This window comes from Melanaphis sacchari, unplaced genomic scaffold, assembly GCF_002803265.2.
Source record: "Melanaphis sacchari strain LSU unplaced genomic scaffold, SCAv2.0 Contig53_pilon_pilon, whole genome shotgun sequence".
Taxonomy (NCBI): Eukaryota; Metazoa; Arthropoda; class Insecta; order Hemiptera; family Aphididae; genus Melanaphis; species Melanaphis sacchari.
In genome coordinates this window covers 825,005-897,093 of record NW_020271371.1, presented here as the reverse complement: position 1 = coordinate 897,093, position 72,089 = coordinate 825,005, and the positions used below count along the sequence as shown (strand labels likewise).

Here is a 72,089-nt window from a genome sequence, read left to right as displayed (position 1 = left end):
TATATAACTTACCTATGTAGCACAACTCAACTAAATAAAATAAGTAATATATTTTATTATAAATATAAATGAATATTTAACAATATAAAACTAATATGTATTACTATTTATGAATTTCAGATGCTTATTTTTCTTGCATTTTTGGCTGTTGCTCGTTGCACGTAAGTTAATTAAAATATAATAAAATACACATAACTATATGTTATTGATTCTAAAATAGTAATCGAATAAATTTTGATAAAAAATTAAATTAAATCAAAAACCTATACCCCAAGTCCACTTGATAACCGATGTATTATTATAGTTAGTATTGGCGTGACTTGGATTTGCTATTAAAGCAGAGAAGGTTAAATGTATAAATATTTTTTTTGGTTACTGTGTCTATTACAGTACGGAAGAATAATAGTGTGACATTCTTTTACCACTCAATTAATTTATCAGTAGTAAATGTATTCCTGTAAACACTATACAAGAGCAGTTATTAAAGTTTTTTAAATTAGCTGTACCTACGCATATCTATACAATATAAAAATGTTTTAATGACCAATTAATATAACCAATTAGTATTACATAAAAATTGTACAGAAAAAAATATTGAAACTCAAATGTAATGTTATTTTTAAGTGTCATAATAATAAATATAATATATGTCGCATCCATATCGCATAATAAAATTGTACGTTTCACGAAATGAACAAAGTTTATATCCACTTCGCAAAATAGAAACACTTTTTTTCCATTTCGCGTAATTCTGATATCTAGACAATATTTCACGAAATGGATACCTAAACTATACATAACGGAACTAGTTCTGTCATCTGGACAAATACTAACGTAACAATATTAATATTTATATGTAGGTATATCAATATTGTATTATTCTGTGTGAAATGAATTATCTTGTATAAAATACTTAAATTAGAGTAACTATTTTTATAATATTCCGGTATTTTAGATTAAATAGACTAAATAGTAAATATTAATATCTGCTATAGTGATCTTATAATGACTAACTCAAATAATTTAAAATTATCACCTACCTATCTAACGTTTACCTGTACTTATCTAATAACTGGCCAACTCGCGTTGGTATTTCCAGCACAGAAACTATTTTGTTACCTATCTTAAAGTTTTTAATTATTTATAGTGTCACAGTTGTTTGATCATAGTAATATTATACGATTATTTCAACTAAATAGAAACGTTTAACGCTTAAAACTACCTATATTTTAAGTTGAAGACTGTATGATCATTTCAGTTCCTAAGGTGGATAGAGGGTCGGATCTAGCGAACATCATTGTAGTAGTGGTTGATTAAAAATTAATATGAACCAATTGGGAACTGGACATGGAATTATTTAATTAAAGGTTGGTATGGCGCAAGAAGTTTACAACCGACTTCTTTGAATGTAATCAAATTAAAGCAAGTAAAACATGAAATGTAGTTGAGAAAACGTTAAAACAAACTATTTCTTTATTTACGGCAGGATAAGGTTTTTTTTAATTGCTATTGTAAATATAAATACTAAACAAAAGAGTGTTCTTGTTTTAAAGCTAATTTAAAATTCAACTCTCGATATCGTAATAATTCTAATCTATGTTTAAACATATAATAACTATAAATAGTTCAAAATTCATAATAATTTTCGTATTTCATTATATTTATAGTTAGTAGTTTTCATAATTCACAGTATGTATTCATAGTTATTCATTTTCATAATTATTAATTTATTTTGATATTCATAATCAATATTAATAACTCTGTAACATGTTCAAAATAATGAAAAATATAATCATAAATATTATTACGTTAAGTGTTAGTCCATATTATGACAGAACTAATTCTGTTATATGTAGTTTAGGTATCCATTTCATGAAATGTTTTCCAGATAACAGAATTACGTGAAGTTGAAAAAAGCGTTTCCATTTAGCAAAATGGATATAATCTTTGTCTATTTCGTGAAAAATACAATTACGCAAAATAGATGAGACGTATACAACAAATTAGACTTTTATATGATTCTTTGCCTCCATAATCCCATATAAAAATTAAAGTTAGGGAGGTTTACTTACCTCCCTAAACTAGATTACGCCTGTGATAGTAAGTTATATACTAGATTCCTACTATAAAAAACTATGTATATTATATATATTATAACCTTAGCTACTCATTCCTCTAACACACTGCAGGTTTCGATACTCGATATTATAATTATTATATTCTTCATCACAGATTTAGGTACAGCATGTTGTGGGTATATCAACTATTTAGAATTCATCTCATAGATATTATTAGAATTATTAGTAATTATTTTATTGATCTTTAAGGCGAATATAATAATAATGAATACAAATCCTAAAAAATAGAAAGATCACACAAATAATACCGATACGGATAGCCTACCCGGGACCGTATAAAAACCAGTTGTTTAACGGATATGCGCGTATCGGGATAACTTGCGATCAATGTGTACCCGAGGCTATCACTGCGAGGATAATAGAAACATACAAAAAAGAAGATGCACGTCCTCCTTATTATTATAGGTAGTAAATACTTATGTATCATATATTCCAATTATTCCCACCACGTCTTCATGATAAACGTTAAATTTCGAAATTTTCATTTTTTCTCTTCTCTAATGATTTTTTTTTTTAAAACGTGTTTGCTTCTTTAATACATAAATCAATATTAACCATATTATAATAGCACAAGTAACTGTTTCCAACAATTTATGAACAATTTACTACGAATGAATTAATATTATTATTTATTCCATGAAATATATGAATATTACTCGATAAAATAAGTATACAATTGACCTATCTATTTAAATGTGTAAATTATTATCTAATTTTCATAGTTAAATCACTGCTAACCAGGAGTTTGGGATTTGATTCAATAATAAAATTGACAATTAATTGAAATAAAAAATATATACAACCACAGACGATTTTTGAGAAATGACGATATTTATGATACAATAAAAAAGTTTAATGTGTTTAAACACAGTTGAAAGTTGACATTATATAATAATTTATTTTAATACAGAATTATGATTTATCTAAAGAAAGAATGTCTTGTACACTCAGTCTGTCCTGTAACAGTCGTACTTGTAATATTATGTATCACAAAATTATAGTTTAATTTTTTAATTTCAATTGGGCATTGTAAAAATTACAGAAGTTTTAAGTTGAGTTATAAATATTAAAGTCTTCTGTGCAATGATTTAGGTGTATTAAATTCCTTCCCCCGCAAAAAAAAAATAAGTAACTATTCAGAATATGTATATAATGTGTACGTATATGATTTAATCGAAAAATCGGACTACGATACGGCAAATTTTTAAACATGTCCTTCACATGCGTGTTACATGTACTAATAATTGTAAATATTTGAACGCAAGACTATAGATCTAAAAACATGAGTTATTTCTTATTGTAATATTCCGATTATTTCTGGTCAGGTGACACTGCTGGGAGCCTTCCTATTAATGTTACTTTATGTCAAATTACGCATGTCAACACACTTACTCATTATACCTCGTCTCGTATAGATTGTAAATATATTTTAAATAAAGGTTAATAACAATATTCGGATTGTTAACACGACCTGCGCGGAAATAGGTATAATACGTAGACCGACTATTCGATCGAATCAAGTACATAATAGTATAACTTGAACTGTTGAACCTATATAAGTGTAGCAATGCGTTTGACAACAATATTATTGACACGTTCGACAGGGACCTGCAGTCGTCGGCAAGCAGTGACGAAGAAAACCGACTGGAGCCGACCGCGGGCGTCGGTGGTGACGGCGACCTGCACGCCGAAACGAACGCCGTCGAGTCGACCACGGCGGCAGTGGCGGCCGTCGTCGACGGCCACCGGTCAGGCAGACAGTTTTACCAACCGTCGGCGGCGTTCGAGTACCAGCCGTACCCGCAGCGCAGGGCGTTCAACAAGAACCCTGGCCTGTCGAAGAAGAGGCCCAACAAGTTCAGGACAAAACCCGGTGGCGGGAGACGGGGGCCGAGACCACGGCGCCGGCCTTCCGGGCCGCCGTCCGCGTCCGGGCCACCGTCCATGTCTCCGGCCACCGGTCCGCGGTACAGACGGTTACCCGCATCGGCACCGGTGATGCGCCGCAGCACGTCAACTACGTGGACGCGGCGGCCGGCGCGACTACGACGACGCGTTTGAGCTCGCGCGCTGCCCGTGTCGTCGCTGACTACGGCGACCTGCACGAGTTCGACCAGAACCGGGCAGTTACGCTTACGGCCGCCGCTGCAGGCCGCCGTCGCGGGCGGTCGGTCGCGCAAACGGCCCGTCGCCGCCGTCGGTTACGCCGACGAGACGCGTCCGACGGCGATCGTGCATGCCGGCGCGTCCCGGCCGGTAGCGCCGACCGCGCCGACCGCCGCTCAGACGGAAACGCGGCAGCCGACCGCAGGAAAACTCAGACAGCTGGTGCACGAGGCCATGATCTTGCTTAACTTTGCCAACCGCGTCCAGAACTGCATGACGAAGGTTTCCGGCAGCAACTGCAGCAGCAGGCAGCAGCAACCGAACATGCTTCAGATGCAGCAGGTGTACAGCGCCAAGTGGACGGCAGAACGCCGGTGCGCCGACGCGAGAAGTCGGCGCACCACGGCCACGCAACAGCGCGGTCGGCGGACACGATCAGGCCGGCCGCGACGTCCACGCAGTCGCCGTCCGTCAAGTCGACCACCGAGGACGCGGACGCGAACGCGGACGGTTCGGACGACCGTCTGACGTTGGCCGAGATATCGGCGTACATGGGCGCCAAGCCCGCCGAGACGGTGCTGAGCGCGGGCGGTCACCGGTACGTGCTGTCCGACGCTCTGCAGCAGAGCTACAGGCACCAGCAGCAGCACCAACAGCTCGAGCACCACCAGCAGCAGTACGGCGGCGAGGACCGTCACCCGCAGTACTTGCGTTACGTGTCGCCGTTCGAGGCGCTTTACGAGCTGCCGGCCGCTCGGTGGGCGTACAAGTAAAACGTGTCCGCGCACGTCTACCGCGCACAGTTACGTTTTCGACGAATCCGTTGTGAATATTATAGCTGACCCTTACCATCCGTCAAAATCCTTAAGGAACCGTGTGATCATTGTAGGTATACGTACCGAATGTAGGAGAGGACCGCGAAAAAAAAATAAATTTAAAAAAATCGCCAATTTTGATATTAATACCTGCTATATAATTCGCCGCGTACATTCGTTTTTTCATTCCAGTGTATAAATTGAACGATAATTTGCGCAATATGAAAATCAATACTCAACACACGCCTATATTGTAGCCCAATTCTATGAGAAAATATTTATTTTCTGCCGCAGTAGATTATACTTAGTTTATTAGATTTTATTAAAACTTCGTCTATTGAAATGTTTTACCATATTATATATTTTCGACAATTCGTTTTATTTAATTACGATTATAGATTTATATTTTATTATAAGTTACATTTTCTTAGTTATTTGTATTGTTTGGCCAACGTTGCATGTACGAATTTATTATATATATATATGATTATTATTTATTATTTATAAATTACTTTATGTGTACATAATACATACATATGTACAATACGAATATAAATATTAATATGTACTAACTATATTTTTATGAAAATGTCTATATTATGTTAAATTATAATATTATTATCTATTTCAACATAGTGGCTTTCTTATTTATCAATTGGTTCCGACATAAATGCATGTGAGTAGTAACTGGTAAGTACAAGTAGTACGACTATGTAGTACGAGAATGAAAACAATAACAGATATTTTATCCATGGATCTCTAACAAAATTACTGGCTTCCTCACACAATAATATAATAATACCTATATCCATTCCATTTGTAAATAGCTATGTAGGTATACGAGTCCCGTATTTCACATAATTCACATGCATTTTTGTTCGAGTGGAATTTTCAATTTCATAGACATTATAAAAGTGGTATACTATTATTATGACTGGAATTTGGTACGTTTCTACTGTCTAGCTTATCATATAGATAAAGTCATTTTTTTTTTATTTGATAACTACACTACCATATACATAATATTATGTTGTTACGAATAATGATAATAATGACAATGAAAAAGAATCAAAAGAATATCATTGTTTTAAAGTTACAAATATATTTGATATTATCATATGTGTGAACCTACATATCTGGCGTAATAATTAGGTATTAATAACTAATAATTTTAGAAAAAATATTCAGCGTTAACATTTAAGTATTACATACTTGTAATTAAAACAAAAAAAGAATGTTTTATACTTAAGCATTGCATTTTTTATTATGACCAATACGTCAATATAACTCGATACAAGATGTGTAAGAAGTGTGTATTTTCTGTCATAATAATTTAAATTAAATAAGCAAGAAATATAGTAAAATTAATAGCTACGATAACGTGAAAAATAAATAATAATGATTGATGAGAAACCTTAGGTTTAGTTTGGCAGTTTGGTACTCCTTATTATTATCATATAATTATACATGCTGTGATATATTCATTAATTAAAAATGATAACTATCATTATTATTTTTATTATTATTTAAATTAAAATTGTAATTTAAAAAAAAATCGTTTTAAATTTTATGATTGTAATAATAACTATTACAGTTCTATAGTAGGTAGGTCTTATCGTAGGTGAGTTTTAAATTAAAATAAATTTCATAAAATAATACCATAAAATGTATTGCTATTTTAATGAACTCATATTGTATATTTATGTTCAAATTAATAATTTCAACTTAAAGGACTTATCAAAAACAACATATACCGTATACCGCATACTTATAAAAAATAAAAATATATAAAAAAAATAGCGTAAAAAAGATTAAATATCGTCATTCACCGCGATTCGTGTATGAAAGAGATTTTTTACCGTTGTGGACATTGCTGCACTTAAGCCCCGGTGCAAAATAAAAAAATTGATTAAAAATAAATAATCTACACCGTCGTCGAGTATTAAAAGAAATAATACGTAATCACCTTGGTATCATTCAGAAGTAATGTGGCTCGAAATAATCGAGTTTGATGACTAGTAACAAGTAAGTAATAATTATATTTTTGTAAAAAATAAAAATAGACACTGCACGCGATGTCAAAATATGCTGTATTATTATAAATAACTTATGTCTAGTGACATAATCACAACAAATTTGAGAAAACGAATTGGGATATTAATAATTCTTGATCGCTGATAGCTATATTGCTATAAATACACATTATATTAACAGCATAATACATAAACATTATAATATTATATAATACTTTTACTAGAATAGCTTCAATTATAAAAGTTTTAATATTCATACAAATAAACAAATTTCTGACTAGGAAATTTTAGCGCCCCCAAAATTCTAGCGTTTGGGACAGTTGTAGTCAGTGCCCCCGCTTAAATGTGGGCCTGGTTGTTGAATTATGTATTATGTATATATGTTGCTTAATGGTTTATGAATTGTTTCAATAAAATTTAAAAATCATATACTTTAATTTCCATTCCAACAGAATAAAATATGTAATACTTAGTACGGCTGTACCCGTAGTAACCTACCTACACGATAAATACCTGTTATTGTTGTTCACCATAAGAAAATTGATAGACATAGACAATTCAAAAATATGGATAATAATAGCTATTCAATATATTATAAGTTATACACAAAAGGATAAAAAAAAAAGTATTGTTATATAAACTGGACATTAGCGTTTCACGAATAAACGATCGAGACATTTTGTAACATAGGTATATTTATTTCATATATTATTATAACGAACACACAACAAACTATTTAATATTAGTCAATTTTTTCATCGAACCACAGGTGCATAACAAATTGAAGTTAAACGCCCCTGTAGTGTGAAATGTGTATAAAACATTTTATATTAGTGTATAATATAGTAACCAATTACTGAATTACTGCAATAATTAATCTGTGGAACGACCAATACATATATTTTGCATTTATTTTATTTGACGTAGGTACGGCCGTGAACATTATCACTACATTGTCCACATTAAACGCTGTTGAGCGTGTCTAGAAACTGAAAATCCACGTTGAGTTCCACATTAATCATACGCACCATACACATCAATGTATATACAGAGTGATTATTTATGCCTGATCACCCTTATTTTCCTTTTAATAATTAATTTAAACAAACTATGATTTTTAAAATGTTTAAATTAATCTAAAGTAGATATACTTAAAGAGCATATTTTTAAATACTTAGTTTTGTTTTTTTTTTTTTTTTAATCCATTTAAAAAAAGTCCAGTACTTCCGTGATAACACCAACTTATTTGTTCAAAAGAGTATCGCTCAGTATATCTACCTATCCAAAGGCATAATGATATTATACACTAGTATACACTCGTGATTTTGCAGATTATATATTTAGACGATATGAATACGTAATTTATTTCGTTAGAGTACAATTTATTTTACCTAACCATAAGTGTTGAAAAGTATTTCCATAAACGTATTTGAATTTTAAATACAAAATAGTATTTAAAACACTTTCCAAATACTTAATTTATAAAGTTCTTTGAATACGTTTACTCGAAGCCAATTATACTTTACAATACGACTGCGTTTGGATAAACCATAAACTATGGGTTTTGTTTACGGTTTCGACTTCACTGTACAGAATAGATCGTCGATTCGATACTACGATTATATAGGTACTCAATAACGCCATAATCATAAGCTGCGTGTACACTATACCTATTACAATAATTCAAGTATTTGACTATTAAGTAGACATACGCAAATTCTGTATAGATAATAGGTAGGTTAGATACCTACACCAATCCGTGCCGATCACCGATAACGATAATATGTCAAATCTTAAGACCCCAGTTGGGTTTCGAAATTCTTATAATAACGAGATTTCGGCTTTAACCACATCATATACCGTAGGCCGAACAAACGTAGATCACGTCGTGCAATTAATTCGAATTGATAGAAAAATCAAAATATCTTTAGAAAGTTGTGGTATAAGTGTGTAACTGCATAAAAGTATACCAATACTACATTTCATAGAGGTTTTATTATACGTAAGTTCCTACGCGTTGTACATTTGCATAATTGCGCCCGTTGTGGCCGTCCGCCGATGTTTTTTTCGTTGTCCTAATTGTTACACACGATATTAATTTTATGAAAATAATTAAAAATATTTTTCAAAGATATTTGAAAATCAAAATAAAATAACGCACACACAATATATTATCGTGTTTACGTTTTAATTAAAAGTTTATTATTAATATTTTACGACATGTTTGTGATTCTATTTTTTAAATGTAATTTTTAACATATTATATTATTACATTGGATTCGATCAATGTCAAAAGGTACATCGTTAGTTATTGATTGTATTTCATAAAACAATATTTATACTGGTTTGTAAATAGGTTTATACTTTATTAATATTATAGCTTACGAGTAATAAAAACTAGAAAACTGAATACTCGTATGTTTGTAAAAGTACTTTTATCTAGTTTTTTTTTTTTTGTATTAAATATTAATGCAATAATTGGTTTTATAAAACTTATTTTAGTTCAAATAAAATCATGCGGTCATAAAATAACAATAAATTACTATAATAATCATAAATTATGTTTGTTTTCTATAAATAGATAATTTGTAATTCGTGACATAAATAGTAGATATAATATCTTCGATCACGTTTATCAAGCTATAATAATATATACACGTAATAATTATTGTATATATTAATACAAACTATAATACGTATAGTATGTAGATAATCAGTTTATGTGAAACATTAAAATATTATAATAATTTAAGATAGATATAGAAAATAAACTTTTCGAAAACTTAATAATAGTAAGAAAAATTTTAGTTGTAAATATTTAGGTTTAACAATTAAAATACATTCAATAACAGTGATGGATGAATTCAAATTAAACTCGTACATGCATTTTATTTTGTTAGAAAAAATATATTTACTGAGTGATTTCTTGACCGTTGTACAGTATATCGTATAATAACAGCCGGAGCATTTATGTTTATGCATTTGAATAATAAATAAATCTAATATTATGTATAATGTTTTGAAAGTTAAAAAACGGTGGATAACATTAATTGACAATATTTTAATAAAGTTTACGTCGTTTACAGTGCGTATAAGATTAGAGTCACAAATATTATGCAAAATCTGATAGATTCTGAAAATGCGAGTCGTTTTTAATAAACATTTAAAAGTTAGAACATACCTAATTTAATATAGAAACACTGACATCGTTGACCGTCTTAAAGATGCTTAAAACATTGTACCAAACTAAATCGATGCCGTCTCTTCTGACACATCTCTCACGAGTCACGAGAGGAGTTTCCGGTGTAATAATATAATGTAATTATCTTATCGATTGATTTTGGGCGTAACAATTTATGCATATATAATGTGAGTCTGTATAATAATATAGCTTCAATATTTCAAAATTACTTTGTAATTATTGACTACTTGTTTGATAGTGGTATAATTATAAGGAGGGATGTAATATTATGAAGCATGTCATAACTCCCAAACCCACGTGACCTTTGTTATGTTTAGTGTAAACGGCGTAATTTTTTTGTTTAAATTAGTAATAAAAATACGTACGTATGAATCGTTTTTTATTGTAGAAAATGTGCAGGATAATGTTTGTTTTTCCGGATGTCTTAGCGTTTTTCTATTTCCACAGTTCTCAGCACAGAAATATAACTAAAAGAATTTTCTTTGTCCTTTAGTATCTTATATCCATTAGGTATGTCATAAGGTCGACATAAGATGAACACAAAGAATCGTGTGATCCATAGTGAATGGATTCATTGGACTCAAGAAAAATATATTATGATATATTAATTTATTGTTATATCTATTTAGTAATAATAAACAACATGTTTTATTACTCGTCTGCTCGTAGTGTGTTGTGTGTACCATCGTCGTGTACGTATATATTTACTCATATATATGACGAATTTAAACAAAACAAAAAAATATTTAACCGGTTACTTTATACCTAATAAATTGTATAATACAGTGAAACCTCTGAATATCGAACAACGGACACTCTCGATCACCGAAATTTTTTGCACTATTCGAAGGTATTCGCTATTTAGAAGAGGTACATTTTAAAAATTCATAAAGGATAAATGTTTAAATGGAAAAACTATACGCTATGCTAAATTTAATTTAAGTGCTATTATATTTAAATTTTTTAATGGTGTATGTGATAATGTATAATATGTATAATAATTAAAAAAGGTATCGGTACATACTTAAATAAAATTAAATTTGATGGAAAAACAATTGGTCAGCTTGGTTTGTTTATTACTATGTTGCATCTGTACAATTTCGTTTATAAGTTCACTAGCCAAAGTTATAGTAAAAGAGAAAATGTTACTGCTTTCTACCTCAATTGGTGATATGAACGATCTACGTCCTTTACAGCAAACCAATGCGTCCTACGTACACTCGTAATGTGAAATTTTTAATTTTAATTTTCCTCTTAAGTCTTATCAAGCCCATCAATGGCCGTCGTTGTCATCATTAGATCGTCGTCGTAAATGGAAACGATTTCGTCCAAAGTAACAAGGAGTTTGCTTCAACACTGCCGTCATTTATATGTTGAGGTGATATAAGTTATTATCTATTTCCGATTTGGTATCGATTACTTGTTAGTCGTATTGACTAAAAATTACATTACAAGAAACACTTTTTTATAGTTTCATAATTGACGTGGGTTTGTGCATAAGTCACCCAATATACTGCGTCCAAAACATTATTAGCGCTAGATTCGCCAGTATCTAAATCAGCAATAACTTTTTCTAGCAGTTGTTTACCATAAAGATTAAATTGTTGGATTTTATTCGTTATAGTCTTATCTTATTGTCTTAAAACTATTTTAAGAAATTTTATTCCGATAAAACACTTTAGTGTTTTTATGTCATCGTTTTGTCATTATTTTTAAATTAAGATTAAAAAATATGTTCACTATTTAAAGAGTTCGCTATTCAGAGGTTTCATACTAAAAATTAATGAAAATGTTCCTATTCCCAAAAAATTGTCCGTTAGTGGGAGATGTCCGCTAGGGAAAGTTTTATTGTATATAAGTTTTTAGTTTTAAATTATTTATACATAGTTAACACATGGTAATTGAATTTTAAAGTAGGTAATTAAATTGGATAAAAACGTTTTCATATTTGAAGTTTAAAACTAAAAATCAAACGCAATAATTGGTATAATTACCGTAAAAAATAGATAGCAAAATTGATATGACACTATCCATAAAATATAAAAAAACATAATAATTGGCACTATAAATTTTTTTCACAATTGGTCATCCAAACTCCGTTTATTGTCCATTGTAAACATTTTACAAATTTCAGATATATTTAATGTATCAATCTTTTTTTGATAAATTATTATTTAATAAAGTTAATACATATATTAATATTTTTAATAGTTATTCGTACGTAATTTTATTTTTATATTCTTACAAATCTACAAATAAGTTTTGAGTTTTGACAAATAATTAGTAGATCACTTACGAGTTACAGACACCTTTATATTAGAGGTTAGGTGTGGTATAAAATAAATTTTCAAATTTTTTAGTTTTTTCTCGATTGAGAATTATTTTGAAATCAAAAATATACAACATATTATTGTATCGTGATAGTATAAACTAATAGCTTATTTTTTATCTGTTAAACCTTTTAAACAAAAAAATTAAAAATATTGATTTTTAAAAACATAATATTATATTGTACAAAGCGCAATAAAGTATTTTCGTAACTCTGCGTTACGAATTTAGAATAGTTTATTCGAACGTTATAAAATAGGAGCGTGTAGCAAACAAATACACGAAAGGAAACTACACGACTAAGATATTGCATAGTAAAATATAAAATATATTATTATAATAACAAATCCGTACGTAAAATATAGTTATGCAACGACTAACGGCGCGTTATACAACATTACATTATAAAACAAAATAAAAACAAAAATAGCAATAAAAACAAACAATAATTTATATGTAAAAAAAAAAAAATCTACAAAACTATAACAATTTCATAAGACTGGGTCATTGTGTTGAAGGTTATATCAAAACTGTAAACTGTACATTTGGCTGTAGGCGTTGTTGTTGCTTCCGCCGCCACCGCTACCGCCGCCGCCGCCGCCGCCGCCGTCGGAGGGTTCGTCGCCCGAGGGTTCCTTGAACGACTCGTCTGCCTCCTCCTCGTCCTGCTCCTGAGCGGAGGAAAATTCATGGGCTCCCAAGCCACCGGACGTGTCCATCGCTAACTTGTAACCCTCGCCGAACCGGTAACCGACGTCTTCCAGCAATAACTCGCCACCCACGTCCTCGTCATCCGTCTGCGCGTCGAACTCGTCCTCGGCATTTGCCGCGGCCACAGCACGTCCGTGTCCGATCACCTTGTTGTATTGCGTCACCGACTGCACACACACAAAAACACAGTACCGACAAATTGTTTTTTTTTTTTTAATTCCCCTCAGTAATTTCTCAGCCTGACGGCCTCGGAGCAAAAACATATTTTAGCTCTAATATAGCATACTAGGACACGTGCATACTAATTCGAAACTTAAAACATTTACTTATAAAAGTTGTAATTAAAAGTACAATTATCGTCCAATCTTTATCCAAAGTAATCTTGTGTATTTTTTATATTTATAATAGTAGGTATTTCATGTATTGTAAGCTAATCGCCTTGACTTAAATGTATTAGCTACCTACTTACAATTTATTTATGTAATATCGTTATAGAGAAAAAACGGTTATTTTATTTATGTAATTTGATTTTGACAAAAACCCGTAGTAAAGTCACTAATTTTACTACCTGTAAATCATTTATTAATATGTACGTTCGAAGAAATTGCCGTTCGTTCTGCGGTAATTTCAATTGTAACCAAAGCCATTAAATGGTTGATCTGTGATTTGATTTTAATGATCGCATCAGAACGTACAAGACATTTTATTTTTACAAGCATAAAAATAAAAAATTTTAACATAGCGTTTACAATATTATTACGATTGTTTTTTGTAATTATTTATTACAGCGGACATTATAACTTACTACCGATTTCTTTTTATATAAATGCAATTTATTGAAACAAATTGAGATTTATAATAGTCTTAAAGAAAATAATTGACGTAATAATTCACACACATTATATCAAAATTCACCATATCATAAAATAATATAATAGTTTATAGTTATTGTTCATTCTACTCACATTATGGAAATATTGTTTTTTTTTTTTTAATAATATGTTCAATGTTCATTGACTATCGTTATTCAGAATTTACTTTGAGTTCGACGAAAGACATTTTGTCAGTCAAAAGTTTACAGTGATTATTTAAATTGTTTGCTCATGAGTTTATTTCTAGAAATTATTATACATTTAAAGTTGAAATTATCCATAATTATTCGTCAGACATATTGATTTTGAAATAATAAATTTATTTATATTCAGTATTTTACTAGGTACACCGGATTTAGAATATTCACGATTGTTAATAATATTAATATAATATATCAATAATTATTCTAAAATATTTAAAAAATTGAAAAAGTTAATTATAATTATGTAACGATATTGCCAACAGGCTTTGTGTTCTCCTTAAAAATCTTTCATAACCAATGGATGCTACGTTTAAATTATTTCACTACTTGCAGGAAGAATTTTACTTAATTTACAGAGCTTAACAAAAAAATTGTGTTAAAAAAAATTTTGAATTTTTATAAAATAGGTATATTTTAATTATGTTTACATTTACGTCTGTAATTATTGTTCGTATAACTTACTGTAAAAGCATTTTAATTTGAATTTCAAATATTTGTTGTTACGCTGCTATGGTAAAATAGGCACGTATGCGGTATATCGGACTGAATAAATAATCAATAATTATTATTAAATAATTTAAAGCTATTAATAGTGATCTAATAGTCCCTTAAACATGACTTAGCGGTCCATGGTTGATTCATTTAATTTTAATGATCTACTAAACCACTAAATTAATCAATTTTTTATGCAACCCGTGGAAATAATATTTTAAAATATTTATTCTAAGTGCTAACAAGCATAATCATAATCTCTATCTAACACGTCCTTGGTGTAAATAGCAGTATGCAGCTATTTTTCTAACGACCCGAGCAATCATTTTGCACTGGTACATGTGTGTATTATATTATACATTTATACAGTGATGCGAGAGTTACATTCGTGCAGGCTGGCTTACAAAAATTGGTCGTGTCGGAATGCGTATTTGAAATTTTATTTACAGGAAATCACACACACACGTGACTTGTGGGCTTTCTTATAAATTACACTGTTGGAATCTCAAACGTCGTGTCCAAGTCGACTATTTGCTCCGTCCAAACGCGTATAGCAAACGCGTTTGTTATAAGGTATAAGTTCTATGAGCGTCTGGGATAATAACACAACAAAAACAACAAAAAATTGGTTGTAAAATATTTTACTGTATGAAACAAAAAAGAGCCAGCTAGCAATATTATTGTACAGTATGCAGTGTATATTATAATGTCAAGTAAACGTATAGATATTTATTATTATGTCATCGGCCTATTTGAATCTATGCTCTATGTATGGTACAAAATCTACATTTTTTTTTTATGCAATCTCTTCTGTCACGGATTATGCGATATCTGAAAGCTGTGCGTAGAATGGCTTGGAAAACGTGTGGTAAACGAATTTGGCGTACGCTGAAAGAAAAACAAAATTAACTAGACAACCGCAAATACTACAGAGAAATAATAAACCTTTAAGTGTAAATTAATTTAATGCGTACGGCCAATAGGTAACGTTTAATGTTATTGCGCGTTTTTAAAAGGTTTTGTCGTAACAATATACAACTTAACAGTAAACATTTATTATACAATGAATTGCACCGCACACGTGAAATAAGTATAATAAAGTTTGTGAATGTCGTATAATATATATATGTGTATATATTTAAAAAAAATCTGATTTGAATACTAAGTAATATATCTGCAAGGATAACAAAACATTAAGATCGGTCATAATCAAGATTTTTTTAGCTCTACGGCTGCGGCCATGAGGAAAACGAATAAATAATATTTTTTACATAATATAATAGGCTTTTACTATAGTACCTATCTAATACAAACTATATTATATCATGCACAGATATACATATTGTCTAATATATATCTTAGGCATAAGACATTTATGTGTAGTGTGTACTATACCTATACCTATATATTATATTGTTGCTGAGATTATTATAATACATGAAAAACGAGACTTTAGATAGTCGCCAAAATGATAATAATATAATGTGCTTGTGCAGTGTATGTACATATATTTTATTTGTGGGTGCGTGTGTCTAGGAAAATTGGATACTTAAAATTCGTTTAGTAGGTCGCATACCATTACTATAACTATAATATACATCATCATAACTGAGAATATACCCTAACAATATTTTTAATAGGTTATTATTGTTATTAACACTATTAAATGTAAATGCGCATCATATAATTATCATAAAGGTACACGTTCAGCCGGAAGGCATCAAGTAATAATTTTTGAAAAAAAAAAAAATAGATACCTTGAATATAAGTAATAACACTTGATTTCTAAAACTTATTAAAAATTAATAATCGAAAATTCAGTTATGGCTGTAGTATAATATAGATATATATGAATCCAAAAATATTAAAAGTAGTGTATTCGATTCAATGTTGGTTTTTTTCTTCTTCAATATATATAAAAAAAAAGACTTAACGCCTTTTTAAAAAATATCTGCCAATTTATAAATTTTCGCTACAAATATATGCGGGTGTTTTTCTTGTAAAAATCCTAACCATAGGATTATAGGAATCAAACGCGTAAAGTGTTTTTTTTTGACAGCATGTACGGAATGATTCATTTAAAATAAGGCACTCGTTATTTCAGAAAACACTATTCTCGTTTTAAGAATAATTATTTTGCACAATAATTTTATGTCGTTACAAAACAAAGTTTTTAGACAAAAATTACATTTTTTACTATTTTTCTATTTTTCATCGTCGTCTTTTTTTAAGTTTTTTACACTTTTGAATAATAGTATACGGTTTTTTTTTCTATGGTTTAATTTTTATCAATCGAAGTAGTCCAAAAAATATTTTGCTCGGGAATAAAGAATCAAAAATGCATGTCTCAGCTAAAAAAATAAAAACAAAAACCAAAAGCGATAACGATAAAAAAAAAAAATAATAGAGCACGCGTTTATTTCTAGAAAAATGTCGTTAAAATTATAGAAATCAAAAAGTTTTATTCTGTTACTTTCGAATAACGAGCGTCTTACGTTTAAACGGATCATTTCGACAGGCAGTGTAAGTGATTGACACGGCCACTGTTGTCGCGCGACAACAGCGATGAGCGGTCCATAAATTCATCTCAAGCAAACGCGTAACTCACCTTGAAATTGGCGGTGACCGGCTGATGCTTTTCGCTGGTCTGCAGTTTGGCCACGTTGTTGACCAAGTCGATGTCCACGTGCTTGATCACGTTGGGCTCTTGGTGATCGGGCACCCTCAAGTGTATCACGTTGTACGCGGGCGGCGACGCGCTACGGCCACCGCCGCTCTCGTCGTCGTCGTAATCCGCGTACTGCTGCTGCTGCTGCTGCTGATGCTGATGCTGCTGATGCTGAAGCTGCTGCTGCTGTTGGTGTTGGTGTTGATTCCGTTGCTGCTGCTGCTGATGCTGTTGGTGTTGGACGACCGCGTTGTGCTGCACGAACTGTTGGATCTCGGCGGGCATGAACGAGCCCAGGCCCCGCGGCTTGGACGACGGCACGAACTGTATGCGACCGCCGGACGCGGGCCTGCGTCCGCCGGCCTGCAGCACGCCACTACTGCCGCCCGCGGCGCCGTGCTGCTGCACCAGATAGTCGCCGGTCTGCAGCAGCTGCTGCTGGTGCTGCAGGTGCAGCTGGTGCGCGGCGTTGTGCAGCAGCATGTTCTGGCGGTGGTGGTCGAACGGCGGCTGCTTGACCAGCTTGTGCCCGGCGACGCCCACTTTGCCGAAGTGTTTGTGGCCCACGTACCCGATGTGCTTGTGCTGGTGGCCGTACGCGCCGGCGTGCTTGTGACTGTGCGCCGATTTGCCCACGTGCCCGTGCTCGTGCGCCACCTTGCCGCTGTGCTTGTGGTCGTGCACCACTTTGCCCGAGTGGATCAGCGGAATGCCCTTGCCGGCCAGCTTGTACGTGTGCACGTGGTTCACGTGCTGCGGCACTTCTTTGGGCACCACGATGATGATCCTGTGGTGTCTGCACAGAACAACGACAGGACGCATTCGATTATCGTACAATGGATTTAATGCGTTTAGGGCAGTGGTCGGCAATAGGCGGCCCGTGAAGGAAAAATAATTGGACCACAAAAAATATTTATTTTTTTAATAATGCTGGTTTTCCACACATACCTAATATATATTTTATCTATTTTATGATGTATTTAGAGATTACGATGATGGCGTTTATCGTTTATTACTATTTACAATGATAGCTGCGATAGCACAACAATTATTAACTAATATCTGAGTTTTTAGTTTTTACTGGCCCTCAACATTTTTTTATTTTTTTATTTTCTGGACCTCCATAGAATTTAATTGCCGACCCCTGGTTTAGGGTGTGGGACGCGTTTGCACATCGCCGTTGTTGCCAATCAATCAATATCTCACCAAATGCAATGAAAGGCAACTTAAATGCACGCTTTTAATGTAATCCGTACTGGAATTACGGAGTAGTAATTTATTTTTACTCGTTGAACTGTACTATTTCCGAGTATTAATGTGCTTATAGATTTCAAGACCTAAACGTGCGATTGAATACACCAGGGATCAAAGTGTGTTACTTGTTTTGAACATGTCTTAAAAATCGACTTTAACAAGCATAATATTATTATGTTACATTATCGTATTGAACACGATCGTTGAAAGTTCGGTCTCAAAAATAATCGCAAAAACACAATTTCATGATAAAAATAATAATAATACAATAATGTTATTCAATCACAAATAATACTTTCACTCTTGATTTGAAAACATGTTTATGGAAAAAATATGTAAATGTTCGACTTACTCGTGATCTTCAGCAGCAACGATTTCGTCTTGATACTCATCGGAGTTTGGAACTACTCGACGTGGTATCGTGTCTTCCGAACTGCACACCGTCACCGTGAAGATACAACCGATCAACAAACCATGCCAAAATTGTTCCTAACACGCAATAACATCGGATTACAGAAATATAATTGTTTTAATAAAATTGACATTTATTATTTCATAATTATAATTAACACGCTGATACGATGACGAGTGACGACATCTTCAAATTGTTAAATTTCCGTAAAATTGAAACCGCGGTGTAACATTGTGTACATTATAACATTTAGAACTATATATTCAGCAAACAGATTCATGTTGTTGCTGAATCTCACAATAAAATGTGGTGGGATACAGATTTAATGGAAACGGTAAGGCGTCAATTATTTGTAATTATTATACGCGAAACCAAAAAACCGTTTGATAACGAAGTGTTTGGATCTAGGAAATGACCGTCGTTAGCAATAATATTACTCGATATAGTTTAACACCAAAATAAATGTGTTCCATAACGATAATAATATTGCGTAATACAATATATGTATTTAAGTAATTCCTATTAGGAAATTATTGTAATAATTCGCTATAAACTACGTCGAAGTGCGAGAACACACACAATTCGTGTAATCATATCGATGTATATACATCGAATTATTACAATTTTAATATTAGCAATAACGTAACTGCTGACGATCTGAAACAAAATGTTGTGACCATACCACGTGCACATTGTGAAAAAATAAGTAAAAAAAAAACCCCAACGAATATTTTTCGATTTCTAAACGTTATAATCGGACCGCCTCGAGAATTGAAGGGAAAAACTATAGGCCTTATAGGTACATACTATGTATAATCGTGCATTAAGATATTATTTTGTACAAGGAACACGTGCCAGGCATTTTATGCACGTTCACCCTGGATCCGATTTCGACACATTTGTTAGGACGATTGAAGGAAAAAAACTAACCGTGGATAATCAACAAAGTGATTATAGGTCCAGCGTTCCGGTTCCTAACCAAACCCCGCGGAAAACTAATATAAGTTCGCAAACCGAATTCAACGACAACATCAAATGTGTGTAATCACCGCTGTCGTAGGAAATAAAATTATGTCATAACAAGTTTGTTTTATTTTTATCGTATGAAATAAATTAAGAAGACAACAATAATCATATTGAGTACTAAACTGAACAGTATTTCGACAAATGATGACAGCGTGAAACATTGATAATAAAACTATCGTAATATATGTTTAGAACGATTCCACATATTTGTCCGAAAGTATTTTCTTGAAAAGTTCTTTGTACGTTATCTATCCTCCGCTCTTATATAGAAAATAAGTTTTAATTTTTGGGTGTTAACACGTCTATGCGTATGTTATACTTTATTCAATTATGAATAGCCATTGGTACTTTATTTGTCATGGTACTTTTGTGATGTTAAATATTACAAATAAGAAAACTGCTGCTTATTCAAATAATAATACAATAACAGATAAAAAAAAAAAAATAGAAATGAATACAATTATTAGAGAAATATTGATATAAAATAAATAAAATTAATTTAGGATAAAAGGTGCCTACAGCTTAAAGGAATGAAAAATTAACTTTACCATAATAGCAATCTATTTAGGAACTTTATTTTTAAAGTTACTTTACACGATCAACTAATGAGTTTAACACGAGTAGATCGGCTATTGATGCATACTCATGTGGTGAGATACGACGAGAAAGATATCCGGATAAATGGTGAATTTAGAGCTGCAGAAAATCACTTTGGGAAATAGATTTTTTAATTCTAATCAAAATAAATTACAAAAAGTAACTTAAAAAAATCATCATAATCAGTGCTTACATATTTAGAATCCTTAACCAAAATAAATGTTTATTTATGTAATTATGTAACGTGTTTTGTATTTGCTTCCTAACTTATCTAAAAAATTTTAAATTAAATAGTGAATTATAATTTACAATAACAACACAAATAACAAAATATAAAATGCATTTTTCTTTTTGTTTTCCTGCAGATCATATAAAACAATAATGGTTAATAATATTTATAGGATGAACTCTTTTACTCATACATAAATATACCTCGATGCATATTAATAATTATATTATTATTAATGCTAATAATTTGTCTATAACTTTAAAAAAGTGGAATTTACATTTGTACCCTTATGTTAGGTTCATAAAATATTGTTAATTATTATCGGTAACTTAACCTGCGTACCTTCAACAGGTATCAGAATATATAATATCCATGTTATACTACTCACACAGTCACGCATAATATTGAAATACCATGTGTCTAGAAACTAGAAAGTATTTAAATCTTAAGCATGTGGTGCAGGTAACGTATGACGATAACGTTCAACGATCAATAGATAACCGTGACACTATTAACCTCGACTACCGAAGTATACACACATCAAAGGCGATTTTTTCCTCTAGACTCGATTCGATCGTTCCGACGATGATCAATCGTGCAACCATTAATACTTAAATAATAATATTACATTAAATAGGTTTTGTATATAGAAATATCGCCGGGATTATCCTTTCGTCCGGCACGTTATACGCGAAAATCACGATTCTCATTTTATAATTATTTTTATGTGCATTATGAAAGTGATAAAGGTGGCATAGACGGTAGACACGAATATTGTATGGATTATAAAGATGTATCACTCATCGTTTAAAAATATTGGTACTTACAAAATTGTATATTACATCCAGAGAAATCGACCCCTGAACCTACTATACTATGATTTATTTATATAAATCAATATAATATAATATTATAATAATACATGTATACTTTACCATTGTATGCGTTTGTATCAACTATAAAGCATATACGATGTCGTGGTCTTCAAGGTATTATTTACTATACTATTAACAGTATGGTTTTATACGCACATATATATTATGTACTTATAGGTAAGCTATAAATACATTATTCAAAATACATTTCATCTGACGACGACGCACTATGTGCGTACGGCATTATTACTGTAAAACCAATAAAAATCACAATTATAACGAAAATAAAAAACACCACCGAATTAAGTAGGTGTATATTATTTGTATATTGTTAAACAGTTACACACTAGTATCACGATATAATGTAAATTAATATATTATAATTTATATTCTATTTTATACGCGTGTTTAGGTCCAACCGAACGGGTAGAATACATGTGACCCGAAGTAGCCGGTGTTTTCACTTTTAATCGCGATGGTGGTTTTCGCTATTAACGTTATTCGGCGGGGGGAAACGCGCGCGCTATCAGCGGGAATTTTCCCGCAAAACCGTCTTGGAAAAACGGTTGCGCAAACACCGCGAAAAATCGTAAACACTGCCACGGCAGCGCATTGTTGATCGCAACGTGTTATGATATTTTTATAATATATACATGCATGTAGTATGTGTACCTGTAACAGAAAATGCCAAGAGACAGGGACCGAAATGTTTACCAAAAATCATTTGAGATGATGTAGGACTTTTATCTTAAATTATTTTCTGACGAAATATTCGGGATTCGTTATTCAATGAACACTGCAAGACATAACTTATAATTTATTTTTAAATGACTTTTACGTAAAAAGTTTTCTTGTAGGTACAGCGAAAATTAAGTCATTTTTGAAGCTGTATAATATATTATTATTATTATTATTATTATTATTATTACTTTACTTTACTACCTATAATATAATACAGTTTTTGTCACATAAAATATTATAGTCATCAAAAACGATTAGGTTATTTGAATTTTTGTTAAGTCGTATATATAAATATTATAATCATAAAAACTTTGTATTAATAAGTAAAGATAATATTATCATGACATTTTTGTTAATATGTTAGTTATTTGGTATCAAATATTTGTCTAAAATATTTTTTGTTGTTAAACCAAATTTAAACCATTCATGACTAAAAAAATATTGTATTTCGAATCACTGGAGTATAAGTGGAGATCGTGGGAAATATTATTCTTGTTCAATAATCTATTAGATAGAAAAAATATAATAAAACATTTAGCGTTTAATTATTATGACGTAATAGTGTAATATATATAGTCAAGTACTAAGTAAATAAGTACTTATTTATAATATTTTTTCTTTTTTTTAAATTTTTTCAGAAAACTAGCCTCTTCGATTTGCTCCAACCGTCTGCTAGTCATTTATAATTAAAAACTTATATCTACACGCAATCGTAAAGTCGTAAAAAAAAAGAATTTAATATTTTTTTAATTACAATAAAATAATGAAAATCATCATTTATCTCATAAATATAAAATTACATCAAAATTTTATTTTAAAATTAGTAGTCATTAAAATATTATGTGGTTTACACATAAACTTTTCTTTTTTTATTATTGTGATGAAAACTTATTAGGAACCTTGTATTACATTTTCAGGCATTTTTACTTACAAAAAACATTTTATTATATATAAATCTAATAAAAAATGAAAAAGGCCAAATAAAATGTTTTTAATGGGTTAAAAAAAACACCAAAGTATTTTTAAATTTATAATATAATTATTTGATGATAAATTTATGCCTAAAGTTAATCATTTTCGAATTATAACCAAAAAAAGAAAATCGATTTTGTCAATAATTTATAAATATAATAAATCATCGTCGAGATCTATATTTAAAAAAAATACTAATATATATATATAGTATTATCTTAATTATTATCTGTATTAATCTTATTTTGAACAAACTTATTGTAATATATTAACTGCTTATCATAAAAAAAAAAAAAAAATATTTAAAAAAAAAACTTAAGAATCAGTGTATGTAGAAATATCGTCCACTCTATTTACATATTAGGTGTGCGATAGTTCCTTAGTATATTGTACTTACTACATCACTAACTAATAAATTATATTATCCGACTCCGGTGTTCCGGAACAAATACGCTGCAGATATGTTTATTTTTTGGTGCTGTCAAAAAAAATTGTCATTGATTTGCTTAAATAAAATATGCATAACAATAATAATAATAATAATATTTATTCGAGTAGTCAGGTATTCAGGTATACATGACACAACATAATACCTATATATACCTATATTATTGAATTTTCGTTATCATACATATAATATATGTGTACCTACTATTACTTTTAGTATATAGTGTACAATTTACTATCTATATAGGTGTTTCTTTACAAACGCGACGTGTGTCAAACAGTGTGTTATGAATTATGATTGCAGTCAAAATAAACGGAATAAATATCAAACTATTATTTTAGGATTACGTTGTTAACACACAACGGTATACCTTTATAATATAATACGCGATATTGTGGTGGTCCACGTGCCAATATAATATACAACCGTTTTTAGGTTACACACGCGTTAAACACAGCGGATCATTTCTCTCTTTCGATGCAATACAATACAATATAATGCGTGTGTGTAATGCGTTTGTGAGCAAATGTGCAGGCCACTATACGTGGATTATAGGATATTATACCTGCTTATACCTACATATGAGTCGCCGGTTGTTGGGCAATTTTGTTTTGATTTTTCACTTTACACACAGAAGCACCGATATTTATCAATATCATATCATAAGTATAAATTGTATGTACACCAAAGCTATTAACCTGTGTCAGTTGCAATGTCCTGTGTCAAGATTTATTAGGTATATGTATTTAATACTTAAATATTATTATACATAATGTTATCCGATATTCTTTAATAATTTACTCCGTAAATAGAACAATTTTGTTTGAAATCAGAAAATTTGTAATTAACATTTAAATTCCATTGCACTTTTATCTAAATTAACTGTGTATATACATATACATTACATATTATATTTATGTGGGTATTTATATATTAATGTTTTTGTTTTGTTAATAAATACTGACATTTAATTATTCTAATTTATACAACATAATATTATATTTTTGATATAAAAATTAAATTCCCCTCTTAAACCTGTTTATATAAAATATACACATATACTATTTAATGTTTAATACAGATATTACAATTAATATTTCACACTGCTTATATTTTATTACTCAGTGATTTACATAAATAATTTTCACTCAAATATATCGATAAATAATCATCATATTACATAAAAAAATAGTAAAAAATGGAATACATCATAATGCATATATTATATTAAAAATAAATACGCAATACGCATTACAAATTTATAGGTACCTATACTTTAAAAAATAATATGTAATATACTAATGATAAAATGGAATTTTATTTCCCGGTAGTATTAAGACACGTACATTACGAATATACTGTCTAATATAGTATACCCTATTATAAATTATAATATATTACATCATATGGCATAAATGGATGGATTAGAAATCAAAAGGTGTAATAAATAGTAATTTCTAGATCAAAATGCTAAAGGGATCCAAAGGATTTTAGCTAAGATAAAAATTGTATACCTGTTTTGTCTAATTTATCTATCATATTATACAAATATTTTAAGTTTGAAAATTTCTTATAGGTATTTTATATTTTAAAATTTAAAAAAAAAACATAATTTTAATCTCAATAATAACCTATAATTTTCAAAAAAGGGCTCAATCAACAAAATACCAAGAAAAATTTTAAATTTTTAAACAAATAAACTTTGATGAGAAATATCTGTAATTAAACCGTATGTGATTTTTACTTTAGACTAATAATCATTGAAATTGAAGCCTTATCATAAAAAAAATGAATTAGCATATTAGTAAAATAATACTTTTTGGTTTGAAGAAAATTTAAAGGAAGTAGCTGTTACTTGAAATGTGTAAAAATCAGAATTAACACGATTTTTGATTTTGGTGGAAAGGAGTAATGCTTATTTTTATTACTAAAATAACTTATTTTTCAGGTGAAAATTTGAAGTAAAAAATGGTTCACTTCTCTTTCCTTTATCACATGACAATTACGACTCGATACAAAGTCTGTTTAAAATTACTATCCCAGACAAAACGTAAATATTGCGTTACTGAATAGACATTTTCTATGTATAATAAGTTAGCAATAATGTGTAGCGATCTACTTAAAATATTATAATTATTAAGGTATCGTATATGTATATCAGTATCACAATTTTTTTAAACATTATTTAGTTTTGTATGACTTACGAAAATAAGTCATTAAAACACTATTGTGAATCGTATGCTCAGTTTATTTTACTTCAATATAGACCACCGTTCTTTATTATAAAATATAAAAATATAATACACCAACACACTTTAAACATTGTAATATATTAGGCATAAACATTTAGTAGATATTAGATGTTTATATATAGTACATATTATTTTCTAGTCGCTGTCACTCGACCACGCTATGCACCATAATATTATGAATTTGTATTCTGTATTAAAGACACTAGATCTACATAGATATCTATTTTTATATCGTTTAGATTGTTGTGATTATTTTTTATTCACTAAAAATTGACGGCTACAAACAAATGATCTTGAGCCGTGACCAGAGTGTCTACCTATGTATATAATATAATAGCACTATAAAAGGTGTATACACGAAAATTCGAAACAATAACAACCGGAAAAACGACGTTTTAGTGTGATGAAAGTAAACGTGTTTACTGGTCAATTTGCAATTAAATAAGATTTACGCGTACAGCCGTATAAGCCGTATAAGCCGTAAACACTGACACGCACACTGCCCAAGACTTCGCAATATAGTATAGCAATAAATGCACATATAGGTAAAATATAAAAAAACACAAAATATACGAGTATACTGGATTATACATTTTAAATACATTTTTGTATTTATACATTAAGTAGGGTGAAAAAAAATGTATATAAGTACTCGGTGAACCCCATTCATAGTGGTAATTTTTTCTATTTTCAAAATTAACATTTATTTATTGAATAAGCAACTTTAGGTAGCCGGGTCTAGGAAAACCTTCTAATATTAATTCTATAATATTTTTTTAAGGTCTATTCAGTTATATTATGCTCATAAAATACTTTAATTTGTTTACAACCACTTCCCATACTTTTTGACGATTTACTGAATTGTATTTATTATTTAATATTTTTGGTTTATATAATTTTTTTATATTTATATTCACTTAAAAGAGTATTTTATTTAACATATGTTTTTGATAAATCTTTATAGATTGCAGCAGTCTATTTTTATTTTTATTTTTTTTACTGTAGATTCACATTATTAGTAGCTTCAACTAATACAAGGATTTTATTATTTCGTACAAAAGCTCATTCGAACAAAAATGATTTACCAGCACCTGTTCTTCCAAAAACTCCCATCGACAAAATAACAATACTATTACCTAATAATATTTAAAAAAAATTATAACTTATTTACTGTACAATAATAAACCTAATAATACTTTGTGTAATTAGGGACCCCTCGTAATTACATAAGAGTACTGCATTTAATAAAAATAAAAATAATTCTCAATGCCTTTAACGATGTATTATTAATATTAGCTGTTAGCTCTTAAAAATATAAGTATCTACTTTTGTTTTTAAACATATACATATCATATATACATTAAAATTGTTATAAATTAAAATATTAATTTATTATTTATTATATACATAAAATTTATGTAGTAAAAAAGTGAATTTAAAAATATTTATAACAATTTTAACGAAGGTACGTATTCACACAATATGCTGCAGTACACACATGAGTGTAAGTAAGGGGGTTTTGAGTGTTCAAACACCCACCAAAATTGAAGATAAAACTGAATAAATAATTCATATTTAATTTTAATGTTTTATGATATTAATATTGATCTAGACCAAAACCCCCTACAAAAATATTTTCTACTTACGTCCATGAGTACCTACACAACTGATAACCGAACACATAATCAAACGATTTTCATTTTCCAGTAAGAAAACCTTTGATATGATAAAATATGAACAAAATGTATTGTAATGATATATATATATTATTGAAATTATATTTATCGGACGAAATTTAAATTTAAAGATCATTTTATATACATCATAAATTATACATATTTATCTGACAACATTTAAACTTCAAATAAGAAGTCAAATTATGTACATTATAATAGATTATTATAATTTAAGTTTAAATCAATTTATATAATAACTTTAAATAGCCTTTAGAATTAAGACAATAAATTTAATTTATTATGTTAAAAATACAAACACACGTACACACTTACATATGTATACACACTCAAATAACAGATATAAGGAGGCTGCAGATAATTGCCTGTCTCTAGGACAGTTTTCAGCCACGAATATATACGTGTTGTTCTCAATCCTTTTTGTGTAGATGCTCAAAAGTGAGTGTAAAACACTACGCAGATCTTCTATACAAAAAGACGCTATTGTAAAATTAATTAACTTAGATAAATTAAATACTTATCATATTAACTTAAAATATGAATGTTGACATGTGTTTAAGAGATTAAATTAAAGTTAATAATTGTAAACCAGAGAAAAAGATCTTATTATTTGAAAATACAAATCGGTCACCTCATTCTATACTTAGTATACCAACCGTAACATCAATAGAGAAGTCGCTACAAGGATCAAAGATGTAATAAATTAAACATAAATTAATATAAATGATAATTTGCATGCATTTTGAATTATTGAAAACATACATATGAACGGTGTAAAATATCCTGCAGTATCTAATAGCGCAAATTGTACGATTTTTCAGATCAATCAAAAATGCAAAAACTGATTTCAGCTTATTTATCATTACGGCATTACAATAGAATAATAATTATTACAGAAAGTTCATTTGTATTATTTAATACCTACAACAAGTAATTAAAATCAATTGTTTACTAATTTTAATAAACTTGCAAACACTTATATTTACGTAACAGTCATTTTTCAATATAATGTTTAAAAATATTGGTCAAGTACATACTTTTAATATTTAATTGTTAAGTACCTATGCAACGTTCAACAGGACTAATGAACAGACGATATTAATTGTATGTTAGAGTGGTATTTATTCAGAATTGATTATAACTCATGTAGCATGTAAGTATATTTATTTTATTTAAAATAAGTTTTTAATTTTAATTTTTTTTTTCTTAACTATTGTAAAATATTTTATATCCTATACGTATCTATTAAACATTTATATATGCATTTATAATTTTTAATTATCAAATGATAAAATATTGTCTATGAAATTAAACTTGATATACCGAATAAACTATTTTTATTGTGATTAATAAACATTGTTTTTAGACATTGGTGTTGCTAGGGGAGGTTGAATGTTTTAACCTCTCCCCCATTGATTATCTTAATAATTTTAATTATACAGTAAACTAGGGATCAAAACAAGAAGACTATGGTTAATGTAATGAAGTTCAAATACTTTCACATTATTAACAAAATAATTCTAATTAAAATACATATTTTGAATGAACTTTAAATGGGAAAATAATTTGAGGTTCACTAAGTTGAACATTTAAAGAAGTATAGCGATCTCGAGTGAAGGATATTTTAAAACACAATAACTAATAAGATAATATACCTGTAGCCGTGTTTATAATAAAGGTAACACACTACACGCCTCAAAGTAAGTTGTTTTGCATAACTATTTATAACTAGCAAACAGCAGGTTTACATAAACGAATCTATATATTAGTTGTGCTCTATACTCATAAATACTGCACTTTCTATGAACTATTTAATTTAACATTATCGTAATTATATGAGAACACGCTCTGCAGTGGCGCAATTTCAATGAAAAAACTGAATGCTGGGGCGATTGTAAACTCGGTCCGAGGAAAAATTTTTTTGAAAAGGTCTATTGTAAACTCGTCCCGTAGTTTTTTTAGGTAAAAATAATTTAGGTGTAAACTCGGCCCGAATAAAATTGTACAGTTAATTTTCTTATAATACTTTTGAGAACCATTTGGCATTACACAGAGGACACCACAAGGAGGTGATTCTCATTATCCTCCAAAAATTATTTTCATTTTCATATTATAATTATTCATAGTATAAAATTCGTTGTATAAATTTAAATGTCTTTAAGTGTGTATTTGTAAGGGTAAAAAATGCAAAAATATAAGTAAAACTGTTGTGTAAAATATAAGTAAAAAAATTTAGTATAATAATGAAAGTATAAATCTATTTTTTCAAGTAAAAATCCATGTGTTTAACATTTTCACTCACTGATATTTCTTTATTTTTATATTTTGTAAGTGCTTTTTCTAAGAGTTCTCTTTTTTTTAGTTTTTGTATTTTGAAATTGAAATGGTGCATCTAGGCTGTTTATTTTAATGTACGTTTCTTATTGTAGTTCTTTTAATTTTGCAGTGACAGCATATATATTGGGGCGAGTAGAATTAAAACTTATACTTAAATATTATCGGGCCGAGATTACACCCGACCTTTTTTATTACCTGAAATTTCCGGGCCAAGTTTACAATTTACCTAATTTATAGCCTACAATTTTTGGAGCCGAGTTTACAACAAAATAGGTAATCACGGGCCCAGTTTACATTTGCCCGAATGCTGAAACCTCTCTATTTTTTTTTCATGTTATCTTATGGATTATGGTTATGACCTATGAATATATCTGTAGGCTGCAACCCATACAATATCCATTCAATAGTTGCATATTTAATATTGGTTATATAAAATGTAGGATAAGTATATTGTAATTTAATTAAAAAATAATTAATATGCGCAATAACTAATATATGAACATTTATTTTTGTATTATAACTTGATTATACAGTTCACTCTAACATTATTCTCCTTTGAGTTTTATCAAAAATAATTAATTATCATTTATCAATAATAAAATTATACTAATAGAATAGGTATAGCATATTGGGGTATAGGTGAATAGCACACTGCAAATGCGCTCAGCGATGAGTTCGCTGAACGCACGCCCGTTCGGGTTGGTGTTATTACTGGTAGGTATTGTCACCGCTGTAGTATAAACACCAATTAAAAATTTAAAGTGAATTGTTCACTTATAATAGATTTTGTATTTTTTAAGAAATGATTACAGTATTATATGTTATTTTTATTGCCGTCTTCATCAATATACACAAAGTTTTATCACATGATTAAGTATAATAATACAATAAATACTCCGTTATTCTATACATACCGAATGTTAAAATCTAAATTAATGTGAAAAAATGTGGGGGTGCTAAGCACATACAAGTCATCCCCTCGCGCAAATTGCGCCTATGACGCTCAGATTGTTCCAAGCTCATGGCGTATGTAAACTCCGCCACAAATACCTTTTTTTACTGTAACTCCACCAGTGAAAATAATCAAGTAGTAGTATAAAATTAATATATGTTTTTAAAAAAAATTATAATTTATTATTATCAATTATTATATCATATCGTTCACATTAAAGGCACGAGACAATGTGAGCACTGAGCAACTAAACAAAAAAAAAAAAACTGGCGGAGTTTAGAATCGCCCCAAGTTTAATGTAGAAAGTTCAAAAGCCCTTTTAAAAATTTAAGGTGGAATATTTGCGGGTAACTGAATAACGTACTATTTACAAAAACACATTAGTATTGGGTACCATTTACTTGTAGATAAATCTTTGTGAATGAAAGAAAAAAATAGTAATGAATGAAGTATCTATTAGATAATTATTATTTATTACCTATTACTCTTTGATTTTTTGATTTAAGACATCTTCAATATTATTGTATTAATATAGGTGTCAAAAATAACCCATTTAGTAAAAATCATTTTTAAGCGATTGGCTGTATCCGAATTGCACGTCGTTTACTTACATTTTTATCATGCACGTATATGCACAATTTAATAATAAAATTTATAAAATTAAATGTGCAGAAAAGTTAGTATAATATAATACAGCGTTGTCGTCGACAACAAATAAATCAAACAATACTTTTCTAAATTTCTAATATATATAGAGTTCAACTGGTTTAGAGTTGCCATAATTATATCAAGCAAATCCGAGACCAAGCAGAAAAAAATAGTATTATTAAATCATATTAGGTAGGTAGTAGCATTGATTATAAATACATTTTAAAATCATACTCATTAGCTGACATACCATTTTTATCTAAATACGTCAAACTACTAAATAATTAAAATTCTCCCAAAATGAATACAGATGATAATAGTTTAAAATTTTGTTATATTATTTACTGTAGTGAAATGTTGAATTAGTAGATATTATGAAAATGTACATTTAATTAGAACCCATATGATTAGGGCACGGATTTAAATGCACTTAAAACCATACAAATATGCTCTAAAAAATAGCCAAAAATGCCCTTAAAAAAATGCATTTTTCTACAAAAATGACCTTAAAAATGAAAATATGACTTTAAAAATGACATATATTTTTTATACAATTTGTAATTAATAAATAAGATTTAATTATTTTTTATTATTTTATTAAAAAAAAAACTGAACATTTGATTGAAGTTGACTCGTATGTATTTTGGTCGTTCTGGAGAAATATTATTCATTCTAAACATACCAAAATACATATATATTAAAAATTAAATTCTAAGTAATAGCCTATTGTTCTTACTAAATTTTGAGAATTGCATTGAACAATAAGATAAAAACTGAATCGAATAATTTTTTTTTAGATAATATTTTGAATTGGCTAAATTTGTATAGTATATTGAACACATATGCATTAAAAACCAACAAAATGACCCAAAAATGCTAAAAATGCTCTAAAAATGAAAAAATATTGAAATATGCAAAAAAAAGCAAAATAAAAATTTCACCTTTGAAGTCTCTGTTACATGAATCAAATTATAAACTTGGAAAGCATTGTCTAGGATTAATCAAAAAATGATGCATTTTGCATTGGAATCCGGGCCCTACATATGATATATCATAGTACCACATTTCATAATTTACATCCAATATTTTAAAACTCTAAATTTAAATACCGTAATTGATGGCTGATCAAAAAAATACAGTAGTACTTGTAAATGTTTTATACTATATTAATTAGGTGTAGTTACTATATCAAAATGTATCAGTAATTCATAAAACATTTCAAGTTATATACTACTTTAAACAATAGAATCTAATAAACCTTCACAACATTATAGTAATAAGTGAAAAATTTAAAGAATATCATTTTTTTTTTAAATATACATACCTCAAATTATATGTATTAATTCATAGCATTTATTAGAAATGGATGTTATGTAATTTAATGCATATATTGATAAATGGATAGAAATCTTAAACACAAAACAAAATCATCGAAACCACAAGTAGAAAAAAAAAATGTCTTATATTTTAAAAACTAGATTCTTAAGCAACAGAATTATTTAATACAATTAAAACATTAAATAGCATATTATCATAATTTAATATTGTTTTAATTGTATGATTAATGAATTATTACATATAATCTACTTAGTTGCCTATTTATTCAAAATATATTAAGTATATAATGTGGGTATGAAAAAAAAACATTATGTTTTTGAACGACTTAAACAAGAATATTTACTATATGTAATATAAAGGTAAATGCTGCTACTGCCGTTCAAAACAATTGTCTCTTTAAATGAACATTAGCTTATAATTAAATATGTATAAAAAAAATTAAGGATTCCTACAAATTAATATTACACACACACACATATTGACAGTAATAGCTAGTTATTATTTTTGAAAAAAAAATGTATATGTATAAAGATAACCCAGGAAACTTGTCAAACGAAAAAAAATACACTTGAGAGGAATGTAATGGATGAATTAGGCTCGTTCACCACGAATACGTCTGGCCAATTGAATATCTTTAGGCATAATGGTGACACGTTTGGCGTGGATAGCGCATAAATTGGTATCTTCAAACAAACCAACCAAGTATGCTTCACTGGCCTCCTGAAATGATTACAATTTGAATATTAGAAAACGTATGATAAATGTAGTTAGTGATATCAGTAACATTGTTCAATAAAATAGTTATATGAAATAGTAAGCATATACAAACAATTAATACCAAAATCGAATTTATTGAAAGAAATAAGAAAAATAGATAATTAAACTATAATTGTATTAACCTACGATATAAACAAGACTTTTAAAATAATGTTACTTGTAAAGCTCCGATAGCCGCACTTTGGAAACGCAAATCTGTTTTGAAATCCTGGGCAATTTCTCTGACCAAACGTTGGAACGGCAACTTACGGATCAGCAACTCAGTGGACTTTTGGTAACGACGGATCTCACGAAGAGCGACAGTACCGGGACGATAACGATGAGGTTTTTTCACTCCACCAGTGGAGGGTGCGCTTTTGCGGGCAGCTTTGGTGGCCAATTGTTTACGGGGAGCTTTACCTCCAGTAGATTTACGAGCGGTTTGCTTGGTACGAGCCATGTTTCAACTGAAACAAATTCGGAAATCAACACAACTTGCATTCAAATATTTAACACACTGAAACTAAAGGTGGAAGAGGACAAAAAGACGGCGCCAAAAGTCTGGCAGGGCTGGTTGCAGACCAAGTCGTGACGTCCCGATGGATATTATTTTACAGCAAAAACTAGTGAGTTGACAAAAAGGCTAGAATAATTTTGAGGTCCTACGATACTTACTACGCGTAAGTGGTGCCTGTGGAAATCAAAAGATAAAACAAACGACTGATGAACGGTGAATGTAAACGGACGACGTTAGAAACGGAGACAAACCACAACACGACAATGAACTGTACTAGCGATTAGACAATGGCGACGGTTTGTTTGTGGTGGAGAGATCTACGTCATTGATCAAAGCAGTGGCGGACGGGTGACAGTAACGGGGTCGCTGATTGGCCAATAGAGTATCTAACAAGAGATGCGATTGGCGAGAATAACGGCAACGGTGATTGGACGACGTCCGTGTGTGCACCATTGCCAACATGATTTTACCGCGTTTTTTTTATCCACTATCTCATTCCCGCCAAAATCAATGAACACAATAATTATTTTAAAACGACAAACGTTCAACAGTTAGCTGCTTTCTAATTTAGGTATTTACAATATGAAGGACACTCAAAATATAAATATTTCACCTTTCATTAGAATTTAACAAAACGAACAAATTTTTTTTGAATACAGTCAAAACTACTGTATCAAAACGTTTAATAATTTAATTAGGTACAGGAAAGAACAGTTAATACTCACAATAAGTACAAGTATACTTTTAAACTTACATGTCTATTTGGTATATAAAATATGACCGAATAAAATTGTCATATAAATATGGACTACCTTATAAAAAAAAAAAAAAAATAGAATAAAATATTAATAATGTCCAATTTTACAATACCTACAATAATTTAAGTTACAATATTATAATATTCTAATATATATAAAAAAAATATAATATGTATGCAGCGTATTTGTATGAAATTATTATATACTTCAGTTAATATATAGATCAGGGATAACAAACCTACAGCACGTTGGTCAAATTTCAATGGCATGTGAAAAAATTATGCTATTTATAAAATGTATTATATTATTATATTTATTATATAATTTTATTTTTATCCTTAGAAAATATAATTTACTCATGCGAAAAATTTTTAAAACATTGATTTGAAAAATTTGACCCAAAAAAGGTTTGCAACCTCTGATATTATAGATAATACTTAGATATATATGAAACTACTTGTATATTTCTACAATCAATTATAGATAATCCTCTATTTAAACACATATTAAGAGTAGTTGTATAATACAAATTTATAATAGTAATTAATTATTATTATAGGTTACTTATATAGATTAATTCATAAATAGTAGGTATTATATTTATATAAATTCGTGTAAAAAATAATTATACAAATAAATTACTGAAAATAAGTTATTAATACTATATTCAAGATTTTTTAAATTTGTAAGGTTTTTAAAAATAAAATTAATGATTAATAAATCTATATATTTCATTATTAAAAATATCAATGACTATGGTTAACTGAGAAAAAATTGTACATTAATATTGTATCAAAATTGATAAAATTATTTAAAATCAATAAATATTTTTTAACTCATTTTATAGGTACAAACATGTTTTTTAAAGTTAAATTTATCAAATATTACTATTGTTTATAAGTTTAAACAAATAGGTTAAAACTTACAATAGTCTATAATGTTATAATTTTTTCAAAAAAATTGAATATTAATTTTGTTTTTCTTTCAACTGTTCGCCAAATAAATGCAATGTATTTAATAAAGACTCTTTAGAAGTCAAACTATTTTTCATTGCTAATGTGTAATGTTTTATTGCCGACTTGAAATAATTAGGGTTTGATGCAAATTTTTGCAAAATTCTTGTATTAATTGTATCATAATCAGACATTAATTGGTTTAGTTCACTCTCATTATTATCATGTAACACATTTTGTGTATATACATTTTCAACTAAAATATATTTATCATATTCTTCAGTAGATTCAAAACTATCAATTTCAATAGGCTCTATTCTTTCATTATCATCTATTACAAGCTTTTTTTCAGATTTGTCTAATACAGATAGCTTTTTAACCAGTTCTGTTGTACTATTATTAATTTTATTATTTTTGGTAGATACTTGTGAATAACAAGATGTTGTATTTTGCTGTAGACTGTTAAATTTGATAAAATGTATAGTACGCAATTTCTTGTCTGTTGTGCGAATCTTTATAGGAGTATTTCTTAGTTTCTCATCTTTTGTTAGTATATGATTATGACAATGATTGAGTGTCACAATTGCTTTAAGAGGAATTAATATCACATTATTATCAGCCATTGTATTTTTAACAGATCTAAAATGAATTACAAACAGTAATTAAGTTTTAATTTATTGTTATTATACTTATACTTATTTATAAATTGACACTTACAAAGCTTCACTACATTTTTTTATTCTTACAGTTAATGTGGCAAGACATCCTGTGTGCTTCGGATGAGGGTTTCGATACCTATTGGGAAATGTATTATGAATGCATCTATAAACTTTCTGAAAATAATTAAATGTTTAAAAAATAAATATTAAATAATTTAATAAGTTGATAAATATTTACATTAAATATAATTTTTGAGCTCGGTGATTTAGTGAATGATTTAACTCTGTATGTAACCTTAGATTTCTGTTCTAATTTTGATAACCATGGAAAAAATACATTCTCCGCACAATCAGCGATTTCAAATGTTGATTTCAATGAACCATTTTCATAATGTTGTAAGCTATTAACTTTGTAAACATAATTTTCAGGTATTAATTTCTAGAATAATAAAAAATAATTAATATACCAATAATATAATATCATATTTATAATACTTGAAGTGATATTAAAAAATGTAAAATTTTCAAACTGAACTAAACTCAGGGTATATAGTTTTATTTAATTGAATAATGAAATTAATTACAAACATTAATCCAACACATTTTTTTAAATCTAATATCTTATAGTTAATTATTTAAATTTTTTGTGTTTAGATTTATATAGTTCATTGTAAATTTAATTTTTAAATTTTGAAAGTAATCCAATGATGGAAAACTTCCAAAACTAATATTTTTTTATATTATAATACAAATGAGATAAGTCAGTATTTCTAAGTTTTTTTTAGTTTTATTAATTACAAATTCATAATTTTAAAGTTTTAGAAATATTTTTTATTAGTTTTTTCTTAGTTTATAAATATTTTTATTTTTTTTGGTAAATTTGGTATAAAATCATTAGTTTAGATTTTTTAAAATAGAAAAGTTAAAAGATTGATAGTAAAATGTCTCTACACTAAGTGGCAAAATGAGAGAGAAGACTTTCTTAACAGTTAGATCATAAATTTATTAACGGCTTTTTTAAATGTTGTTTAAAAGTCAGATCAGAATATCATGTAAATTAAATGGCAGTTTAGGGAAGACTGGAAGGGTAGATTTTGTTAGTAAATTGGCAGTCTCAAGGTATGTTATCAAATTTAATTTATGTATTACCAAATTTAAAGATAAGAATATTATTTAAGGCAGCAATTCTTAACCTTTTGTAGATCACAGACCCTTAATTAAAGATTTTTAGAAATCACAGACCTCCTTACCAATTTTCTTAGAATATTTTTTTATAAAACATTTTGTGTTTTAATAACAAAAATAATAATTATTTTGTATTAAAATTTTGCAATGGTTGATGTTGAATTTGAGTGGTAGTAAATAAACGACTGTTGATTAAAGTACTGTACGCTAGTACATTTCGTATGAATGATAAAAACTGACAAATAAATATTAATGATAAAATTATTGAATGTAGAATCTACACATAGTATCTAACACTGTAAATACTTAATTATATCGAATTCCATTATACCTTGTCATTGGTATAATAAAAATAAGAGAGGTCTATCTCTTATATAATAAGATATATTATGTATGAAAAAAAAAAAAAATAAGAATCCAACAATATTGTAACAATGCACTCATGTCATGTACTAACACATGTAATGTGTTAAGGTTACCACGGAATACAGGTATATTGTAGGTTTTTATTAATATTTAAATATTTAAGAATGTAATAAGGATTTTAAAATGTTACTATTTCATCTAGTTATAGCTCACTTTAAAATTAATAATTAAAAAAAATTATATTCAAATTAATAAAAACCTACTAAAGTTTATATTAGATTCTGTAAATAAAAGTATTCTTTTTTATTTTTTTATTTGGCAATATTCTAATATTAAAGGTAATTAGTAGCAACTAACAACACATGTTGGTATAATGTTCTCTTAAATAATATCATTTATATTTATTAACTTAAAATATTCAACAGTTTAAACTAATTTTTATCATATTATGTATTTAAAAATTAATACCTTCAGTAATGGATAATTTTCCAAGTTGCTGGGCTCAAATGTTATGCAATTAGTTGATCTGAAAATAAAATTAGGTAATTATTGTTTTACTTTATTTATACCTGTATAATCTAATTAAGTATTATTATTATGTATAAATATTAATAATTAGTAATAGTATCAGATAATTATCTTTCAAAAAAATTAATTCAAACAATCTATTAAATGAATGATTGACTTTAAATAATATAAAAATATAGTATACCTTCAATGTACTTACTTTTTGGTTCTTAACGGAGCCGTAATGTTTATTTTATGTTTTATCCTTTCATGTCGTCTAAGTGAACTTCTTTCAACAAAAGCAAGTTTACATATAGGACATTTATGTTTGGATTCTCTAGTAGTTTTATTACTTTTCTTTGGAATAGATTCCAAATTTGTTTTATGTACATTCTCCATGTGCCTTTTTAAATTTTTTCTGAGAGTAAAATCGTTGTTACACTTATCACATTTATGCATAGTCAATATTGATAAAAAAAATTGGTTAACCTAATTAAAAAAAAAAATTAACTTATTGGTAACACTTATAACTAATTATTATAATTTACAATCATAATTGTTAATACTTTGATATTGACATTTTTATTTTATGATGTAGGTACTAGGTATATTATTAAGCAAAGTATATAAATATATAAAATTATTAATAAAGAAATAAGTAATTTATAATTAAATATCCTCCAATATTTAGTATGTTTTTTTATCCATCTGGGCCAAAATAATTTGATGCAATTTTAAATAATATTATCATAGTGAACGAACACTTTTTAGTTCATATTACTCTTTGTACTGATTATTCTTAGCCAAATTGTAAAAAACATTATTTGTGACAATTATTACCAATCAAATATTTTATATTAAACGGAGCTACAAAAATATTTAGGTGCTTTATTCTTCCAAGCCACTAACTAGTTGCGTCTTCATTGTTAAATTATATTGGGTACTGTTTATAAAAATTTTATTTGATTAAAAAATAAATTATTTAGATAGAATATCTAAAACAAAGATAACTTAGGTATACAAAGTGTGATATAGCTTTAGGTCAATTAATAATGAAGTAGGTAGAGATAAGTTATAACTACTTATAAGTTTTGAAACATGAAAATACATAATTATATTATAAATATTTTTTTAGTAATTAAATTATGGTTGAAACATGAAACATAACATAAATTTATAACAAACGTTCATATAATTATTTTGTCTTACTCAAAAGAGTTGAAAGCATTAAGCCGGGTCCACTTCTCCATAAATCTCATAATAGTCACATCAAAATCACTAAGTATTCACTATTCATAATATACATTAATCACTATCATTTCATCGTAGTATCACAGAATAAATAATTCTGTGGTATCGTATCACAACCTTACTATCACACAATCGAATATTGATACACGTGCTCCGTGTAGCACTTTATTAATGAAAAAAAAAAGCAGTTTAATTTTAATAAGTATTAAGTACCTAATTCGAAGCTGGTGTTAGTTATTACTTCATACTTATTACTTGTTAGCATAATTAAAGCTTAAAGGTTATAGAACTAACGTTCTGTTAACATTTCAATACTAAAGGGGCAAATAATTATTTTTACAAGATTTCTTATATTAAATTATTGAATTGAATGTATCTTATCACTTTTTGGATCAGTAAAACTGGTAACAAATTGAATCTATATAGTTAGTACTCTGAAGTTTGAACTTTTTTAAAAGATCTAAAGTAAAAAATTCATAGTCCTTTTTTTGTAATCTGTATAATTAAAAAAAAAAAGTGATGATAGAACACTTAGAACAGGAATTTTTAAACAAATCCAATTTTTGACAAAATTGATTTTGTATAATTTGAAAACGAATAGAAATAACCGTAGATACTTGAAAATTTCACCAAATGTTTATACCGTCATTTTCGTTATATAACAATTTTCAAAATATTTTGGCATTTTCGAGCTATTTATATCAAAATTCTTAAAATTTAATAAAAACTACATGAGTTGTTACTTGTTATTATATCTATATAAAAATATTCAAAAATACATAAACAACATTTTTTTTTGTACGCATTTAAAATTTAAATTTTTAATAAAATTCGTTAAAATTGCAAAAAATTATAACTATTTTGCAGTTGGAAATTTATTAAAATTTTTTTTCTAAACCTAAATTTTGAAAATTTAAAATAAGCTTTCTCATAATTAGATAATTTATGATGAATTGATGAAACCATAAAAATAATAAAAAGGAAATGTATATTAATGGCATAAGTACACTTTGCAGTTTATCAATATTTTTTTTATTTTACTGTAGTTAGAATATGTGAATTAGGTATGATTTTCATATCATTTTTTATCCTAGATAATTTTCTAAATTTTAATTTTTTATTTCATAATACCTAATTATAAATAAGCATATTTGTATTATTGTTAGTGATGGATTTAACTACTGTGCTGCTGTAAGTACAACAATTTTTTTGCCTTTTTAGGTATTTAAACAAATAATTTTATTTTATATTTTGATAAGAGCTTTTATTATTTTTGAAATCATCAAATTATAATATAATAGTATTAAAATTATAAGAATTAGATGTATACATGTTATTGACATTTTTCTCAAATATTACAAATTATAAAGTATGAAATAAAAATTTAGTATTAATACATGACCCATGTATTATATATGTATGGTACAAAAAAATATATATTAAAATGTGTACTAATAAAAAAGAAAAGCTATACTGTGAAAAAATACATTTTTTTAAGAACGTTAATAATATAGATTAATTTTTTTTTTTATCTACACAATAAATGGCTTTCAGCATTATTTTTGAACTCTAAAATTATTTACTTCATCATTAAAATCAGTTCCATGAACTAATTCTGTCTCTATTGCTAAGAAACTCAGTAATTTCAATCTATTCTCATCCATGCTGGACCTTAAATAGTTCTTGATGCGTTTTAATGTAAAAAAGATAAATAATTAAAAATAATATTATTTTATTGGGTAGGTAGTAGGTACTAAGAAAATATTAAATAATCAAAATGGCTTTATTTGGAGTCAGTTTCAAATAACATACTGATTATCTAAACCTTTATTTCAAAAATCTAGTTTAAATTTGACAAAAATTATTCTAATAGGTGATACTGAAAAGGCTCTTCTAATTGTTATATGCAATTTTATTTTGGAATCTTGATGAATTGGTAATTGGCATGTTCTGAGTTTTAATAATTTAAACAATGTGCAAAGTTTGTTTCATATAATATGTCTCCTAACTTTTAAAAATTTGTAAAAGAAAAAAATACCACTACGACATAAATTTTAAGCCCTTAAAATATTGCGCTGTAAGCATGTACTTACATTCTTTATTGGGAAATATGCCACTGATTAATGTTATAAAACCTAAGCTATTATTAAAAGTAACAATAGTTGAGTTGATTTGGTGTTGTTTGTGGTTTATTTTAATTTATAGTAAATTACTCAAAGTAGTGTGATATGTTGATTATAATTAACATTTTAAAATTCTAACAAAAAATATTGTATAAAATATTTTCAGAAGAAATATTTTATCTATTAAATCATTAAACAGGCGTTTTTATTTTGATTATTTTTTGTATTTCCATAACTAAGGTGTATCTTAATAGAAATCTTAAATTAAAATCACACATAAATAAATAATAGGAAAATCAAACATATTTTTAAAAATATTATTCAACATAATTATCATGTATCAAATACTATTCAGAATGTAATATAATAATGATAAAATCGGTTACAAAATATAAAAAGAAATCTTAATAAATGCTTTTTTATAAAAAATTATTAGCAAATCATAAAAACAAAAAAAAAAAAAATAGATAATATCAACGAGATTTTAATAATACTGAAAATAGGATATTGTTAAATACATGTTTAATCCTTTTTTTTTGATGGACTTTTTAATACAGCAGAAGGACAAGTTGTTTTGTTTAAACAAGAAACACACTGAGGACCTACGGGTCGGCATATAGTCTGTCCAAATCCAACTAACATGTGATTAACTTCACGCCAAAGATCTTTAGGTAACCATGATTCTAATTCCATACGTGTATTTTCTGGTGTCTTTGTAGTTTTTTTTACCCACCCCAAACGATTACTTATTCTATGCACATGGGTGTCCACACCTGTAATATTTAAAAATTATGTTAAATTTAATATGATTTTCAAATAATTATAACATGAAAGTTATACCATACCAATTCCAGTAACTTCATTCCAGGCACAACTCATACAGAGATGAGCCATTTTAGGACCTACCCCAGGCAACTGACATAGGTCTTTTATTGTACTTGGTATATCACCATTATATATATCCTTTAATATACGAGTTGTACGCTTGATATATTCAACTTTCCTCTAATAGAAAATAAAATCAATATTTAACATAATTGATTTCTATGATTAAAACAGAAATTAACAAATTTTTAATTGTGTAGATATAAACAAAATATTACCTTCCAAAATCCAACAGGATAAATAAGTTCTCCCAAAGTTTTATCTGAAATTTCTAAAATTTTATCAACAGTTAGACCATACTGTTTCAAACGTTGCATAGCTGCAAAATTAACTTCATCTTTTGTTTGACTCGATAACATTAATGAGATAAGTACATGATATCTAATCACCTATAGTATTGATAATCAAAACATACAAACATTTAACATATTAAAAAAAAAAACAGAATTGAATTGAATAACTCAATAACTTAAATATTTGACATCAAATTCAATAAGAATATCATTCATTCATTACAAGCCTTTGATCTTTTTTAGCTATTTCACTTCAATAAAATAGGTAGAAAATATAATTTAATATAAATTATAAGTTCATACTTCCGGTGATTCGTTTAGGTCTGCAGCTTGATCACATCCCATATTGTCTACAGGTGCAATAATATCTTTACGCATTTTTCTTATATTATCCAATGTCTTTTCCCAATTTGGAGGTTTCCAATCAGAGTTTGATGTTTTTTCATTATCAGATTTTATTGTCAAATGTTTTCTTTTTTTGACTATTTGTGCATTATTTTCAACTTTATTAGAACCAATTTTATCGGTCAAAGAACGTTTATTTCTTAAAGATCCAAGCATTTTAATCAAAATGAAATGCTGAATAAAAAAAAAAAAATTACTAAAGAACGGTAATTAAAATAATAATTAACTATAAATTTAATGTATCAATTACAATTTCAGAACTGATACTTAATAATCTCTTTTGATGTATTAATTTATTACTTATAAGTTATACCTAAATAGGTAAGGAATTATTTCAAAATAAACTGATAAATTACACATCAAAATTACTACAGAACAATAATATCTTAGCTTCATTACCTTACCTGGCTTACCTATATAAGAATTTAATTTATTTTTAACACTTTTAGAAAAAATTTAAACATTTAGTTTACAAAAAATTATTGTTTTTCATTTATGTGGTGTAGGACGTGTAGGTAGGTACTTAATTTTAAATTTAAAATTTTAATCATATCTTATCAGCTTATCACCGGTGTGATCACAGTATGTTAGTATAGAAAAACAACTCAACTATTTTTATTTTTTTATTATAATAAAGCAACAAGCTCGTGCGCGCGGCTATTTTATAATCACGTAACAATACCTAATTAATGTAATAATGTATCTACCTTTTTAAAAGCGACGATTATTATGATCAAAACGGTTAGAAAGAAACAATAAAATTGTTGATTTAATTTCGCGATAATTAATGTAGCTCGTAGGTATATGTAACGTGTGTTAAACAAAATGAAGGTGATCAGTAACAATGTGTAGTAATTATATACCTAGTATTAAAAATAGTGGTCGACTTTCAAAAATATTGAAATATTGAAATAATTGTATTCACTTTATTATCACTGGGGATTTTTTCTCATACCTTTTGGTCGAAATAAATCATATTTCAACTTATGAAATAGCGCCTCTACATAGTATTACGTGCTTTCCCGATGACATCACATACCTACATATAATAATAATAATAATAATATCGTAGATAATTACTTTTCTTCAACTTGTTCCAATGGTAATCATACTGGATTATTTCTATGTTGTTTATATTAAAATATAATTATTTTACGGTTATGACTTATGGGGCAGGAGAATCTGTAGCAAAAGATCCAAGGCTCTAATCCACGTATTTGGATTTAATTACACTAGTTAGTGTCGGTGTGATTCTTGATTGGGTCTTTGATTCAGTGGTTTTTTTATTGGTTCCCAGTCCTACGTCCAATATAAACTTTAAAATAATTGAACTGCTTTTTAATACATTATAATACAATTATTTTATTTTTAATTAAAAATGATTTATTACTTTAAAATTACCTACCTATTTGCTATTATAATTATTAAAAGTAAATACGATCTACTGCAGAAAACAATATTTTACGTGTTTTATATAATTGTTTATAATTTTTTGGTAGGTACTTATACATTTAGTAGAATATAGAAAATAATACATCTTATTGAAAAAACATATTCAATGAAGATTAATCAAATAAATTATTAAATTATTACCTATTGAAATGGTTGTTTTTTTACATTGTTTGCTGGAAGATACTAAGGTATTAGTAATTTTATCTTCATTGTTTATAAATTGGATGATAATATTTTCTTCAACAAATAGCAAAGTTAAATGATCCAGGTTTTGTTAGCTTATTAAAAATTTAAGTTTTAAAAATCCAAAGTTTTGAAAATACTTGTTCACAATTAATTTGTATGTAGGTCCTGCAGAAGAGTAAGAAAGTATATAAATGCTATTCACAAATTCACAATGTGTCAAATAAACTAAACATTATTCTCAAAAATAAGACGTCTTCAATAAATAGATGTGATGCCAGAAAATAATGAGCATAAAAAAAGTAAAAATACAAAATTTATCTTTATTTTACGGCTTACAGACACCTGTTGATTTTTTGTTGATAAAATCCCAATAATTCCTTTTATTTAGAGTGTAAGGTGTTTTTAAATTTGTTTGAAACAAGCTATAGTATTTAGTAGAATGTTTTTTTATCTTTTAATGTACTTATTAATTTGATTTTCGAAAAATTTAAAACAAAGTGTCTCGAAAAATTGTTTTTTTTTTTATAAAAACCACATTTGTTGCAAAATCTTGGTTAAGGAATAAGTTTTGAATTTCAAAATTTCATATTCGCTATTAGATCAGGGGTGTCATTTTAGTTTTGTTTTTTGGGTGTGCGAGGTTTCAAGCAGACCATTTTGAAATTTCATCGGGCTATATTAAAATAGATATACGTATATATACATAATCTTGCTTTAAATTATTTTTATATATTGTATGTACTGAATTATTGTATCAATATGAATAGAAAAAATCAATTTAAAAAATAAAACATAATAAATAATTAATAATCATAATAATTGATAGCATACCTACCAATATTAATAAATGTCAAAATAAAAATATCATTTAAGAAGATTTAATTTTGAATTTTATCTCTGCAAGGCACAGGCCAAGTTAGTACTATTTTAAAAGTAAAGGGTGTAACCACACACCCTGATCCCCCCAATGATGCCCTTGTTTTAGTTACTTTTATTCTTTTTGATGTACCTAAATAGTATAATTGTTATATATGTTTATTCTAGTTTTCACTAGAATGCATTTTTTTCAAATCAGTTTTTTGTTTCTTTATTTTTTTGTAAAAAAACATTACAAGTTAAACTAAAATTTATTAACCGGGACAAGCTGAATGACTCGTCGGGACATAAGGACATGCTGTTTAAATCAGTACTGTACCTGCCAAATCGGAACGAATGTCAAGCTTAAATATGACCGCGTTATCAATTAAGAAAGAAATACTAAACTGCACAACAATGTTACTATGTGAACTTACATTTAAAAAAACTGGCACCAGTTTTTACCTCGGGCAATCGATTTCGCAATGATCACCGTGGCCCAAATATTAACAATTATTATTTATCATTTACACAGTATATTATTTAGCGATGAGATTATTTAATGATCTGAAACGAATGCTTCCAGAATTTGGTGAATGGTGATTATATCAATATTAAACAAATTTGTGGTTTGTATAGTATATTAGTATTTTATATGTTTTGTATGTTATATGATCAATGGAAATGATTTAATAAGGAAAATATATATACATATATATGATTCAGGAAAATACAATGTTATATTTATATGTTATCATTTAATTTTTTTTTTATTTTAATGAGACACAATAGTCAATAATAAAATTAATATAAAATTGTTTTTGTGCCGATCAGAAAAATAACAATATAAGAACTACATTGAATGAACTAAATAAAACAATGAGGTAAATTGAAAGAAGCAATAACAATAGATATTATTTTACATGGTAAAAAATGGATTTAAGTTAACGGTTTACAACTTATATTATTATTATACTACAAAAATAAATTGCAGGTTTTGAATTTTTAAATGTTTTTAACTCTTAAAAATTATTATTATTAGTCTTATCAATACCAATGACTGTCATAATGATCATCGTGATCATAGTGGTCATCATGGTGATAGTGATGATCGTGATGATCAACTGTCTTGTATATGTAGACGGGCTTTTGGATGTATACGGGTTCTTTGATGTAAACTGGTACTTTGTGTACATGGTATGGTACGTGGATAATGTGGTGTTCGCTAAAAATTATAAACAATGGTTAATACTTGATAAAACAAATGTTAATAGTGTTTTTAATTGATTTATTAACATAGACGTTATAAGTTATCTAGGGATTTAAATTTTAATGCTGTACAAAATAATATATTTTATAGTATGATTTTGAAAGAGTAAGCAATTATAGCCAATTTCAGACAAGTTATATAAAATTCGCATACTGCGCACCTAAATAATTTATTACTGTGCATTTTCGAGGAAATTTATAAAATTGATAATAAACCATGATTGATGATATTATGTGACTTTTTCAAAATAAAATTACATGTATATTATGTATAGAATCATCACGATTTTACTTTAAAAAAATTGGTTTCGGTGAATACTAATTTCTTATGAAACATCTTCAAGCATTGTAAAGGCTCATTATTTCTACATATACATTTTTAGATTCATAAGAATATAATGGAAATTTATGATATTTGTTTAGTATTAAAATAAGATTTTTAGCTTTTTTGCATAAAAATGAAAAAAATATTATTGTCGGGTTAAAGCTTAAAGTTTACAATAAAGGACATAATATACATTTCAAATATAAGTATATTATATATAGTTCAAATATTTTGTACTACTAGACATCAATACTTATCTAATTTCAAAATTAAAAATATAAACATCATATAAAATTTATGATAATTATGTGTATATTGTATCTTTGTATCTGTTTTAGGTATGTACTATATATTTATACATATTTAAGTTACCTAGTCTTAAATATATACTACTTCTAAAAGTTTTATACTCGTTTTTCATAATATATTGTATGATAAAACATTTTCAAGTTAAATGCTAAACAATAAACGTGTATACATCATAATTTTCGTTATTTTATTATGCATTATGAAATCCCTTGTTAGATATTAATTGCTGTTTAAAAATAATTTATAATAAAATAAAATATAATAATATGTATTTTACTTACTGATGTTTAGGTCCGAAGAACAGAGGAGAAGCAGCAGCCATTGAAATAATGGTCAAAAGAATAGCAACCTTAAATAATTACAATAAAAGCATATTAAATTATGAATGAATATAGACAACCATATTAGCCAACTCTATAGAATATGTTATGCATTTGTGAGGATTTTTTTTTAAATTAAAATACTGAAACGAAAAATCTTTGATATTTGGTAGATCGTATTAAAATATAATAAATTAAGATAATTAAGATATCGATTGTAAACTGGGAATTTTCGCAAGTGTTATTATATTGTGAATAAATGATACCTATTTTGTTTATATTTTAAAATCATTAATAGTAGTTGTCAATATTTTTCTTGAATTTAGAATGTGGCGTGTATTAAACGTGGTGTTTGTTTGTCTTCGATGATCGGACATATACACACTTACACGTTTGTGCGCTACTATTTTATCCTTAATTATTATTTAATATTTATCTTCAAAAAATATTTGCAACCATACAGCAGAGTATAACGTTTGATCGGGGTAAACAAAAAAAAAAAAAAAAAACAAAAAAAATATCGGACAGACGTTAGTAAAAAAAATTAAAGTTTACAGGAGTACGGATGAAACTCGTCTGTTGTGGCCAAAACAGATTTAATAACTTTATAGTTTGTTAGATGGTTATAAATAAAATATGTTACTGATATATTTCAGAAATCGCGAAAAAAATTTCAAACAAATACAAATAAATGTAGGTACTTACTGAGGTTTTCATTTTTGCGGTTGGTTGTGGAGTCACGTAGATATTTATATTAAATATTATAATATATTATATTATGTTATAGACTCGATTGGATACGTTCTTTCACGATTACTGGCGTACAAGTTGTCACGTTCTAAGCACGCACGATTATATATAGGTAGCCAGTGGTACACCTAACCATCTACCCACCCATTGGAGTGCGCGGTACATTTCATGTATTCTACTCAGACGGACTTAGGTAATTATTGTTGTTTATTTTTAAGAGTAGTTCAGATATCGCCTAGAAGGGTTGACCCGCGCACTGTAGATGTGCAGTATAGATATAATATTATAACGCTTGCATGTGTGTGCCTATACTCGTATTATGCGTTGTATTATGCAACGACTCGCTCGATATACTTCACTGTTTCCCTCACCGCCAAAGACGGCGGACTGGCCGACGAGATCACGCACTGGTGTATCGTAATGGTCAACAAGTATATATAATATTATATTACTTGGGAATTAGGTTCGATACATTTGTACGATAATAATAATACGCCGATGAAACGGATTTTTTTTTTTAAAGCGTAAGATTTATGTACATTTATTATTATATTGAGGTGTTTATCGTATACATTTATTGCTAAAAAAAATTCTTGTGATCTATTATTTCGTTAACTTTTTTCATCCTCTTTAAAACGACTATAATAGTAATAATTATTACGTATTACATTACTGTATAGTTTGCAGTAACGATGATAATCGATCGTGTTTTAAAAATATCTCGAATTTCCTCATTGTATTATTATTATTATTATTCGCGCTCTTAATGCTATGCATTTAATATTATTATACATGTTATTATATACGACATGCGATCTAAAGACGTATTACATAGGTACATATTATAATCATCTTACGACCTATGTAATAAATAATTATGGTATCATGTTAACATTTTGTTCTTTCTTTTGAGTATGCGATTGACGCTCTAATAAAATATTTGCGCTTAAAACGCCTCTATATGTGCTTTGAAACCTAGTGCTTAATTTTCAAAATTTTACGAATCAACAGAAAAAAAATACTATCCGCGAATATTTGATTTAATTTCGTATTATAATCTTAGCATATTTGAAGTTTCATTTTATTATGTATTTTTGTATTACTGTTGTACTAATAAACGACGTTATTATAAAATATAGGTATGTCTCCTATTTAAAACATAACATTATTATTTATATACTATGGAATTTTATCTCAGTTATAAATAAATTCATCCATACTAATTACGTTTAATAGATTTACATAATATAACAATTAAATATGAAGTTATGTGCTTTGAGAATTCGGTTTAATTGTATATTTGGCTTACGTGGAATTAATTTTAAAACAACACAATTATAAAATACTTTATTTTACTAAAGGTTTGAAGTAAAATATAGCATGTTATTTTTTTCATAAAGATGAGGAATGCTAAGTATCTACATGGAATATAATATGTGTTTGTTATATATTACTAATTTTAATAAGTTAGAATTCATTGTGTAATTCAAATTAGTGGCGTGGCGAATTTTAAATTTTTAAGAAGCTATATTTTATAAATTAAAAATATAAAAAAAATCATTAATTGTCATATTATTAATTACCTATCATGGTAATTATTAAAATAATAATTAGTAATAAATTATTATTCATTGGCCATTACCTAAACTTACACAATCCATAAAAAACTCAGATGGCGGCCGCATCTCGATCATACTTTTGTCACGGTTACTGATTTAAATAAATATCGTTTAATCAATTATTGTGTGTTCTATAATACAATGTATGCATAAAAAATGCATATCTTACAAAAAAAAAAAAAAAAAATTATATTAAAACAATAAAATGGTGGTTATTGGTTATTTGGTTTTGATATGAAAATAAACACTATACGCATGTATAATACAACATATTCGTACAAGTGTTGTTATAATACTTAAGATTTATTAAAATTAAAAAAAAAATCTCACAGATGTTCTAACTTTTAAAAGTAAATTAAGATTTATGTCCCCACGACATGCAATTGGGGGATTACCCATTTGCGCCAAAAAAAATTTATTTATTTTGGGTACAGCCCATTAGCGCCAAATTTACCTGCGTAAACATTTTACATTAACAAATTGGTTATTTAAAATCGTATAATTGACTATGATTATCGATAGTTTATAATTTTCAAAAAATATAAGCTTATTAACTATTTATTACTTACCTATTGTTTAAAATAATCTGTATTATTATTTATTGGTTCTTATTTTTTAAAATTTCGTACTATTGACTATAATTTAAATAACATTTTATTGATTATTATTTGAGGAAAAAATATATTACTTTATTATAATTATACCCGGTAAATTTGGCGCAAATGGGTTGTCGGTAAAAATATACCTTTTTTATTTTAGTGCAAAAGAGCGATGCCCTGCAAATTGCAATTTCATATTTGCATAAACGGAAAGTACAATTTTATTGATCATAGGTAATAATTCCAATCCAGTTTTTGGTGTATTTTACGTACAAATTAAAGTTCATAAACTTGTTGTTGAATTTTTATTATACAACTGGAATGTATGGCTAAAAGATAATTTATAAAGTTATTGAATTATATTGTATTTTCACTCTAATATATTATTTTAAACGATATAAATTTGTGATAATATATATTTACTTCCTTTGTAGAGTATATTTTAATCATAGACTATCAATGTAAAGACAGTATTTTTCCCAGTAATTCGAAATAATGATTTATAATTTAATAATTAATAATTAATTTAATCACGTCTTAAAAATTTTAGTTTTTGGAATTTAGTTATTAAGTACTTATGAACATATAATAACAAAAATAAATACTAAAAAGCTATAATATTTTTAATAACCATATACAATTTGGTCTTGTATTGGTGAACGTTGCTATAAATATTTGATTAATTATTATAATTGTCATATTTTTTGTATTGAATATTTTTAAACAACTTTGTATTTGTTTATTATTAGAACTTTGATAACTACACATATCTTTTAAATTTTGTTGGTTGTACTTTTTGGCTTTTGCTATAATTTACGATGAGAAATCTCAGTGATAAGTTATAGTATATCAAGTATAATTAAATAAAGGTTTTTAAGTCATTAGATGCATGTTCTGTAAAATATCACTAGGTAACTTAGCAAGATTTATCAAGTTTATTCATTTAACAATATTTTATTTTGAAAATTAAAAAATTATTCATTATTTAATATTAAATGATTTTTTTTTCAATAAAAATCATATTTTCTAGTATAAAATTAGTACAATCATATTTTTTTCATAATTTTAAGGCTTACAAATTTACTTATATTCTAAATTATCTGCAGTTTAAGTATTAGTTTTAATTTATCAATTCATTACAAGATACCATATTGATGCATAACAATATGCGATCCGTGTATTCGTGTTTTCTGGAGCAATTGTGCACATAATTGATACCTAAATATACCTATATATATTATGATTTTGATTTTTTTTGTAAAAGTTGTTTGTTCTTGTATTTTCTAGATCATACGGTTTCCATTAATTATTAATAATTTTCGTGAAGAGTTTGGTTTTAGCTGCGGGGCTCTTTAGTTTTATGAATGCCGTGACCTAAAAATAGGACATCACCAAGTTCTTTGCGCTGTGAAGTAATTTTACACAAATTTGCTTTAGGGCTATTACAGCATTGCTATCACCTTCTACTTTGACTATAAATGCTACAAAAAGAACATTTATGGTTTAAGTTATCAGTTTTTTTTGCGATAACTGGTTTTCAATCGACGTTCACTCTTACAATCACAGTCATTATGAGTGTAACACAAACATTGGTATTTATTATTTTATCACTGGTGAAAATTATTGTTTGAAACTATAATAATATTATATAATTGAATTATACTTAAATTATGATGTTATAATAATTATAGGTAAATAAGTGTATTTACTTTTTAAGCGTATATTCAAATAAGTTGGAAAAAAGCATTAAATTTAAAACTAGTCATCGTATTATTGTAAAACTAATCTGAACGAACCGCATATTGAATATAATTGATTTTGGATATATCATTCCAGATTTTTTTATTGTTATCCTGTAGTTTTTTCTTTCAATAACTTTTATAATACTCTACCAACTATAGACATTTCTAATATCTACTGGCTACTGGTATAGCTCAATACGAAAGATTTTGAATTTTTTTCTTTACTAATCAAAAAATATTTATAAAAAATAATTCAACATATGAAAAAAACCAAAAAATTCACTTATTTTCAAAAATAAAATGTTTATGCAATTCGCGTAAAATTAATTTCGTACTCATTAATATACAATACATATTACATAATACAATATATTAATACTTCAACTTATTTACTTACACGTGTAGTAAAGAAATAATACTATTTGATGTTTTAATCATTTAACCTAACAGGTAGATACATTATTTTTTATGTAATTTAAATTATAGTGAGAATTTGAATACCTAGATACAAAAAATAAAATGATTTCATTCACACGTTAGTTGCAAAATATTTTTGTTTTCAATAGTTATTCTACATTCTCTCTTTAAATTATATAACGAACTTTAATAATATCAATAGCCTAGATATAAATATATTTATGTGTGTACACGCACATTTACATTTTTGTGTGGTGAATGGTAATTTTATGTTATTAATTTCAAACATAGATATAATTGAAAAGAAAACACCATGATTTTGTTCCATAGATTATAAATAATATATTATTTTAATATATAAATGTCTAGTAAATAATTAGATGATACACTTTAAATGATACATTTTATATTCACAAATACTTTAATACAATATCATTTCATGAACGTTGTTTAACTTTGTAAGTATTTTTACCGGAAAATATCAAATATCTCTGTGACTTTAATTTGTCGTTACATTTAAATCTAAGTTATTTTAGGTTGGTTTACGCAATATATTATAAATAATGTTTGTGCTAGGTTTTAGTTAAATAAGTTTTGATGGAGGTATTAAATTAAGTATTACAGTTATCAATATACTAAATGTTGATACAAGTTATATAATATTTAAAATATAATAGAACTTTCAAATTTATTCATATGATGTAAACTTGTATAGTTTATTATTTTGTATATATTTTAAAAGTTTTTAGCAAAAAAATAAAACTTGCAACTTGTTAGTACATGGATGTTATAGTGATTGTGTTATTGATAAGTTAAAAATGCTAACAAAAAATTAAAATAGTTATATAAATATTAATGTTGTGTTTTTAATAATTAACTATTCTTTTATTTTGTGAGATGAAATTAATGAGTTCAATTCTCACAGTAGGTACCATTTTCAAGGATAGATGTAAATGTCATAATATTAAATATAAAATAGTATAAATACAATATAATTTTAATTACTTAGTTTTGGTGTTAAATTTTGATTGAATTGTAGGTAAAATCCCTATATGTTAAACCTATATTTAAAATTAAAAACAAATCATTTAAAAAAGCAATTTAAATTGAACCTATGTTGTATTTAATATCTATAATGTATAATATTTCAGTCTAATTATTTAATTTTAACCATTAAAGATCATAGTTTGTAGTAATATTTTCACTAAAATAGATGGTCTTCGTATGCTACAATTCTCATTAATATTATATGAAATGAAGTTTCGTATGAATTATTTATTTTGATATATTTTATGAATACAAAATTTTAAACTATGATATATGTTTGGAGTTTCGCCAACATATTTTTATTTAGGGAATGTCACAACAAAACAATTTTAAAAAACTAAAAACGTAATTTTATTTTAGAAATGAAAAGTGAAATTGATGAGTTATTATTGCCAATTTTCAATAGTAATAGTTATGTATATTTAAAAATATATTTAAAAAAGATAAATATATTAGTATTTGATTGTTTTATTTGTTGATAAATATAATATCTTATGCATATGCAGAACTACAGAAGTATTAATTCAAATTCATTAATCAATTTTAATGATTCAATCTTTTAATTTTGATCTTTTCGTTAATTATGTATTGATATAAATATTATTTTATAAAACTATAATCTAAGATGTTAGAATAAATAATTTGATTTTTCGCAAGGTTTTAATCATAGATCCATAAGTTCAATTCTTATACCTGAAAATTTTAGTAGTGAAATAGCTGGAATATACCTGTACATCCAATTAATTTTTACTGTGAATAATTTTTAATTTTTCAACTTATTTTTACACTAACCTATTGTTAGTTTTCTCAGGCAAAATACCTACATAAAAACATATTTGATAATGGTGATTAATAACTCCAAGTAATTCATTATAAGTATTAAATATAATAAATTTAATATAAACACTTTAACTAAAATAGGCAAACCAACTATTATATTTATATGCTCGACGTAGTTGAAAGTCAATCTCGGTACACCAACTTGTTTATATACAGTGTACATTATACACTCAAATCGAAATACGTGGAATTTTTTTTTTGAATGTAACTAAAGTCTAAATTTTTTAAAGTTTATTATTGAATTCAAATTTAATTTATTATAATTTATAGCACGATTACAGTAACTTACTCATAACTTCTTCGGTTTTTAATTTCATATTTCAAAGCAGTAGGTTTTTAAAATATTTTGATGTGTATAAATAAATTTTGAATGAAAAGTTAAATTAAATAATCTAGCCACTTAAGTGTGGTACAGTACGCAATCGTATTCTACTCGTATTTAAATTAAAAAAAAATAGTGTGGGAAAATAGAAGTACTTATTATCTTACAAAATATTGCTCCACTATATCAGTTTATATATACACTGAGTAAATATTATTTTTATTAATAAGTTATAACTAATTAACTGCTCGTTTGAATTTTATTTATTTAAAATGTCAATAATAATAATAATAATAATAATAATATTTAATAATACATAAAAAGGTATGCTGCCCTTTAAAAGTGGTATAAACTAAAAAATAATGACAAGAAACAGTGAAAAATATAATTTTTAATGACTTTTTAAATATGTAAAAAACAATTTTTCAAACTATTTATAGTTTTTAAAATATTGAGTGTTTTATGGTAAAAAAATCATATTGTCTAAATTAAGTACAGCTATGTAAATTGGTCTTATGGTAAATTTCGATTGTACTTTGTTATTAAGTAGTTTTTTATAATATTTTTTTTTTTAAAGTTATTGATAAATAAAATTATTGTATATAAAAATTGATTCTGAGCGGATACAGAATGCCTATGTTTTTGAAGATAAATTATATTTTAAATTTATATTATTATTAGTACCTAATATGATATGTTGAATTACATTTTTCTAAAAATATTGCAAACGTTATATAATATTCACTATAATCTATTATTGTTATTATTTAATTATTTATATATAACTTAAGCCTAAGTGTCGTATTTGAATGGTCTTTTCACTAAAACACATGCTCGTTATATTAAATAATTTACTTTTTTGGGTTATTTAGCTAAGAATGTATGGATTGTTGAATTTCTTAAAAAAAAAAATTAAATATGTTCCTAATTTTATAAAATTGTAAATTTCAAATTACTGTAAAAATTGTGTTAAAATAATGTGCTTTTGATAATAATTTTTAATATAATCAACCAAGACTATTTTTATCTACATTTATAAAAAAATAACTTTAGAAAAAACCAAAAAAATCACTCTGCTAAGGTGTTGAGTGTATCTACTATCTAGTCAATATGAAGGTCTCTTTAATGGATTTGATAAATTTGAATTCAATGTTAAATCATAACATAAAATAAACGATTATGAGTAGAGATGGTAAAACCGTTAAATATTTCCAAGGTTATATTATTATAAATTTATATTGCTATAAGTATTCTTTTTATTAGTTATACTGTAGATCAATTTAATTTTTGTCAAAAAAAAATTGTATAATTAGTTATAATATAGTAATAATTAAATTTTTAGTTTACTGTAACAAAAACATACGAGAGACCTTAACGACCTTGTATAGTATTATGTTCAAGTTGTAACTATTGAAATTGAAAATGTTTTTAATATTTGATCTTCAAACGCTCATAAAAATCTGTGACTACATATTTTCAATATTTATTTAACAATTTTATATATATATTTTATATATTGTATCAAATTCATGAAATATAGTATACATTTTTGTCATAACTTCTAAAAAAATCGCTAAACAATTTAAAATAAATGTAAAATAAACAAAAAGATTCAAACATTTTAAAAGTTAAACATGTCTAAAAATGCAATTATAAGTATTTGATGAAAATGCAGTCTCTAAATTTGTTTGTTTTTAAATTTGAACTAGAATAAGAAAACTGATTTCGTCGAAAATTAATATTGGATAAAAGTATTTTCGTTATTTTATATTAGTTTTTCCAGATTATTTTGTTAAGTACTGAAATTTTTTACTTATGATTCCCTTAAGTACCAATTAAATTATTTGATACCAAAAACTATTCTCAAATATCTGTAATAAAAATACTGAAGCGTTTTAACAACATCAAAAGGTGATGAAAGACTCATATAAAAAAAGAAATACATCACTTATTATGAAACGAATCGTTCATTCAGATTAGTGATTACTTTAATAAACTAATATTAAATAAACTATTATTTAAAACACTTGGTTTATTTGATCATGTGATACAATATTGTTTATCTTATGTATAAATATTTCAATATTTCATAATTCATAGTTATGCTCTACATTTTATGTAATTATATCTATACGTATACCAACACATTTGAGAATGTCGTACAACGAAATTAATATTATAATAAATGACTTGAACAGTGGACATTTCGAAGGCTATTATTAGTTAGAAGTTATTTTACTTTTCAGAAATTTCTGTTTTGTGATCACTGTAACATACATACAATTTACTGATGCACGCTCCGTGAATTATTGTTATATAATTATAAACTATAATTAAACGTTGCTTAGATACCTACGTTTATAAAAAGTTTTTATCATTATCCGTTATATACTTGGATATATTGTATTTTAGAGTAAAAAAAAAATAAATTTTATCATTTGTTTAGTTGAATTGGATGTGGATTATGGAAAGGGAGTTTGTTATAATTAAATAGAAACTATAAACATTACTAAATGTATACAAATGTACAACATTGCAATTTATTAAATTTAAATCAGTTCACATTCTTGTACTCATGTAGTTAAAAAAATAAACGTATTGAACATATAGACGTTGTTTTAAATTCTTGGTTTAATTACATTTTGTAACTTAATAGTTAATATTAATAAAAATAATGGTTGAGTTTAAATGTAGTTACTTTATACGTATACTATAACAGCAATTATTACATAAAATTTGGTATAGTATTATATTTTATACACCAACTTTTAATGATTTACAATTATATAAATTATGTATGCTAAGGTTAGGTATAAATGCATGCAGTATGCATATATTATAATATTTTGTGCATTATATATTATATGTGCATATACTTAGCTTATCAATAAAAATAACTAAATATAATCATAATCGAATTTAATCAAATATCGGGTATTTTTTTTAATGTTTTTTTTGAATTATACATTACATATAGTTCAGTTTTTAATACCAGTAATTATGATATCGATGTACAAATTTTCTGGTATGTACTTTTTTAATTTTATGTCTGGGTGGTTTTATAATTTTTCGATGATGATGATGGACGTAGTGTACCAATAAAGGAACGTGAATGATATGTTTTTCACTGTAAACAAAATTTTATAGTGCCATATTAGTTATATAGAAATACTATTAATATAAATATATCGAAACACTTTAATTTGGATGTTCGTAATTCTTATTTTTAAGTTTTCAACCAAATAAAAAAATTAATCCTTTAACTTAAAAATCGTTTAAAATAAGTATTATTATTATTTTAAATTTTTGTTATAAAATCGAATACTAGGTAATTAGCTTGACAAAGATAAAAAAAATAATTGTACAAAATAAATATTGATGTCACACGTGGTTTGTGTATTGCGTACAGTGTATAAAAAATTATGAAAAAATTTAATTTTTCATAATTGGTCTTCAGTAAGCAAAAAGAGCTTCATAATTAAAATTATTTAACAATACACGTCAACTAAAAGTATAATAATTAAATAAACTATATAGCATTAAAATAAAATATAACATATTTGTTTTAAATTAATTTCGGATTTTTATAAACAAACAAACAAAAAAAATAATAATAATAAAAACTAATGAAGCTTAAAATAATATGCATTTATGCATCGACAATGTTTGTAAAACGTACCAAATATGCTCTTAAAATATTTTATAAATATATAAAAATATTGAATACAGTTTCTTTGATCAATCTTAAAAATTAAACAAGAACTTTTGGTTACAATTTAAAGAGGTAAACTTACCTATTATTTAACAAAAAAATAAAAGTATATCAATAATTGATAATATGAAATTAGAAATTAAAACTAATTTTTGTGTATAACAAATTAAGCACATGGGCTTAAAAAATAAAAATAAAATATTTTTAAGTACTAATCAATTAGTTAGTTAAATTTCTTTTGGTATTAACACCACTTTAAAAGAAATTTTTTATTGAAAATTTTGCGATGCAAAATTTAAAATTGTTACTTGGATTTTAGAATGGATCATTAAATATTATATTATAATGTATATAAATGTATATTCATATACCATTTTCATTAAAAAACTCTTGTTTTAAGGTTTTATTTGAAACAGATAAAGGTACAAAATAATAATTAATATGCAACAATAAAATTAAAAAACATTGTTTATGTAATGAATTAAAAAAATATAATATTTATTTCTTGTTTTTGAATATTTTTATATTGACTAATATTTTTTGAGAATCATAAACTTTTTAATACTCATATAATAACTGAAGTTTAATTACTTGAAACCACTGAACAGCAATGTTTTTACTATTTTGAAATTGAATAGTAGAGTTTTTATATTATGATACATAAAAATATAAAGCTGTAATAAGTGTTTCCAGTTATTGTATAATATACAAAAATGATTAAAATTGCGATTAATGCGTAATATTTATGAAAGCAATAAATGACACTTCGTTGAGTCATAATATTCATCTCAGTATAAATATTTTTAATTTGTTAAATTTTAACAAATATTTTGTTTTATTTAAATAATTACGATTGAGTTAAATTAATTTTATTTTCATTAATACAAAACGGAGTTAAACTGTACTTAAAAATGTATATAATATGAAACTTGGTATTTTTGTAAAATGTTTGAAATATGGTTTAATTGCGTTGTACATAATTGTGCTATACGCTGTATATCGTCTAACAATAATATTTTATAAAAAAAAAAAAATACGTATTTACTTAGTATTTATTTTTATGGTAAGTAAATAAACGCAAAAAGTAATTTTTAAAGTTGTTACAAAAAACAGTAAACAATTTACGAATAGGTAATACATATTTTTATCGGATGTTTTCATGAATATCGAACACATTCAATACCAGGACAAAAATATATTTGATTCTTTCTATATATTATATTATTATACTCTAATTTGAGTCTAAATACAATATATTACGGTAAATAATAACATGGTTAATTTTCTTGTAAAGGAATATTTTGACACCTCTGGAGTGTCATGTGAATAGTTTTCGGATCCATTTGACGTATGACATATTCTGTCACAAGTGTATATTTTCTAATTATATTAATCATCATGTAAAGGATACACCATTAGAAAATAATGTCGTAATATACATTACTAACGTGTGACCAATCAATGCATTTAAGTCCAATATAATGCAAAATATAGAATACTTATTTGCGTTTTTTTTTTTTTTTTTTTTACTGTAAGTGTATAGAAATTATTAATTTTTGAGTCTGTTCGTAACATCGTGCAATTAACTTTTGTCATATAGTAATTATCTTTCAATTTTATTTTAACGAGTTGAAAGTCGTTTTACGTGATCGAGTAATTAGATGCCTAATTAGTTTTTGAAAAAAAAAAAAAATGATTTAAAGTATGTTCGGAGATTGTTTGATGTAAAAATAATAAATAATAACCGTTTAGAATTACAAATATAATGTAACATTATATTAACTAAGTGTCTACTGTCTGCACACATATTCCGTTAGAAATTAAATTCTAGTAGATATGGGTATCTGTAGAATTTTATATTAATTTTTACATAATTTTAAAATATAATGATATGATATTTTATAAAATATTCAAAGTTTGAAGAGCGAAACATAGTAGCCAAAAGTAGATACCTAATATTTAATCATTAAAACTAAAATTTTAATTAAGTAAAATTAGATTTTCTTACTGTATAGTATGCGCTGATGTTAAGGAAACGACTAGAATTACTGCGAGCAGTGAAATTATACTGAGAACCTGAAACAGATGATTACAGTGAATGTATTACATAACTTAAATTATTTCTGTGAGTGAAGTTAAATGTTTATTATTTGTATAGAACCGATTTTCTGTTTGTTCGTCAATACGATGCTACAATTTTCGTTTAAAAACGTTACGTTGTATCATTGTGAAATCTGTTCTGTTTTCTGTGGGTACAGGAAATAATTTAATATCGTTTATATTCTCTACAGTGGTAATAAAACGAATTAGATTTACTAAAATAATGTGAAAAATAATAATACATATATGGAAAATCGATTCCGGTATCCCAATAAAGGAAATCTGTATTGTTAGATAACCAATATTTGTCGACATATTTGATTGGTATGATGATTTATATATTATACATAATACATAATAATAAAAATATAATGTGTGCAGTTTATAAAGAGAAATAAATAAAATGTAATCTGTTTCACAACAATGCACAACAATGCAAACGAGATGTAACGACACATCGCGAATCAATAATTTTTTTAAATTGTACCTATTATTATCTAATATTTTTTCTATTCACGTATATTCGCTGTACCAATATTATAACTAGGTATAGGTGAACTAACGAAAACAAAATATATTTTATGCTCTGAGCGTATTATGTTAGACCATGAAGAATGTTACATGTATATATAACCAGGCATGTAGCCAGGATTTTAATTTTAATTTTTTGAGGGATAGCTTGATGGGGAAAGGGCCTATACATCGTTTTTTATTCTCTCCGTTAAAAATTAGAATCATTTGTTTATCACATATGTCATTTCACATAAAAAATAATAATACTTATTGCTATTAAAAATTTCAATAACAAGTAATGACGAGTAAAATTCTTTCAGTAATTGTATAATATTGTTAGTTATTTTATAATTTATATTATAATCATACAATATAATTATAAATCCGAAAATTATTCAGATTATTTTATTATTTAATTTAAATTTTGGATAAGTAGTTTATAATTTATAGGTATATAAAATTTAGATGAATGAATATTGAATATAGTAAGCTAAAGATTTTCGGTGTACTTTTGCATGTGTGCCATCTTACTACACTCATCAAAATTTTGAATATTTATAATTCATATCATAAGCTACTCGTTAAAAATCTGATTTATAAATACCAAAATATTTTAGATAATATTCTGCTTAAAAATAGGAAACTAAAAATGTTTGTTATCATATGAAAAAAATAAAAAATTAAATGATATCAAATAGTAAAAAGTATAATTATTATAGAACATTATGGTTTTTTATTACTTACAATTATAAATACATTTTTTCAAAAATTTTATTTGTTTTTGTAACAATAAACTTTTTTTACTATAAAATAATCATTTGATATAATATTTTTTGTAATTTCATACTGCTAAATAGTATTTTATAATACGTCATGTAACAGTAAAAAGTTTTTAATTTCATGGTATTTAATTTTAATTTCTGTTAAAACAAGAAATACGATTTTATGAAAAGGTCCTTAAAAATATTTCAGGAAGCGGCAAAGATGCCATGGACGTATCCTAAAGTTACGTGACTACTTAAAACTGTAATATTTACATTATTGTTTATAGTATTTAAAGTAAATCAAAATATTGTCAAATTACATCAAATGCTTATGGTTTATTATTTCGTAGGTTCAAAATGTCTAAAGTTAAAATAATATCATTTGAACGTTTTGGGTAAGTAACTATATAATATTTATTAACTAAAATTTTAATTACATTCTGCGTGTCAAAAGTTAATAAGTTATTTTTGCTATAAGCAAAACGCATAATTAAATTTGAAGCTGTCTATAGGTATTGTTGGCTTACGACGTTAAGACTTGTAAATCTTGCATATGGAATAGCAATTATAGAGTGTACAATATATTTATACATATAATATTATCGTTATTTCATAAAAAACATAAATTATTTTCAAAATTGCGTTTCTATTATGAAAGGATAACCACAGCACTGCTGCATTGGAATTCAGTGGTTAAATCACTATTATGCACTACCATAATATTTTGATGATATAAAAATATAAGTTATTAGAATAATTGGATGGTAATTTATTTTTGTATATGTTTTTTTTTTTTAAAGAAGCCGAATTTGTTATTTTTTTTTTATCAATTATTTACGTAGTGTATGTACCTTAAACATCGTGATAAAATTGTAACTATAAGTTGTGCTGGAGGTATGAACAAAAATTCTTTAAAATTCTACTACAAAAAAATATCGACTGTGAAAGATAGACATTAGACGTATAAAATGTCTAATGGGTATATTTCACCAAAATATAATGGACATTTTTATTTGTATTTCTTAAGGTGAGAGGAGGTTTTTCGTAAACATAAAACCCATATTACTATTAATCAAAAGTTACGAAATACTGATAAATAATTTACTGTATTAGCACATAATGGTATTCTTTATTGTCCATCAAAAATGTTTATGTTTTAAAAAAATTATAAATATTTATCAAATAAAATACATTTTTTAAAAGAATATTAAAATTAATTTAGTTTTACATTGAAATTTAAATATAGTTATACATTTTACATTTTATTTTATTACAATTATAGACTATATATCTTTCAATATTTAAAATTCTCTTTTAATAATATTATTTAAATACGTGACTTGCAATCAAAATAAATATGAATGTTACTTATAAAAATAAAGTAAATAGTTGTACTCTATTAAAATAGGTACATAAGTTTAAGAAAAACAATTAAAGAATTTGATATATAATGCAATTTTAAGTATTGGTTTTGAAAAGGGAAATCTTTTCTCGAATAATCAAATTTTATCGGTATTATAGACAAATATTAACGTTCTGCATAAGTTCGTATTATAATTATTATTCTATTAGTAGTTAGATTAATTGACATTAAAAACGAAAATTTGAGAATTATTTAAATATCATTAAATTATGCACCAAATTGTTTTTCATAGTAGATATTTATTAATAAAATTGAAAACATATATACATTTATAATACCTGTATAACAATTATAGTAAAACAACGAATTAAGAATTATTTATCAAGACCAATTTTATTAAACTTTTTTAAGTTTTAATGAATAACAATATAGTAATTTATTATATGTATTATTGAAATATTAAAACACTAAATAAGAATCAAGTATTAAGTTTCATTAGACTATGTAGTTTTATTAGTATAGTAATTAAAAATTATAACATTACAACAATTAAATAAAGATATAATTTTTAAATATATGTTTACTAAATTCAACTACAATTTTGCGCGCAGTTACTAATTTCATCAAGTTTTATTTCCTATTGAATTTGAATAATAATAAGTTTTTAATTGGGTTTGCTTTTCTTGTGGAGAAATTCATTAAAAAATGAGTTCATTAATATTATGAAGTATGATAGCTCAATTCTCGAGTATTTATTCAACGATCTATAATATTCAATATTTTGTGAGAATAATTTATTTACGTATATATTGCCAGTTGTTGGTAATGTGTTAAAAAATACCAACTTATTTTTATTGAATCTCGATTACACAGAACCTATGTTACCAATGTGTATTATTATCTAACTATAGTAGATTTCGATATGAATTGCGAAAAAAGTTTGTTTAAAAATTTATTATGGTTTTGTTATAGGAGAAACTAATAAAATCTAATAAAAATTTATAAGAAGCTCGTGACTGTGTTGCATTAACGGATACACCATCTATCCGAAAGTCGTTGAAACCATAATGGGCATGTTTTTTGTATCCTCAGACTTAATATTTAATTTATATTAGTGTCGTTTTTCAACAAAAAATGATTAATTAATTAATTAAACACCGAATACTCACGCTCTTGTTGACCATTTCCGAATACGAATATGCACACAAATACACCTTAAAACAAATAATAATAATAACAATAATAACAATAATAATAATTAGGTAAGAACAAACGATTATTACACCGCGAGGTCTATGTGAATGTCGTAAAACTGCAATATTGTAATATGATGTCACGGGTTTGTCGATGCTCGTCGGAAAACTAATAAATGCTTATCTAATATCTATACGCTAGTATCATCAGTATGTTATTGCGAACACGTGCGAATGAAAATAACAGTGGTAGCGAGCGTGAAACGTTTTTATAAGGAATTTCCCGCCGCTCGGTTTTCACTCACAGAAATTCCGGCAGGTTTTCCGAAGGAAATTTTGACATAATTTGTGTATAAAATAATATGGACTATACAATTGTACTTCAATAACTAATATTATATTATGTTCATAAATAACAAATCGTAATGTTACAATATTTCATAGGCATTTATACAATAGCACATAATATTATATCACACAGGAAGATTCAATTATCATTATATTATATAGTCATTTTTTTCGTAACATACGTTAATGTATTTAACAACATTCAATAGTTAAATATTATATTATATCCATTATAACATAAAAAAATTGAATTAAAATTTTTATCATCATAAATTTTAAGTTTTTTTTTGATTCAATACAACTTAATTTTTAATTTTTTGAAAATTTTGATGTACCCATAAATATTTGATATCGAATAACGTACGTTATATGTTACTATTGTTTAAGAACTAAAATTAAAATTAAAAAAAAAAAAATATATAGCGATAAAAAATATTATTTTTAACATTTTTTTTTCAAACATCTTGTATTGTGTTACAAGACTTCAAATTTTGAAAAAATAGATTTTCTAATAAATTATTTTATCAAAAAAAAAAAAAATGACTATAGTGTATAGTAATACTTTTATTATTTTGTATAATATTTATACATTCGCTTCTTTTGAAAGTATCTTCGTGTCCATTTTTTAAATTTTTCAAAAAGACTAAAGAGATATTAAATTTGAAAGGATTGCTTAAACTAAAACTCTCTTGTTTCAAAATAATAAAATTTGGTCAATGTATAATGTATGATGATTTATGAGTGTACATAATGATGTATGACTATTAATAATTTGCTAATTATAGGTTACACATTGGTACGCGTAATTCAGAAACTGAGATCAACACATTTTGGAGATATTTTTGTTTAAATTTATGTTTGTATTATTCATTTGACCGCTAAATAGTAAGACAGCCTACTGTCTAGTGTCTAGTGTGGATAACTTGTTTGATTGCATGTTCAGAATAAATAACACATAATATAAGTGCGTATAGGTATATGGTTTTTCTATCATTTATAATATTTCGAAAAAATCGTTATTAGCTATGTTATTATACGTTAGTGACATCACAATAATGTCCCTGTGTTTAAGCTATCATTTACGTTAAATATATATATATATAATATAATAATATGAGATACAAAATATGTAAATAATCCGTTTGTGTATATATCATTCAATGATTATGTTACTATTATGTATTGTTACATAATTTATATTCATATTAAAAATATTTTCGAGATAAGCATAGTATTATAATATTTTACACTTTAATATGTAATAATATACATTATATACAAATGCGGATTACGAGATACACCCAAAACGTTGTTATAAATGTGAAATATGAATGATATAACATAATATTACTATCATATTACTATCACGATTATTGAAGTTGTTAAAGTAATAATTATCACGACAATTTCTAAAATGTATTCTTTTCTTTATTATTTTTTTATGACATCTACAAGTGTGTTAAAGAAATGTAAAATATTTGTTGACAGATAATTTCAGATCGGGAAAATTAAGATATTGTTAAATTTTATACTCGAGGATTTACTTTCAATAATACTTTCTAGTGATTTTTTATGTTTTAATATCGAAATATAAAAATGTAAATTTAATACATTAATTTAAAAATAATCTGAATCTGAGAATTTGAAAAGTATGTCAAGGGCATAACATATACATATGTCAATACATAAAAAATTTACTTCCTCAAAGAAACGAAATATTTCCATAACGATTAATTACTTTAATTTTGATTTAATATTTTGAGTAATTTTTTTTATAGTTATAAGAATTTTCAATAAATTAAAAATTTTGAAATTTTTATATTATATAACAATAATATGATTTTCGTTTTAAGTATATCAAGTTATCATCAAACATAAGATAATGTAATACGTAATCGAATTTGACTATATCCTGTAATCAACCAATAACGCGGTTACTCAGTAAAAACAACATATTATAATTCATTTGCATAAGAAACATATAGATCTCCGCCCCCGATATACACTATACAGTCGTTGCTCATTGAATGTTCATTAAAAAGATATTTCAATGTAATAACAGCTGGTCCGTGTCCAGTGATAGCCGCATTGGTTAGGAGCGTCGTACTACTGACCGAGATTAGCCATTTTGTAATTTTTATAACCCTATGGTTCAAAAACCCACTCTTTTTCTTATTTTTCTATAGACATTGATTATCGTGTGTATCTCGTCTTGAATTGAGTAGGTCATCGTAATGGATGTGATAAATTTAAATTCAATAGGCAATAATAAATTATTGCATAGGAAAAATAAGACGGTCCGTGAGTCTATATAATATTGTATTATTAAGTATATTTTATTATTTATTTATATTACGAATAGTAATTTATTTTACCATTAAAATAATATTATAGGTTGAATTAACATATGAATAAACCATCCTATTTATAACGTATATTACTGTTATTAACTGATTTACCGTAGAACGGTTTTAATTGATTCGTGGTATGAATAGGCCACAAATTAAAATTAATTAAGATATTATAGAAATATTATTTTATTTAATGAAATATATTACAAAATGAAAAAAATTTAAATTTTTGAATTACATCAAAATAATTAAAATTGTTATTTTTTGTTAGAAAATTTAATTTTATCAACATTTGAACTTTATATGTCTATAATTGCGCATTTATAGATTATTTTAGGTTATTACATTTCAGTAAAAACTATAGTTCTTAAAGTAGAGTTATGAGGAACTTTGAATTAAATTGTTAATTTTTAGCTATCAAAATTGAAAATGTTATACATTTTTTAACTATAAACTAATTCTCAAATTTGATTGATTTTGACTAATTTGAAAAATTAAAATTTTTTAATAAATCGTTATTAAACGTTGAAATATCCAATGTTACAACTTTTTAATCTCAATCACTCAAAAAGAAATTGTGTTGCTTTTTGATAAACTGCTTCTAAAATATCAATTAACTAAAATATATTATGTAGATTATTTTTATACATATTAAAAATTTTGGTGTCAAAATAAAAATATTGTACATTTTTATACATAAAAAATAATTTATGAATTCGTTATCTTAATAAACTTGTAAACATTTTAAACGCATTCAAACAATAAATTGGGATTATGAATTTTCGATATTTTTTTTTGTCGTAAGAATAATGAGGAGTTGCATATTAAAGTAAAGCTTTTTTACTGAAAAAACAAAATTTGAATCTTACTTTAATGATAAATAGAAAAAATAATCATTGCTGTCATGATTCGACAGGTGAAAGTTTAATTTATAAATATATGCATAAGTAATCGTATTTGAATAAAAATAACGTTTACGGTTGCATAATATATATAAATGAGCCACTTAGCCAGGTTGTCTAAAATTCATTGAGATCAGATGATTTCTGATCATCTTGTTTAATATTTTGATTTATTTGTTCTAATAAAAATGCAATTTGAGCGTAGGTACGGTTAAATTATCTAATACCAATATTTCAAATTATATTTTTCATTACTCTTAGTATTTTTCTATGTGTTACTAGTAACATTTTACACAAATGACCTACGAATACAGTCTATTAGACAAAAATCTTCCATTTACTACTTATGTTTTAATTAAAAATCGGAACATCTTACCAATAGCCTGTTACACTCAGCTCTGTTCTAATATACAGTTTACTGTTAATTCAATTATCAATCGGAAACCACAACCGTGAATGATTCGACATCTTTTCAGTACTTATTTTTTAATATGAAATACATAAATTGTATGTTAATATTTATATATTTAATTCTTTACTTTAACAAATTTTATTCCAAATGCTCTTAAAAAAAATAATATAACTCTTAAATATGCTAGTAAGTAGTATTATATAAACCTAAATTGTCTTTAAATTTTATGTAGGGCCTTGCACTTATGAAACTAATATTTTTATGTGTTTCGAAAATTATGGTTTATGGTTTACTTAATTTTCACAATAATCAAGCCTCAATAATTCCTAGTCGTGTTTATAAAGAAAATATTCTACAAATATTTGACTACTCTACTTTATATAAATAAATGTTTTTTGTTAAAATATTTTAGTTACGTTTCTTAATTGGCTATGAAAATAACAGTAACCAAATCTACGCTTAGTGTGGATTTAGTTGCCTATCCTAATGAAATCACAAAATTTGTTTTTAAATTTATGTAGGATACAAGTTTTGTTTTTGGATAGATAAGATTGAATTTTATTATACAATTTATTATTAGTTGTTCTTACAGATATAAAAAAAATAAAAATAAAATACATAGTCTCAATTTTAATTTTTGTTTTTAGGTGAACCATTTTTATGAATTCATCAAAATCATAATATTTTTAAATTAATTTTTAGGTAAAATTTTTTTAAATATTTTAAGTTAAAATATTAAATAAAAAATTTCTTGTATTTTTATAAATAAAAATTTAAAAAAGTTTAGCTCAAAACAACATATATTTTTTATTAGCGATTATTGTTATTATATTATAAAAGCGATTTGTTATTGTTAAAAATTAGTTCAACTTACGCCATTAATAAAAAAAAAAAACTAATATTCACTTACATCGTTAGAAACACAGTGACTAACCGTTTCCATCAAAATTGATTGATTTCAAATTTTACACTTTCATTAAATTGTCTTACTCATTAATGAGATACGCAATCAATATCTACAATACGACAGAATAAATTTCCCATTTTTTTTTTCTACAAAGATATCAGTTACCAAGTTACCAAACAGAAATTGGGATAGACAGACATGGTTGACACAGGACATGGATAAAATTATTAGTGCGTGGATTAATTTTATTAAATTTGTTAATTGTAGTAAAATAAATAAATATTCTTATACATATATTAATAACTCCATCCCGTTTGTGATATAGTTTAATCTCAATTTAAATATTTAGACTTTAGACCTTACGGTAGAAACAAGCAAAATCTGAAGTATACGGATAAATATGACGTATAGTATGAAACTCTTATGTATAGTTATGTGATGTATTAAAAACGTATTTCAAACTAAAACATGGTCAAATATATGTATACATATGCATTACATACAGTGTATAGCCCTTGTTGAATCGGTTACACAATTATAATGAATAATAATTTATATTGTCTAATACTCTACTCGTAAATTAATCTAGTATAAAATTAACCTTTAACATAACAAAATTTTGCACAGAAGTTTATGGCTTTAATAAAATATGATTTAAAAAATACTAATACAGTTAAATTAAATATCAGTGCAAATTATTATTTTACGTGATGACAAATGATTTCAAGGTGTATAATATGATCTGTCAGTTTAAATTTCTAAAAAAAATAAAATTATTTTATTATATATTTGTAATTTTCTTAATAATTTAGTTTTAAATGAGTATATTGTCTAGGTTGAAATAATTTATTTAACAAAAAAAAAAAAAAAAATTATAATAATAATAAAATAATATAGGTCATAGTGATTATAATATTATTATTTCAGATAAGTTTACTACATGTTTTGAACTTATTAGACAATACAATTTAACGCAGAACAATAAAAAAAGAAATGCCATTGTATTTTTAACTTTTTATAAGAACAATTTACGTGGATCTTGTATTCAATTTTCAAGGTTTTTGTTCAATCCATACAATTTTTATCAAAAATATTAAAATGACTTTAGAAAATCAAATGTATATATTGTTGCATCATTCGTATTTCTCACATTAATATATAGGCACTAACACGTGTAAAGTCTTATTTTCAAACGCTCTAAGGCAATGGCCCTATCTGAAAACTAATTCAGCGAGCACTGTTGTTTTGTATTAAAGTACAATATATTATGTTCATTATTTAACGTACTTTCCTTTAAAGCTTATAACGATATGATGTTTATACTTCAGCACTGCTAAGTCTTAGGACTTGATGGTACGTTTATTTTGACGCTAAAAGAACTTATCAAGATAATTATGTTAAACAATTAACAATTATAAAACATAAAATATATTTACTGATTTAAAATATATTTAAAATATATTTCTATATA

At 26.3% G+C, this 72,089-nt stretch overlaps 5 protein-coding genes and 1 pseudogene across 6 annotated transcripts; 1 reads left to right on the top strand and 5 right to left on the bottom strand.

Annotated features, from left to right (window-relative positions):
* LOC112599606 overlaps positions 1-5,443 on the top strand; it is a 7,333-nt pseudogene extending 1,890 nt beyond the window's left edge.
* Positions 5,444-12,788: 7,345 nt separating this feature from the next.
* On the bottom strand, positions 12,789-22,379 carry LOC112599598 (protein tweety-like). The gene is made up of 4 exons (XM_025346558.1): positions 22,022-22,379; positions 19,175-19,311; positions 17,509-18,364; positions 12,789-13,500 (listed from the first exon to the last, which is right to left on the bottom strand). The coding sequence occupies exons 1-4, from the start codon at positions 22,022-22,024 to the stop codon at positions 13,147-13,149; spliced, it is 1,350 nt and encodes a 449-aa protein (XP_025202343.1). The 5' UTR covers positions 22,025-22,379; the 3' UTR covers positions 12,789-13,146.
* An 11,473-nt stretch (positions 22,380-33,852) lies between these two features.
* On the bottom strand, positions 33,853-34,921 carry LOC112599582 (histone H3.3). Its single transcript, XM_025346529.1, has 3 exons — positions 34,775-34,921; positions 34,278-34,566; positions 33,853-34,063 (listed from the first exon to the last, which is right to left on the bottom strand). The coding sequence occupies exons 2-3, from the start codon at positions 34,557-34,559 to the stop codon at positions 33,935-33,937; spliced, it is 411 nt and encodes a 136-aa protein (XP_025202314.1). The 5' UTR covers positions 34,560-34,566; positions 34,775-34,921; the 3' UTR covers positions 33,853-33,934.
* A 1,400-nt stretch (positions 34,922-36,321) lies between these two features.
* On the bottom strand, positions 36,322-40,391 carry LOC112599584. Its single transcript, XM_025346534.1, has 6 exons — positions 40,254-40,391; positions 39,265-39,533; positions 39,006-39,063; positions 37,225-37,425; positions 37,045-37,160; positions 36,322-36,966 (listed from the first exon to the last, which is right to left on the bottom strand). The coding sequence occupies exons 2-6, from the start codon at positions 39,501-39,503 to the stop codon at positions 36,342-36,344; spliced, it is 1,239 nt and encodes a 412-aa protein (XP_025202319.1). The 5' UTR covers positions 39,504-39,533; positions 40,254-40,391; the 3' UTR covers positions 36,322-36,341.
* A 2,507-nt stretch (positions 40,392-42,898) lies between these two features.
* On the bottom strand, positions 42,899-44,442 carry LOC112599594 (endonuclease III-like protein 1). Of its 2 annotated transcripts, none has more exons than XM_025346549.1 (5): positions 44,406-44,442; positions 43,900-44,175; positions 43,522-43,692; positions 43,264-43,423; positions 42,899-43,191 (listed from the first exon to the last, which is right to left on the bottom strand). In XM_025346549.1, the coding sequence occupies exons 2-5, from the start codon at positions 44,155-44,157 to the stop codon at positions 42,941-42,943; spliced, it is 840 nt and encodes a 279-aa protein (XP_025202334.1). In that variant the 5' UTR covers positions 44,158-44,175; positions 44,406-44,442; the 3' UTR covers positions 42,899-42,940. The 2 variants fall into 2 exon arrangements, with proteins under 2 accessions (XP_025202334.1, XP_025202335.1); XM_025346550.1 differs by having other exon boundaries at positions 44,401-44,428.
* Positions 44,443-47,326: 2,884 nt separating this feature from the next.
* LOC112599585 (uncharacterized protein DDB_G0272718-like) lies at positions 47,327-49,567 on the bottom strand. The gene is made up of 3 exons (XM_025346535.1): positions 49,423-49,567; positions 48,679-48,746; positions 47,327-47,719 (listed from the first exon to the last, which is right to left on the bottom strand). The coding sequence occupies exons 1-3, from the start codon at positions 49,432-49,434 to the stop codon at positions 47,542-47,544; spliced, it is 258 nt and encodes an 85-aa protein (XP_025202320.1). The 5' UTR covers positions 49,435-49,567; the 3' UTR covers positions 47,327-47,541.
* Between the last annotated feature and the right edge of the window lie 22,522 nt (positions 49,568-72,089).

What these genes read in the sequence shown, in the direction of transcription:
- LOC112599598 (XM_025346558.1), bottom strand. An exon ending in GTTGCTGCTGAAGATCACGA is followed by an intron (nt 18,365 to 19,174) that starts GTAAGTCGAACA and finishes TGTTCTGTGCAG; the next exon opens with ACACCACAGGATCATCATCG. An exon ending in CGGTCACCGCCAATTTCAAG is followed by an intron (nt 13,501 to 17,508) that starts GTGAGTTACGCG and finishes GTGTGTGTGCAG; the next exon opens with TCGGTGACGCAATACAACAA.
- LOC112599582 (XM_025346529.1), bottom strand. Translation starts at nt 34,559, where the DNA reads ATGGCTCGTACCAAGCAAACCGCTCGTAAATCTACTGGAGGTAAAGCT. An exon ending in CGGCTATCGGAGCTTTACAA is followed by an intron (nt 34,064 to 34,277) that starts GTAACATTATTT and finishes TAATCATTTCAG; the next exon opens with GAGGCCAGTGAAGCATACTT.
- LOC112599584 (XM_025346534.1), bottom strand. Translation starts at nt 39,503, where the DNA reads ATGCATAAATGTGATAAGTGTAACAACGATTTTACTCTCAGAAAAAAT. An exon ending in GCTCCGTTAAGAACCAAAAA is followed by an intron (nt 39,064 to 39,264) that starts GTAAGTACATTG and finishes TTTTATTTTCAG; the next exon opens with ATCAACTAATTGCATAACAT. An exon ending in AAAATTATCCATTACTGAAG is followed by an intron (nt 37,426 to 39,005) that starts GTATTAATTTTT and finishes TTATTATTCTAG; the next exon opens with AAATTAATACCTGAAAATTA.
- LOC112599594 (XM_025346549.1), bottom strand. Translation starts at nt 44,157, where the DNA reads ATGCTTGGATCTTTAAGAAATAAACGTTCTTTGACCGATAAAATTGGT. An exon ending in ACCTAAACGAATCACCGGAA is followed by an intron (nt 43,693 to 43,899) that starts GTATGAACTTAT and finishes TCAATACTATAG; the next exon opens with GTGATTAGATATCATGTACT. An exon ending in GAATGAAGTTACTGGAATTG is followed by an intron (nt 43,192 to 43,263) that starts GTATGGTATAAC and finishes TAAATATTACAG; the next exon opens with GTGTGGACACCCATGTGCAT.
- LOC112599585 (XM_025346535.1), bottom strand. An exon ending in TTCTTCGGACCTAAACATCA is followed by an intron (nt 47,720 to 48,678) that starts GTAAGTAAAATA and finishes TATAATTTTTAG; the next exon opens with CGAACACCACATTATCCACG.